The following is a 72,089-nucleotide window of genomic DNA, read 5'->3' as shown; positions in this document are numbered from 1 at the left end:
ACCCCCTGCAGTGTTCTGAGAGACCTTACTGCATACATGATTGTTTCCTTTAGATCTCTATGCTTCCTATTACCATGGAATATTGAAAAAGTTACGATGTTTCCCCTGATAATCTCCGCAACGCATAATAATCCAGCAATGATGCCAACTTACAGGCATACCATTTTTTGTCCACTAGCGCTTCATTGAGGTAGATTTAAAATCCCTTCACCTCCAAATTATTGTCATATGCGTTCCGAATAACTTCCTCTGTGGATGAGCTTATACAAAGAGTCTGTGATGCTTGTACACATTTTGATTCATATGTTCATTTATCCTCTTTCTCCATGAAATCAAGAAATTCTTTTTGGTGTAAATTGGTAGGAACCCGTGCTGGAATACAATTTTTCGGAAAATCAATTGCTTTTGAAAATAGCTCGGCTAACTATAGACAACTTGCACTTCAAGCCATAGCTTGTGACAAGGCCATGGTCTCTTCTTCAAATAGTTTTATTTCTTGGAGAAATAAGACCTGCAGTTTCCTCAAATTCACTAATTATTTTACTTCTTTTACTACCTTTGGTTTGATGAGGTCTCCAAGTCCCATAATATTCAATGATGTAATTTTCATTTAGACTTTCAGAGAGCATACCTACCTCCTCCAACCTTACATCTCGCATTTTCTTTGTTGCTCATGTTTCGAAGAAAATTTGTGATCTGAGGTTGGTTTCCAAGTTTGATAGTTTGCTTTGATTTAGCCTCTCTTGTATCTTTCTTAGAAAAACATGGTGGAAGCATTGTAAGGGATCCTCACTGTGAAAGAATAGAAGATATCATTAGTGAGTTGGAGCTTCTCAATGGTTTTCAAAAAAGGGTAAGTATACTTGGAAAAGTTGGAGATGTGACATTTACCACATTGCAGCAAAGTTAGACCACTTTCTCATCCATAGTAATTGCTTGGTAAATGGCATATAATGTCTTTCTAGTATTCTGGCTCACGGGGATTCTGATCACAAACCCACCAGGTTGGATTTGGACTCTCCATAAGATTTAGATCTAATTCCTTTCTGGTTTAATTGAGGGGGGCTCCAGAAGGAAAGGGAGGCTAACCTGATAACTCATGCTTGGGCTATGCCAGTTCACAGGTCTCTTACCTTTGTTTGGGAATAAAATATGAAGGAGGTGTATTATGCTCTTGGAACCCATGGCAAAATCAATTACAGTCCCCTGTAGCAAGAGATAAAAGAACTAATTCAAAAGATCGAAGATCATGAAGGCTTGATGGAGTCCAGACCAATCGCTCACAAGAACTTAGAAGAAGTAAAAAAACTAGTAACCAAATATTTAAAATCAACATGAAAGGGGGTAGAATACTGGCGTCTAATGTCTCGAAGCCTCATGTCATATAAATACATCCTTTTTTCACAAGAATACTAAATAAAGAGAAACTAGGAATCGAGTAAAGGAAATTTCTTGTCGAGGTCACCTTAAAATATGTTTTTACTAGGAAATTAAGAGAGGACTTTTGCTTCTTCAAGAATCCATATTCTAGGGACAAATTAAATGGCTCAGAAATGTAGAAATACTTCATCTCATGTCTCACCTCCATTATTTTGTATCAAGAAAATTTTCATCTTGTTAAGCCGATTAAGGAAGATGACGCAATTGAAACCATCTAGTCCCTAAACATGGTTAAAGATCTGCGACCGGATGACTTCTTTATAATTTTTAATGTGAATGCTTAACTCCTCCATATTTAAATGAAGGTTTGGGGGCAATACCAACTCATCCCTTTTAGCTCTAATTCTGAAGGAGACATAGTTGTCTTCATTCTCTCGATTCTGGACAATCTCAATGTGTAATTTGGCCTAGAAGTTTCTAACAAAAAATTTAGCCATTATGCTCAAAATGATTTTCCCTACAATCATATCAAAAAACCAAGTTGGTTTCATGAAGCATCGATAAATCATAGACAACATTATTCTTGTTCAAGAGGTGATTCATTCAAGAAAGAAATGGGGTTAACTGGGTATGATTATCAAACTTGACATGAAAAACACCTTCAACAGAATCCATCACTCCTTTATATTCTCGGTGATGGAAAAGTTGGGTTTCTGTAATGAGTTCATAAATTGGACTAGAGATTGTATTGTAAGCATGTGGATAGCTCATTTAGACACCTTAATATATTAGTGGCAGAAAACATAATAAGGAACCTAGAGATGGGAAGAAGGGAAGGGAAGGGAGAATATGAGGACTAAGTATAGAAAACAACAATAAATATGTGTATCATTCCCAGTTTGCTGATGATACATTGTTGTTAGGGGGAGCGTCCAAAATTATTGCTCGACAATTCAAACCAGTGTTGGATCAATATCTAGACCTGTTGGGGGGCTTCATTGATAAAACAAAGAGCCTAATCATAGGATGGAACTGTCCACTTCAAAATATTAATGAAATTGTGATGGTTCTGGGATTCCCTTTATAATGGAATGGAAATTATTTAAATATCTAGGAATCCCCATTTTGATTGGTGCCTCTAATATGGAGAGTTGAATCAATAGCTTAAATAAATTTTCGAAGAAATTTCAAGCCTGGGGTGCTTAATGGCGCTCTTCATTATGATGTTTTGTGATAGTTAAATATGTTCTATCGTCGCTTCTTGTCTACCTATACTCTGACCTTCTAGACCCAAAATTTGTGCTCAATCAGATGAGCTTGTTAATTCACAGGCTTGGAATGTAATTTGCCTTGCAACGGTTAATGGGGGATTGGCAGTATAAGACCCTCTATTTATGAATATTGCTCCTAGAGCTACAATCATTTGGATACTTATTTCAGATTTCAGTGTGTGGTGGAAATTTGGCTTTCTGCCAGAATATTCAACAAGAATTCTCTTCTCAGGGTAGAATCAACTTATTGGGCAGGTCCAGGTTTTACTATTTGAAAGCTGTGAAAGGAAGCAACCCCTCTTATTATTGATCACCTTAGTTGGAAACAGGGAAATAGGTCTCGCTTATATATTTTGAGATAACAAATATTTCCAAATATCCTGTTGAGTGGAAGTGAAGAGTTCAAAATCCTCACTCAGTGGATGAAAAAAATGGTTTTTCTCAAATTAAAGGACATATAAAAATGGGATATCAAAGGGGTATGGAAGGGTTGGATCAACCTAGAGCTGGTGATTCATTTAAAGCTGGTTTGGGCTAATTAGACTTTAGTGATAAATGGTTGTTTATAGGATTTCAAATCCCTTCACCTCCAAATTATTGTCATATTGCTTCCGAACAACTTCCTCTGTGAATGAGCTTATACAAATAGTCTATAATGCTTGTACATGTTTTGATTCATATGTTCATTTATCCTCTTTCTCCATGAAATCAAGAAATTCTTTTTGGTGTAAATTGGCAGGAACCCGCGCTGGAATACCATTTTTCAGAAAATCAACTACTTTTGAAAATAGCTCGGCTAACTGTAGACAACTTGCACTCTGAGTCATAGCTTGTGACAAGGCCATGGTCTCTACTTCAACTAGTTTTATTTCTTGGAGAAATAAGACATGCGGTTTCCTCAAATCCACTAATTATTTTGCTTCTTTTACTACCTTTGGTTTGATGAGGTCTCCAAGTCCCCTAATATTCAACGATGTAATTTTCATTTAGACATTGAGAGAGCATACTTACCTCCTCCAGTGTTACATCTCACATTTTCTTTGTTGCTCATGTTCCGAAGAAATTTTGTGATCTGAGGTTGGTTTCCAAGTTTGATAGTTTGCTTTGATTTAGCCTCTCTTGTATCTTTCTTAGAAAAACATGGTGGAAGCATTGTAAGGGATCCTCACTGTGAAAGAATGGAAGATATAATCAGTGAGTTGGAGCTTCTCAATGGTTTTCAAAAAAGGGTAAGTATACTTGGAAAAATTGGAGATGTGACATTTCCCACATTGCAACAAAGTGGAAACCAGGGGATTACAGATTAGTAGAAAAGAGGATGGTACTTTGGGACACCAGGTCTAGAGAAAGAAAACTCATACTGATAGCTATCTTCACGCTGACTCTTACTATCATCCTTCCCAAAGATCTAGCGTCTTAAACACTCTAGTTGTTAGGGCTTTTAGTATTTTTGACCCGGATCACCTAAAAGAAGAGATTGATCACTTAACCTCTGACTTCAAAAACCTTGGATACAAAGAATGGAGTATCAAGAAGGCTATAAGAAGAGCTCAGGATAAGGCCCTCTCCAAGCATCCTCCTGAAGACAAGAAAGACGATTCTGGGAAGGTCTACCTTCCATTCATCCAGGGGATTACAGATAAGATTGCAAAAATTTTAAGGAAGAAGAACATAAACACTCAATTTACAACATGTGGAACTATAAGGCAGATGATGAGGTCAGTAAAGGATAACATCGATCCTCAACAACTCAAGGGTGTGTATAAGATTGACTGCTCTTGTGGTAAGAGTTATATTGGGGAAACAGTTCGATCTCTGAAAATAAGACTAAAGGAGCACGTGGCTGATATAAAGAATGAGATATCCCGTACATCGGCGCTTGTGGAACACTCGTCCAAAACCAAACATCATGTGTGTGTGGAGGACGCTAAAGTGATTGCAAGAGAGAAAAATTATCAGAAAAGAAAAATCAGAGAGGCCATCGAAATTATGAAATTTCCTCAAAACCTCAACAGGGACAATGGGAGTGAAATTAGTGGAAACTGGCTTCCCCTGATCAAACAAATAAACCCCTCCAGGGCTTTGGAAGCATAGTATCAGGGTCTCTTAATAAAAATAAAATTTAATTAGAATTTAATTAGATTAATTAAATCAAAATTAATTAATTAAATTAAAATTTTATTATTTAATTAATTATATTAATTTAATAAAAATTGTAATTAATTCTAAATAAGAATTAAATAAAAATTCTCTAATAATTAATAATAATAAAATAAAAGAAAAATAAAATAAAATAAAATTAATTAATTAATTAATTAATCGATCACTTAATTAATCAATTAATTAATTAATTAATCAATTAATTAAATAATTAATTAGGCAATGAAGGCTTAATAGGTTAAAATGGTAAATATCAAAAATTAATTAAAAATAATTATGGTTATAATTAAATTAAATAAAGTTAATTAATCAATAAAATTAATTAATCAATAAATTTAATTTAATTAATTAATTAAATAAAAATAAAATTAATTAATCAATAAGATTAATTAATCAATAAATTTAATTTAATTAATTAATCAATAAGATTAATTAATCAATAAATTTAATTTAATTAACTAATCGAATAAAAATAATAGGAAGAATTATAAATCAATTATTTAATTAATCTAAATAGATCAATTAAATCAAAATTAATTAATTTAGTTATTCTATTCTAATTAAAATAAGAATTAAATAAAATTAGCTAATTAATTAAAAGAATTAATAATAACCAAGGATTAACATTGGATTAATAAATAATTAAGATTATAAATTAATCTAATTAAATTAAAGTAATTAATTAAATTGATTAATTAACTAATTAATTAGAATGGTAAATAACAATAAATTAAATTAATTAATCAATTAAATTCAAATTAATTAATTAAATGAAAATAAAAACAATGAGTAAGAATTATATTAATTAATTAATTAATCAAATAAAATTAAATAAAATTAAAATTTGTTAAATTAATAAAAACAGTTGGAAGGAAATGAAAAATTAAACTTATTCATGAATCAGATATATCAATTAAAATAATTTAGGTTCTAGGTAAATTAAGAGGAATAATTAATTTGGAAATAATAATAATATAAATAAATAAAAATAAATGAGAAAAAAATTATGCTTCTTAGGGTTCTAGGTTTATTTATACCTAGGTCATTATAGCTCTTCTCTCAATAAGTTTTCATTCATATTCTTTCTGATTTAGTCTTGATGATGGGCCCCCTTTGGGGTTTGAAACGTAGACGGAATGAACATGAAACTGTGGATAATCCGGATCATACCACTGCAAAAAACTGCCACATAAGCTTAAAATCTAAATAAACGAATTTTTTTAATTAAAACATGTAACATAAATTTCCTAAACACCTTTTCAAGGAGGTAATAAACTACTTGTATATTGGAATGTGCATACTTTATTTGTCCATGCGCATTTCTAAAGCATGATTACGCTGCTAAATAACATGTGTTTACTTTCCCATGGGTTTAATCACTATGTTGCACTTTATCGATCTATCTTAAACCATGTTTACCTAAAAAATGGACCATTAGTCTGATTCTGATTCAGTTAACTCGCGGTTATGCATGACGTTAATAAAATCAATGTGACGGCCCCGCGTAGACCTGTTATAAGCGTGATTTAAGTTTATTAATTATTAATATTCGTTTCTTCGCAATGTCACATTACTCGATCTAATTAAACGTACCTTCCTCGTCATCATCATTCACTTTCCGATAATCACAGGCTATGTGGTCGCCGCAGCCACTCTGGAAGCTGCACGAACGCGTTGTCCATTCGGTTAACGATGTCAAATTAGCGCACCTCCGATCAAACACACCTTCCTCGTCAGTCTTCTCTATTGGATAAGGAGAGACCATGCAGGCACACCGGCCGTTTGGAAACCGCGCACGCGTGAACGCTGTTTCCACACGGTATAGCGTGTTTAATATTCAACTCTGGCTATATATATACCGGACTAATTCCCTACCATTCATTCATGTAATCTAATCTGCTCAGGAATTTGAGTATTGTCAGCGGGTAAAAGTCATTGTGTGCATTTCCTTACATTGCATTGGGATCTACAGATTTGATTATTGTAAGGGTATATAAGTGGTTTTCGAATTTCCTTTCAAACCGTTGTAATTGAAATCAATTTCGGAAAGCATGTCTGAGAATAAACACCATCACTTCCACCATCACAAGAACCAGAACGCCAACTCGGAGGCGACGCCGTACGAGAAAGCGATGAAGGAGGAGAAGCACCATAAGCGAATGGAGCATTTAGGTGAACTCGGAGCAGTCGCTGCTGGAACGTTTGCACTGGTACTATATATATATATATCTCTCTTATTCTGTAATTTATATATATCTCTCTTATTCTGTAATTTTTAGTAAGTTGATAAACTAAATCAGGTTTATAGAGTTTACCTATACAATTATAGGATTACTAATTCTCTCATTGGGTATGCAGTACGAGAAACATAAAGCAAAGAAGGATCCAGAGAACGTGCACAGGCACAAGATTGAGGAGGAGATTGCAGCAACAGCTGCAGTGGGAGCTGGGGGCTATGCCTTCCACGAGCGTCACAAAAAGAAGGCAGCCAAAAAGGAAGTGAAAGATCATCATTTCTAGCCACCTGCGCCGCGTACCTATGCTTTAAAACAGTTTTCATTCTTTCGCTGAAAAAGTCATCCGTCATGTCGACACTGGCTTCAGCTTCATTCGTTCATTGTATCTCTTTATGATCCTAATAAGCATTTTAACGTAAATACTTAATAGTATTGTGATGCTGTTATTGTTATTAATATTTGTATGGTGATTCTCAGTCCACCAACACCTCTATTCCAATTCCATACCTCCAAAATTCCGAAATCAATCAATTCCATACCTCCAAAATTGTCATACCTTAAAAGACAAATTGTCATACCTTAAAAGACTGATTTAACATATTAGTCAACCTAATTATACCATTGGGAATGAAAGATAATTCTTAATATCTTTCGAGTTGGGAAAAATGGTTTTTGTTTTATCTAAATGCATTTATAATTAAAAATGGATTGTGTCTTTTATAATTTACTATACATGTATATTGATGAAATTACATTTCATTACATTCAAAAAAATATTTTATAAAAAGTATATATCTTTCAAACTTTATTTTGCAAATGCTGTTATAAAATGTTTGGTTATTTATCAAATGTCTAGATGTTCATTCACATTCCCCACTTTCCCATGACAAGTGGCTTAGCCCTTAGGAATGTGGACTACTAAAATGCCCTCTCATTCTCGTTCTCCTCCACTCTTGGAATAAAAAAATCCAAAGCCCTTAATTCACTATTGTATTTCAACTTCAATTCTCCCTTTAGATGTTTAGCTTCTTGGAGTTAGATTTGGGATTTGGGTAGAGAATATTAGGTTTTTTAGCCTAGGTAACTTTATCATTTATGGCGAGGGTTTGAGAAGAGCTTTTGCTTGGGATTGAGAGTGGTGGAACTTTCAGTAAGATCCAGTGGTACCAATGGAATGATTATGTTGACAACAATGAAATGATTCTCGTAAATTTTTGGATTTTGTAACAACAATGGAATGATTTCAGATTGTGCTATTGGTAAGGTTTTGTGTCATTCTTCATTTATTTTTTTTAACAATTATACTATTCCTGGTAAGGTTTTGTGTCATTTTTAATTTTTTTTTAATAATTGCGCCAATTTTCTTTAACTTAGGAAATGATGTTTTTTTAGAAATTGTCTCTCCATTCTAATCCATCACATGTATTTGTTTCATTTTAAATAATGTGTTAGCCTAAGAGCCTCAGCTTGTAAAATAATTTGATTTTTGATGTTGCACATAAAATAAGTTGTGAAATATAATTGGCTTGCAAATCACCCACAATAGGAAATAGGGAATTACATCATGACTAGAAGCAAGGAATTACATCAACTTATTTGGATAAGACAATAAGTATAATTAATACTCCAATAAAATCACTAACCACTTATCACTTAATCAAAAAAATAAACCTTGACCACTCATCCAAGAAGCTTGCTTTTTGCCATCACTAGAGCTCAAGACTACAAATATCTAGATGCGTACAATGTAGCTAGAAATAAATGAAGAATTGGAGCCAGTGCCTTTGTAATCATATTCCATAACTAATAACTTATTTGATAATCGTATGTGGTTAATGGATTGACTATACTCTTGATAAGAAATAACTAATGTTGAAGCTTGCTTATGGATTTAACATGGGTTGTTGAATTGATTGACAATATTCTTGATATGTAATAATTAATGTTGAAGCTTACTTCTAGATTTAACAAGGGCTGTTGAATTTCACTATTACAACTTCTTTTCTATTACAACTTCTTTTCTGTGACATTTAATTTCTTCATTTTGTCTTTTCAAAATCAATACACACGTAAATCTCGCAGAAAAAAAACTTATTAAAGAAACACAATTCATAGAGATTTAGATTTCAATACAAGTACAATTTATAAACCTATAATTTTTAGTATGTTTGATAAATTTATATTGGAAAAAATAAATAATTATAATTATAATTTAAAATATTAAATATATATATAAATTTTCATGTTGAGAAATTTGTAAATTAATTATATTTTAAATAATATATATAATTTAAATATGTTATAAAAAATTAAATGAGATATTTTTTAATATTAATATTAAAATTCTCAGATTTAGTAACATTTTCTTTGATATATAAGTGTTATTTTTTTATATCTAATTACATTATAAGCAGTTGTTTATGCTACCATGCTTGCGAAATAAAAGTACTTGAGTAACTCGAACGTTCTAAGCTTTATTTTTACTTTATTTCATCAATTTGCTTCCTTTCTTTTGTCTCTTTGACTCATTTTTCCGTAGTTGTATTCAACCTTTTTTACTCCAACCTTTCCTTATCAAACGTATTCGATTCGCATCTTCCTCTACTAGGGTTAGTGGTTAGGCATGGGCATGGATAAACGCAATAAAAATAATTAAATGTGACTGTGATTAAATGTGGTTATTTGTTGGCCGCCTTATGAGGTTTCGTTGTTGAAGAAATGCGGAGAAAAGCTACCATTAGGGTTTTCCTTGCATTAAGGTTTTAAGTGGTTAAATGCGGTTATTTGGTGGCTTTTTTATGTGGTTTGTTGTTGAATAAGTGGAAATAACCAAGAGGGTTTTCTTGCATCAAGGTTTAGGTTTTAACTGCTAAATGGTGAAATATTAAGATTTTATTTGATGTATTATTTATTTTAGGTTTAAAATAATTGTTAATATTAAAATAAATTTGATATCATATTATTTTTGTATTATTAATTTTTACTTTAATATTATAAAATTATTTTTAATATTTAGTTATATTATTAATAATATTAATAATGTTTTTGATATTAATATTAATATTATTATTGTTCATGAGTGTGATTGGGTGTTATGTTAACGCATTTTTTGATGTGAAGTTAATAGTTTAATTCCCTGTCTCGATTAGGATGATATATTGGATATGATGAAGATGTAGTCCTACTAAGCTTACAAAAAGAAATCTCAATAATATCATTAATAATAATATTTGTAATTCCTTGATTGGGATTCTATTTTGATTTATGACTTTTGTTAGGTCTTGCCGGACAACAATCGCGCCTGTAATCAATAAAGTGTCAAGGTTGCAGTCATGCACCGCACAATTCCTTTAAGTGAGATATGCCTCGTTTAATTTAGGTTTTGTGAAACATTCCCCTCGAAATCATCTTGATTCCTTGTGATAGGTCTTAAGTTGGATCTCATGTTCCGGTTAATATGTATACCTCAGTCCCTTAATTTCCTCCCCCATTCCATCTTCCAGGAGGTAGGTGTTGACAAAAGCAGCAAAAACATTATTTTCTCTTCCAAAAATATCAGAAGCCAGTGCTCTTGGTTCAATGACTCTCATATATGAAATATGGTTAGAGAAGGGTGTAGAGAGACACAAGAAGGCCGAGGATGAGGGAATTCACCCCACTCTGCCTAGCACGATGAAAATGTAGAATTGTTTGACCCTGATATACTAGCCTACATATGCATCATGGTGGCTTCCATGGAGGCAAAGTGTAGGTGTTTAGGTGATGGCCATTGGTAAGTTCAAAAAATTGTAGTGCACCATCTTTGGACCTTGGAGGGCGTGAGGGAAAAGTAGAATGAATGATGGCATGGGTGGGTATTCAATTCAACAATACCCATCTGGTGCTATGCAATCTACCCAGGGCTATAGGCATTGATTTACCTCATGTTCCTCTAACTTTGACAACCACTAACTCCATCGAAAGCTCTGTTGATTTAATTCCTCACACCAACCTGGTTCCCCTCGTCTCCCTTCTCCTCTAGTGGCAAAAGTGAAAGGAAAAGGCATTATTGTCCAAGGATCATTTCACAGCGAAAAACCTCAATAAATGGCAGATAATTAACTGAAGCCTTCCACAAGTGTAAACTACACCATTAAAGCAAAACGCTTTGAGGAAGAAACGATTTCCTATTGCCGCTTTATCATCGAAGAAAATGGATAAATGAGTACACCTAGAAATGTTGGAGTAGGTGGAGAAGACCACAACAAAGCACAAAAGCACCAAATAGTTCCAAAGTGAAGAAAACACATTGATGGGGTTTCCCAATATTCTTTATTCGACAAAGTATTTCTTTAGATTATTATGTCATTTAAGTTTCCATGGTCACACTTGTAGGTATCCTTTTTGCAGGGTCTTCGTTCAGTTTTATATCTCCTATCTACATTTTTGTATGGTCCATGATTTCCAATCATATATTTGCTCATACTAAAGGACCAACTGGTTTCCCTCTCACAGGAGATGATCCATCCCTATCTCTTTTCAATCCAGAATTAGCACTTTGCATACTTCTCCTCATCTCAACTATACCTTTATAGTTCTTCTCACAATGTACTCTATGTAAAATATTTTTGGTAATATAATGTTTTTTATTTGCCTAGAAAAAAAATAACAGTATTGTTAAAAATATAATATTAATAAAAACACTTTTAATAATACCATTAATAATATTAATAAATTTATCATGTTACATTAATAAATCAAATATATTATTAAAAAATTTAACAATATTAACAACATTAATAATATTATATACAAATATTAGTAAACTTAATAACTCACTTGTTGAGCCGAGAGGCTCATTCTACAACGAGTGTGAAGGCGATGTTTAACTATGTCGACGTGTGTTCCTTTTAAAATGAAAATAAAATATTCTCTAAATAGAAAATTGATGTTAGCTATAATAAAAGGGAAAAAATTATATGTTATGCTTGTTTAATTAGTTGTCCATATCAACGAATATAGTTTCATGTGAACTAATTAGAATTAAAAAAAATGTGTGAGTAAGATGCTTAAACCTTACACTTTTTAAAATATTTTAACATGTGATTTAAAAAAACTATTTGAAGATCTACATTAACTATATTTTATTGACATCAATTTTATATATCTCTATATATAGAGAAAAGTGTTAAAAGAAATTATTTGAATGTTGTATATAACAAAATATCCAATGTGCTTTACGAATAAAACATTTTAATATGAATTAAAAATATATTAATAACCAAAAAAAGCATTTTAATGTGCCCTAATAAAATCACTCAATTCACATTTTATGTTTAAAATATTTTATATATTGTTTTAAAAAATAATCAATATCACATAAACTTATTGAAAAAGATAAGTTTTTTTTGGTTAAAACATTTGAATTGGTCTATGCGTTTTAAAGTTTAACACTTTTTTGGGTATATGTTTGTTTGTCAAAATCTAACAAAGATTTTTTGGAATCACAAGTTTAAGTGGTGTAATCTCTATAGCATTCAAAAATAAAATTTAAACATTGAAAAATTACACATTATTTTTTGGACTCTAAACTGAGTTTGCACCTGAACAAATTTGATCCCTCGAAGCTCTTGTCAGATCCCTACTTAAGATGGATCTACGTTGGTTTTATTATAATAAAGTTTTATTAATGTTAAGAGTAACATTAGAATTATTACTAGAAATTGCACCAAATGTTGCAAAGGAAATGTCTTAAGGCATAAATTCGAGAAGCATCATGATATATAAACAATCATTGAAGATAAAAACTAGTAAAAAAAATGGAATTGAAGAATTGTGATTAGTCATTTAAACAACTAGGCAATGTTCATTTCTTTTTTGGAATAACATCCAAAATATTAAACGCACACTACAAATTGGTGACATGATTCACTAGGATCGTAATATTAAATGCACACTGCAATGCTCTGTATCTATTAGATAATGGAAAACGATAATTCATAGAAACAAAACTAATTTTCCATCTTGAGTCATCATGAAACATAATCATAATGATACTAAATGAAAATATGTCTAACATACTAATCTACTACTTTACCAACCAATTACTATGGATGAGAAAGCGGTCTAACTTTTCTGCAATGTGGGAAATGTCACTTCTCCAATTTTTCCAAGTATACTTACTATTTTTTGAAAACCATTAAGAATCTCCCAATCACTGATGACATCTTCCATTCTTTCACAGTGAAGATCCCTTACAATGCTTCCACCATGTTTTTCAAAATTGAAAATCATTGTGTTAAAATCACTTCCTATCACATTATCTATGTGCTAGTGACCCTCCTTTATAAGTGTTAAAGAGTACCAAAAATCTTATTTTTCACTCCACAATACTGGAACATAGAGACATTTATAAGGGACAATGATTCTTTTGACTACTTATCTTCTACTTTGAAAGCCACCCAGAAACATAATTTGACATTATATATTAGCATTAATCGGTATTTTTACCAAAGGCTGCAAATGTCACCAAAATCTCGCTGAGATCTTTGTGCTACACCCAAGGTCCCAAACAATTTTTCCGAATTGTTTGTGACAAGGCCATGGTCTCTTCTTCAGTTAGTTTTATTTCTTGGAGAAATAAGACCTGCAGTTTCCTCAAATTCACTAGTTATTTTACTTCCTTTACTACCTTTGGTTTGATGAGGTCTCCAAGTCTCCTAATATTCAACGATGTAATTTTCATTTAGACTTTCAGAGAGCATACTTACCTCCTCCAGCCTTACATCTCGCATTTTCTTTGTTGCTCACGTTTCGAAGAAATTTTGTGATCTGAGGTTGGTTTCCAAGTTTGATAGTTTGCTTTGATTTAGCCTCTCTTGTATCTTTCTTAGAAAAAAATGGTGGAAGCATTGTAAGGGATCCTCACTGTGAAAGAATGGAAGATATCGTCAGTGAGTTTGAGCTTCTCAATGCTTTTCAAAAAAGGGTAAGTATACTTGGAAAAATTGGAGATGTGACATTTCCCACATTGCAAAAAAGTTAGACCGCTTTCTCATCCGTAGTAATTGGTTGGTAAATGGCATATAATGTATTTCTAGTATTCTGGCTCAAGGGGATTCTGATCACAAACCCATCGGGTTGGATTTAGACTCTCCATAAGATTTAGATCTGATTCCTTTCTGGTTTAATCCAGGGGGGCTCCAAAAGGAAAGAGAGGCTGGCCTGATAACTCATGCTTGGGCTATGCCAGTTCGCAGGTCTCTTAGCTATGTTTGGGAATAAAATATGAAGGAGGTGAATTATTCTCTTAGAACCTGGGACAAAATAGATTATATGCCCCTGCAGCAAGAGATAAAAGAACTAATTCAAAAGATTGAAGATCATCAAGGCCTGATGGAGTCCAGACCATCACTCACAAGAAGTTAGAAGAAGAAAAAAACCTAGTAACCAAATATTTAAAATCAACAGGAAAGGAGGAAGAATACTAGCATCTCATGTCTCGAAGCCTCATGTGATATAAATACATCCTTTTTTCACAAGCATACTAAATAAAGAGAAACTAGGAATCGAGTAAAGAAAATTTCTTCTCGAGGTCACCTTAAAATATGTTTTTTCTAGGAAATTAAGAGAGGACTTTTTCTTCTTCAAGAATCCACATTCTAGGGACAAAGTAAATGGCTCGGAAATGTAGAAATACTTCATCTCATGTCTCACCTCCATTGTTTTGTATCAGGAAAATTCTCATCTTGTTAAGCCAATTAAGGAAGATGACGCAATTGAAACCATATAGTCCCTAAACATGGTTAAAGATCTGCGACTGGAACTCATCAACAATTTTTTGATGAAAATATGTTGTTCGGTCATCCTTCTGTTAATGAAGCCCATGCTTTCAAAGCTCTGCTAGACACTTTTTCCATGGCCTCAGGAACCACCATCAATACTGCTAAATCACAATTCTTCTTTTTCCATACTCCTCCTGCTACCCAAAGAATAATTGCCAGGATCATAGGATTCTCACAAGCTAAACTTCCATCTAAATACTTGGGTGCTCCACTGATAGACTCAGCCTTAAAGCATGCCTCCTGGAACCAACTCATTGAGAAAATCAAAAGCCACTTATCGTCTTGGACCTACAAAACTCTCAACATTGCAAGCAGGCTTATTCTGATAAAGGCGATTTTACAATCCACGGCTCTCTATCTCTTCTTAGTTCTTGCAGCACCGAAATGGCACTCAAAAAGATCAAAGATTTGCAATGCAACTTTTTATGGGGCTCCATAGGGGAAAACCGTAAATGGACGCTAGTAAAATGGGCCACCATTTGCACTCCAAAAAAGCGGGGGGTTTAGGATTGCGAGACTCGCAACACAGTAATACATTGATGGGAGCATGAATATGGTGGCAATGGGTTTCAAGCCCACAGAAGCCATGGGCCCAACTATGGACTGCAAAATATGCGAATAATCATCCGCAGGAAGAGTTGATTAGTATCACCACTACAGATACAGGATCTCTAATCGGGAATGCAGCAAAACAACATAAAGAGCTAATACAAAAGCACAACTTCTGGGAGATACGAGATGGTTGAGCTGCGCGTTTTTGGGTGGATTCGTGGCAACAGAGGCCAAAAATTGCAGAAATCCTTCCCCCTCCAAATCATGATGGAAATAACCTCAACCAAACTGACCATGTATCACAGTACTGGACTCAAAGTAACAATCAAGGCTTTAGACAATGGAAACCAACTGAACAGATAATACATCATGAAACTGAAGACTTTTACTCGGAGTTACACAAGGAACTCACCAGAAGGAAAATCAGATACATAACTGGAAAATATGTTCAGAGATGGGGTTACACTCCAAGGGGAACTTTCACAACAAAAGAAGCATATAAGCTGATGCTCCAAACATAGGAACCAGTGGATCCCGCTTGGACTCGTCTCTGGACTACAGGAATATGGCCCAAAATCTCTACCTTCACTTGGTTGCTCTATCATCATAGAATTCTTACTTGGGATAATTTAATTAAGAGAGGATTCCAGGGAACCTCATACTATCATAATTGTCAAAAAAAAAGGAGGAACTAACCAACATCTCATGGATTCCTGCCACATGGCTAATCAATTATGGGAAAAACTCACATTCAAATGTCAGCGACCTTGCAGAATCTTGGGGGATATCAAAGGTACCATTCGCAATTGGACCCCTACTCCATATAAAAGCAGACTCTTAAATGCGCTATGGACAACTCTCTTGGGCTTCCTTTTCTGGACAATTTGGAAGGAAAGAAACAAAAGAATTTTCAAAAATCAAAGCACTACATTGGAGATCATCTGGACCAATTTATGTTAGAACATTCAAGAAACCCTCACTCTCCAACAGTGGAATGTTGAGGACTTTCCCACTCAGGCACATGAACAAAGTATATGGGACAACTGGAAATTAAGGATCCCACAGGTTCAAAGTGATCCCAACAAATCAAGCATTATCAACAAGAAGCCAGCACGTTGGAACCCCCCTCCAACAAATGTGATCAAACTAAATTTTGATGGTTCCTCAAAAGGCAATCTAGGAAAAGCAGGACATGGTGGAATATTCAGAGATCAAGAAGGCCGACCTTTGCTAGTATACTTTGGTTCAATTGGATGGGACACAAATAATTCTGCGGAACTGGAAGGGTTGTGGCGAGGTATGAATCTAGTGCACCAATATAGTTTTCACCCTATTATAATAGAAGGGGATTCCCAAATTCTGATAAACATGGTTACCCAAATACAAATGGGAACCATAGCTTCGAGAGTCGCTACCAGCTGGAGACTAGCGACTCGGCTTGAACTAATAGAGAAATGGATGGAAAATAGACAAGCCACCACTTTCATTCACGTCAAAAGAGAAAACAACAAGGTGGCTGATCTTTTGGTAAACATAGGAGTTGAACAGGATAAGGTACAACAATATGGAACAATCAATATTTTAAATGACCAAACTCAATTACAAGCCTACACAGACCTGGTGCACAAGGAAGCACAACTCCCGGATGCGGGTGCTCAGCAAGGATAGTAAGGTGGTAGCCGAAATGGACGGCAAGTAGCCATTCCCACATGGCCCTCTGTAATTCGGCACATCAGTCTAAAAATTGCATTCACACTAGCCATAAATGGCATTTAAGTTGGTACCGTCTTCAACCACCCTGCAACTACTCACCTCAGCTTCACGCAAAGATGACCTCTGGTGATAATCATACAACCACACCTGTCTCTTATCCTCTACCTCTACAATGTCTATGCCCTCAGGCAGCTGTAGCACCTAGCTCTCGCACTACTACAAGGAGGTGCTGCAACATCCTTTGCTGCATTGATTTAGCCCCAGGAACTCACTTCACTCATAGCCTAGCATGCCATTTTGTTTTCCACTCGGCCTCTGCAGCTAATCCCTCCACTGAACTGCCCGCTTATCCTTCCGAGCCTTCTCAACACTTTGAGCCTAATCCCAGCAGAAATTCTCATACACCTGGAGTCAACATGTCGAGAACTTGATATCGAATGTGTAGTCGCAGGGGTGGAAGTAGAGGAAGATTGAATTGTCCCCCTCATTCTCCAGCCTCTGAAACCACATCCTCTTCAGCTCAATAGAATATTGGCTACTACCCAAACACTCGTAGTGGCAGAGGCCACTCATAACCTCACCGCCTCAATCCGACCCCCCCTGCTTCGCCTCCGAGTGGATCTCCTTCCGATCCACAGCCGCCTCTCAATTCCACCCAATTCATCTTTCGTTCCTCCATGAACAGGCCCATTATTACTGCCACCATCTCTTTAGCCTTTCATGAGAAGGACTAAGAAATTGAGGGTGGACACCATTCCAAAACGCCAGCCAGAGCTGCGGGGAGCTCCCATCCCATCACCTCTAGCGAGGAGGAGTAGACCATTGAAGGTGGTTGCCACACCAGAGCAGAACTAGCCATGGTTTAGAAGAGCACTCACATTGCAGGGACACAGCAAAGTGGGAAGGAGACGAACCTGGACCAGCATGACGACAAAGACATGGATCCTTACCACTGTTTTATCAAGGAGGAACAACCGGCGCAGCAGGCAGACAACATGGAGGCTTCAAAGCAGGCAGGAGTCGACATGGAGGCTTACCGATGATTCATTGTTGAGGAACACCCGTCGTCTTCGCCACGTACCTGATCGGCCACACAACCTGCCACGTGTCTGATATTCTCAGGTTTTGGGAATTTTGCTTTCTGGTTTCTTTTACGGGGCTATCGAAAAAATGATGGTATTTGGTTACTTGGGTGTTTTTTGGTTCTCCTTGAAAAATTGATAAAAAACTATGCGTAATTGTTGGTTTCCCCTGCATGAGCAGCAAGATAATTTTGGCAAACTAATTTTGATTCGGACTGGTTTCCCATTATGGATAGTCTAGAGTATGTTTTTGTTGTTTTTGCCCAATACTCAGGCACGGACAAGCACAGGCTAAAGCCTCAGTGTACTATATTTTTCAGTAATAGAATTAGCATAACTTAGAAAATAAATAAATAAATCAAATATATTATTAAAAAATTTAACACTATTAACAACATTAATAATATTATATACAAATATTAGTAAACTTAATAACTCACTTATTGAGCCGAGAGGCTCATTCTACAACGAGTGTGAAGGTGATGTGTAAGTATGTCGACGTGTGTTCCTTTTAAAATGAAAATAAAATATTCTCTAAATAGAAAATCAATGTCAACTATAATAAAAGGGAAAAAATTATATGCTATGCGTGTTTAATTAGTTGTCCATATGAACGAATATAATTTCATGTGAACTAATTAGAATTAAAAAAAATGTGTGAGTAAGATGCTTAAGCCTTACACTTTTTAAAATATTTTAACACGTGATTTAAAAAAAACCTATTTGAAGATCTACATTAACTAAATTTTGTTGACATCAATTTTATATATCTCTATATATAGAAAAAAGTGTTAAAAGAAATTATTTGAATGTTGTATATAACAAAATATCCAATGTGGTTTACGAATAAAACATTTTAATATGAATTAAAAATATATTAATAACCAAAAAACCATTTTAATGTGCCCTAATAAAATCACTCAATTCACATGTTATGTTTGAAATATTTTATATATTGTTTTAAAAAATAATGAATATCATATAAACTGATTGAAAAAGATAAGTTTTTTTTGGTTAAAACATTTGAAGTGGTCTATGCATTTTAAAGTTTAACACTTTTTTAGGTATATGTCTGTTTGTCAAAATCTAGCAAAGATTTTTTGGAATCATAAGTTTAGGTAATGTAATCTCTATAGCATTCAAAAATAAAATTTAAACAATGAAAAATTACACATTATTTTTTGCACTCTAAACTGAGTTTGCACCTGTACAAATTTGATCCCTCGAAGCTCATGTTAGATCCCTACTTAAGATGGATCTATGCTGGTTTTATTATAATAAATTTTTATTAATGTTAAGAATAACATTAGAATCGTTATTAGTATTTATGTTATTAATAACATTTAATAATGACGTTACTATTACCAATAATACAATTATTATTAGCATTAACAATGGTAAGTTATTAATAATGATACATTAATTATAACATAAATACACTATTGATATGATTAGTGTAATAATATTATTATATGTAACGAGTCATGTTATTATTACATATGATAATTCATTTTACTTTAATGTAATAATGTTATTATACTATTATAATGTTGTTGTTAATGTTATTTAATATATTAGTGGTATTATTAATATTACTATTATTAATAACATTTAGGTCATAGTGTTAACATTAATAATAATAATGTTGATGATGATATTGTTATCAATACATATAAGAAATGAGGAAGGAAATTAATACTAACAAACCATCATCATTATCACTAATATTAATAATAAGATTAACAATGTTCTATTATTAATATTAATTTATTAATTATAACACACACATATACACTTAATATTTTTAATATAATAATATTTATGTAAGGATAATATTGTTATTATTAATGTTAATATGAGTAACAATAATAATGTTAGTATAAATAAACTTAAAAGTGTTATATTTCCTTAATACCCAATAAACTTATTTGTAATTTTCCAAGGGTAAAAATCTAGAAATATAAACAACAAATGTTCTAGAAACTTAAATCACAAATGCACTGAGTTTTCTAACATGCACAACAAAAGATAAATTAGAAGACAAACACGTCAATACATAAAAACACAAGATATACCTAAGACACCCCAACTCTTGGAAAACTTGTGCGTATTCTCTTATTCTAATCTCTAGCAAAGGATTTTCATCTAAGAATTACAAGGGAAAAATTCCTAGTTTACCACAAGTAAAATACTTGTCCACCCCTTAGCTAAATTGATTCCCTTCATGGCTATTGGATCTACAAAATTCCTGCACAAACAAACAATTTGATCCACACATGCAAGCACACTTTCTCTCTCGTACATGCACGTGTGAATGGACCATTGCACTTAGCTGTAGATGCTCAAATCTCCCTCGATTTATTCTTCTCAAATGTGGAGGTCTACAATCTGCCAAAACCCTCAATCTTCCTTCGCTTCTCTTTCACACCTACTTATGCTCAACTGAATTGCCACCAACTCCCATGCACCTAATTACATCAACTTATTTGGATAAGACAATAAGTATAATTAATACTCCAATAAACTCACTAACCACTTATCACTTAATCAAAAAAATAAACCTTGACCACTCATCCAAGAAGCTTGCTTTTTGCCATCACTAGAGCTCAAGACTACAAATATCTAGATGCGTACAATGTAGGTAGAAATAAATGAAGAATTGGAGCGAATGCCTTTGTAATCATATTCCATAACTAATAACTTATTTGATAATCGTATGTGGTTATGGATTGACTATACTCTTGATAAGAAATAACTAATGTTGAAGCTTGCTTATGGATTTAACATGGGTTGTTGAATTGATTGACAATATTCTTGATATGTAATAATTAATGTTGAAGCTTACTTCTAGATTTAACAAGGGTTGTTGAATTTCACTATTGCAACTTCTTTTTTGTGAAATTTAATTTCTTCATTTTGTCTTTTCAAAATCAATACACACGTAAATCTCGCAGAAAAAAACTTGTTAAAGAAACACAATTCATAGAGATTTAGATTTCAATTAAAGTACAATTTATAAACATATAAATTTTTTTTAATATGTTTGATAAATTTATATTGGAAAAAATAAATAATTATAATTTAAATATTAAATATATATAAATTTTCATGTTAAGAAATTTGTAAATTAATTACATTTTAAATAATATATATAATTTAAATATGTTATAAAAAATTAAATGAAATATTTTTTAATATTAATATTAAAATTGTCAGATTTAGTAACATTTCCTTTAAATTATATATAAGTGTTATTTTTTTATATCTAATTACATTATAAGCAGTTGTTTATGCTACCATGCTTGCGAAATAGCACTTGAGTAACTCGCACGTTCTAAGCTTTATTTTTACTTTATTTCATCAATTTGCTTCCTTTCTTTTGTCTCTTTGACTCATTTTTCCGTAGTTGTATTCAACCTTTTTTACTCCAACCTTTCCTTATCAAACGTATTCGATTCGCATCTTCCTCTACTAGGGTTAGTGGTTAGGCATGGGCATGGATAAACGCAATAAAAATAATTAAATGTGATTGTGATTAAATGTGGTTATTTGTTGGCTGCCTTATGAGGTTTCGTTGTTGAAGAAATGCGGAGAAAAGCTACCATTAGGGTTTTCCTTGCATTAAGGTTTTAAGTGGTTAAATGCGGTTATTTGGTGGCTTTTTTATGTGGTTTGTTGTTGAAGCAGTGGAAATAACAAGAGGGTTTTTTTGCATCAAGGTTTAGGTTTTAACTGCTAAATGGTGAAATATTAAGATTTTATTTGATGTATTATTTATTTTAGGTTTAAAATAATGGTTAATATTAAAATAAATTTGATATTATATTATTCTTGTATTATTAATTTTTACTTTAATATTATAAAATTATTTTTAATATTTAGTTATATTATTAATAATATTAATAATGTTTTTGATATTAATATTAATATTATTATTGTTCATGAGTGTGATTGGGTGCTATGTTAACGTATTCTTTGATGTGAAGTTAATAGTTTAATTCCCTGTCTCGATTAGGATGATATATTGGACATGATGAAGATGTAGTCCTGCTAAGCTTACAAAAAGAAATGTCAATAATATCATTAATAATAATATTTGTAATTCCTTGATTGGGATTCTATTTTGATTTATGATTTTTGTTAGGTCTTGCCGGACAACAATCGCGCCTGTAATCAATAAAGTGTCAAGGTTGCAGTCATGCACCGCACAATTCCTTTAAGTGAGATATGCCTCGTTTAATTTAGGTTTTGTGAAACATTCCCCTCGAAATCATCTTGATTCCTTGTGATAGGTCTTAAATTGGATCTCATGTTCCGGTTAATATGTATACCTCAGTCCCTTAATTTCCTCCCCCATTCCATCTTCCAGGAGGTAGGTGTTGACAAAAGCAGCAAAAACATTATTTTCTCTTCCAAAAATATCAGAAGCCAGTGCTCTTGGTTCAATGACTCTCATATATGAAATATGGTTAGAGAAGGGTGTAGAGAGAGACAAGAAGGCCGAGGATGAGGGAATTCACCCCACTCTGCCTAGCACGATGAAAATGTAGAATTGTTTGACCCTGATATACTAGCCTACATATGCATCATGGTGGCTTCCATGGAGGCAAAGTGTAGGTGTTTAGGTGATGGCCATTGGTAAGTTCAAAAAATTGTAGTGCACCATCTTTGGACCTTGGAGGGCGTGAGGGAAAAGTAGAATGAATGATGGCATAGGTGGGTATTCAATTCAACAATACCCATCTGGTGCTATGCAATCTACCCAAGGTTATAGGCATTGATTTACCTCATGTTCCTCTAACTTTGAGAACCACTAACTCCATCGAAAGCTCTGTTGATTTAATTCCTCACACCACCCTGGTTCCCCTCCTCTCCCTTCTCCTCTAGTGGCAAAAGTGAAAGGAAAAGGCATTATTGTCCAAGGATCATTTCGCAGCGAAAAACCTCAATAAATGGCAGATAATTAACTGAAGCCTTCCACAAGTGTAAACTACACCATTAAAGAAAAACCCTTTGAGGAAGAAACGATTTCCTATTGCCGCTTTATCATCGAAGAAAATGGATAAATGGGTACACCTAGAAATGTTGGAGTAGGTGGAGAAGGCCACAACAAAGCACAAAAGCACCAAATAGTTCCAAAGTGAAGAAAACACATTGATGGGGTTTCCCAATATTCTTTATTCGACAAAGTATTTCTTTAGATTATTATGTCATTTAAGTTTCCATGGTCACACTAGTAGGTATCCTTTTTGCAGGGTCTTCGTTCAGTTTTATATCTCCTATCTACATTTTTGTATGGTCCATGATTTCCAATCATATATTTGCTCATACTAAAGGACCAACTGGTTTCCCTCTCATAGGAGATGATCCATCCCTATCTCTTTTCAATCCAGAATTAGCACTTTGCATACTTCTCCTCATCTCAACTATACCTTTATAGTTCTTCTCACAATGTACTCTATGTAAAATATTTTTGGTAATATAATGTTTTTTATTTGCCTAGAAAAAAATAACAGTATTGTTAAAAATATAATATTAATAAAAACACTTTTAATAATGCCATTAATAATATTAATAAATTTATCATGTTACATTAATAAATCAAATATATTATTAAAAAATTTAACAATATTAACAACATTAATAATGTTATATACAAATATTAGTAAACTTAATAACTCACTTGTTGAGCCGAGAGGCTCATTCTACAACGAGTGTGAAGGCGATGTTTAACTATGTCGACGTGTGTTCCTTTTAAAATGAAAATAAAATATTCTCTAAATAGAAAATTGATGTTAGCTATAATAAAAGGGAAAAAATTATATGTTATGCTTGTTTAATTAGTTGTCCATATCAACGAATATAATTTCATGCGAACTAATTAGAATTAAAAAAAATGTGTGAGTAAGATGCTTAAACCTTACACTTTTTAAAATATTTTAACATGTGATTTGAAAAAAACTATTTGAAGATCTACATTAACTATATTTTATTGACATCAATTTTAGATATCTCTATATATAGAGAAAAGTGTTAAAAGAAATTATTTGAATGTTGTATATAACAAAATATCCAATGTGCTTTACGAATAAAACATTTTAATATGAATTAAAAATATATTAATAACCAAAAAAAGCATTTTAATGTGCCCTAATAAAATCACTCAATTCACATTTTATGTTTAAAATATTTTATATATTGTTTTAAAAAATAATCAATATCACATAAACTTATTGAAAAAGATAAGTTTTTTTTGGTTAAAACATTTGAATTGGTCTATGCGTTTTAAAGTTTAACACTTTTTTGGGTATATGTTAGTTTGTCAAAATCTAACAAAGATTTTTTGGAATCACAAGTTTAAGTGGTGTAATCTCTATAGCATTCAAAAATAAAATTTAAACATTGAAAAATTACACATTATTTTTTGCACTCTAAACTGAGTTTGCACCTGAACAAATTTGATCCCTCGAAGCTCTTGTCAGATCCCTACTTAAGATGGATCTACGTTGGTTTTATTATAATAAAGTTTTATTAATGTTAAGAGTAACATTAGAATTATTACTAGAAATTGCACCAAATGTTGCAAAGGAAATGTCGTAAGGCATAAATTCGAGAAGCATCATGATATATAAACAATCATTGAAGATAAAAACTAGTAAAAAAAATGGAATTGAAGAATTGTGATTAGTCATTTAAACAACTAGGCAATGTTCATTTCTTTTTTGGAATAACATCCAAAATATTAAACGCACACTACAAATTGGTGACATGATTCACTAGGATCGTAATGTTAAATGCACACTGCAATGCTCTGTATCTATTAGATAATGGAAAACGATAATTCATAGAAACAAAACTAATTTTACATCTTGAGTCATCATGAAACATAATCATAATGATACTAAATGAAAATATGTCTAACATACTAATCTACTGCTTTACCAACCAATTACTATGGATGAGAAAGCGGTCTAACTTTTCTGCAATGTGGGAAATGTCACTTCTCCAATTTTTCCAAGTATACTTACCATTTTTTGAAAACCATTAAGAATCTCCCAATCACTGATGACATCTTCCATTCTTTCACAGTGAAGATCCCTTACAATGCTTCCACCATGTTTTTCAAAATTGAAAATCATTGTGTTAAAATCACTTCCTATCACATTATCTATGTGCTAGTGACCCTCCTTTATAAGTGTTAAAGAGTACCAAAAATCTTATTTTTCACTCTACATTACTGGAACATAGAGACATTTATAAGGGACAATGATTCTTTTGACTACTTATCTTCTACTTTGAAAGCCACCCAGAAACATAATTTGACATTATATATTAGCATTAATCGGTATTTTTACCAAAGGCTGCAAATGTCACCAAAATCTCGCTGAGATCTTTGCGCTACACCCAAGGTCCCAAACAATTTTTCCGAATTGTTTGTGACAAGGCCATGGTCTCTTCTTCAGTTAGTTTTATTTCTTGGAGAAATAAGACCTGCAGTTTCCTCAAATTCACTAGTTATTTTACTTCCTTTACTACCTTTGGTTTGATGAGGTCTCCAAGTCTCCTAATATTCAACGATGTAATTTTCATTTAGACTTTCAGAGAGCATACTTACCTCCTCCAGCCTTACATCTCGCATTTTCTTTGTTGCTCACGTTTCGAAGAAATTTTGTGATCTGAGGTTGGTTTCCAAGTTTGATAGTTTGCTTTGATTTAGCCTCTCTTGTATCTTTCTTAGAAAAAAATGGTGGAAGCATTGTAAGGGATCCTCACTGTGAAAGAATGGAAGATATCGTCAGTGAGTTTGAGCTTCTCAATGCTTTTCAAAAAAGGGTAAGTATACTTGGAAAAATTGGAGATGTGACATTTCCCACATTGCAAAAAAGTTAGACCGCTTTCTAATCCGTAGTAATTGGTTGGTAAATGGCATATAATGTATTTCTAGTATTCTGGCTCAAGGGGATTCTGATCACAAACCCATCAGGTTGGATTTAGACTCTCCATAAGATTTAGATCTGATTCCTTTCTGGTTTAATCCAGGGGGGCTCCAAAAGGAAAGAGAGGCTGGCCTGATAACTCATGCTTGGGCTATGCCAGTTCGTAGGTCTCTTAGCTATGTTTGGGAATAAAATATGAAGGAGGTGAATTATGCTCTTAGAACCTGGGACAAAATCAATTATATGCCCCTGCAGCAAGAGATAAAAGAACTAATTCAAAAGATTGAAGATCATCAAGGCTTGATGGAGTCCAGACCATCACTCACAAGAAGTTAGAAGAAGAAAAAAACCTAGTAACCAAATATTTAAAATCAACAGGAAAGGAGGAAGAATACTGGCATCTCATGTCTCGAAGCCTCATGTGATATAAATACATCCTTTTTTCACAAGCATACTAAATAAAGAGAAACTAGGAATCGAGTAAAGAAAATTTCTTCTCGAGGTCACCTTAAAATATGTTTTTTCTAGGAAATTAACAGAGGACTTTTTCTTCTTCAAGAATCCACATTCTAGGGACAAAGTAAATGGCTCGGAAATGTAGAAATACTTCATCTCATGTCTCACCTCCATTGTTTTGTATCAGGAAAATTCTCATCTTGTTAAGCCAATTAAGGAAGATGACGCAATTGAAACCATATAGTCCCTAAACATGGTTAAAGATCTGCGACTCGATGACTTCTTTATAATTTTTAATGTGAATTCTTAACTCCTCCATATTTAAATGAAGGTTTGGGGGCAATACCAACTCATCCCTTTTAGCTCTAACTCTGAAGGAGACATAGTTGTCCTCATTCTCTCGATTCTGGACAATCTCAATGTGTAATTTGGCCTAGAAGTTTCTAACAAAAAAATTAGCTATTATGCTCAAAAAGATTTTCCCCACAATCATATCAAAAAACTAAGTTGGTTTCATGAAGCATTGATAAATCATAGACAGCATCATTCTTGTTCAGGAGGTAAGTCATTCAAGAAAGAAACGGGGTTAGCTGGGTATGATTATCAAACTTGACATGGAAAACACCTTCAATAGAACCCATCACTCCTCGGTGATGGAAAAGTTGGGTTTCTGTAATGAGTTCATAAATTGGACTAGAGATTGTATTGGAAGCCCGTGGATAGCTCCTTTAGAAACCTTAATATATTAGTGGTAGAAAACTTAATAAGGAACCCAGAGATAAGAAGAAGGGAAGGGAAGGGAGAATATGAGGACTAAGTATAGAAAATAGCAATAAATATGTGTATCATTCCCAGTTTGTTGACGATACATTGTTGTTAGGGGTAGCCTCCAAAAATTATTGCTTGGCGATTCAAACCAGTGTTGGATCAATATCTAGACCTATTGTGGGGCTTCATGGATAAAACAAAGAGCCTAATGATAGGATGGAACTGTCCACTTCAAAATATTAATGAAATTTTGATGGTTCTTGGATTCCCTTTAGAATGGAATGGAAATTATTTAGATATTTAGGAATTCCCTTTTTGATCGGTGCCTCTAATATGGAGAGTTGAATCGATAGCTTAAATAAATTTTCGAAGAAATTTCAAGCCTGGGGTGCTCAATGGTTCTCTTCATTAGAATGTGTTGTGATAGTTAAATATGTTCTATCGTCACTTCCTATCTACCTATAATCTGACCTTCTTGACCCAAAAGTTGTGCTCAATCAGTTGAGCTTGTTAATTCACAAGTTTCTATGGCATGGAGGGAGGAATAGTGAAAGAAAATTCCATTTAGTAAACTGGAATGTAATTTGTCTCCCAACGGTTAATGGGGTATTGGCAGTCTAAGACCCTATATTTATGAATATTGCTCCTAGAGCTACAATCATTTGGATACTTATTTCAGATTTCAGTGTGTGGTGGAAATTTGGCTTTCTGCCGGAATATTCAATAAGAATTCTCTCATCAGGGTAGAATCAACTTATTGGGTAGGTCCAGGTTTTACTATTTGAAATCTGTGAAAGGAAGCAACCCCTCTTATTATTGATCACCTTAGTTGGAAACGGGGAAATAGGTCTTGCTTATATATTTTGAGATAACAAATATTTCCAAATATCCTATTGAGTGGAAGTGAAGAATTCAAAATCCTTGCTCAGTGGATGAAAAAAATGGTTTTTCTCAAATTAAAGGACATATAAAAATGGGATATCAAAGGGGTATGGAAGGGTTGGATCAAACTAGAGCTGGTGATTCATTTAAAGCTGGTTTGGGTTAATTAGACTTTAGTGATAAATGGTTGTTTATAGGAGCTGCCTAAACGTGTAGCAAACTTCCCTCCCTTGCCGAAGCCTTATGTAAAATTTAGTCAGAGTGTTGATTGATCTGGAACTCTGACTGTTTTGGATGATCTGGTTTAATTTAAAATTGGGCAAAACAAACCAATGGAATCATTCCAACACAGAGAATCTTCACTGTGCGTGAAATTCTTGCTGGATTCTTGTCAAATTTGTGGTTGGAAAGAGGGTCTCTTTGCTATACAATTAACGTACTCTATTGTTCATGAGTAGCATGGTTTTTGTACCCCAATGAGCTTGTCAAATATTTCTGAAATGATATTTTGAACAGGTCAATCCTCACAATCATCAACCAAAGTTATGTGATTTTGGAAGTGCCAAATGCTCTGGTGAGTTGTTGGTGAAGTGTAACTAGTAGATTCCAGAATTGGTTTAAATGATTTGATGGCAGCATTTAATGTTTTATGAAATGTGTAATGTTTAGAATACTAGATTTTGTTCAATGGACTTGGGATTTAAGGTTTGATTCATGATTCTATTTAATGTAGAACTTCATTTCTTTGTATGTTTGTATATATGTATATGCTGATGCTCTTCTTATAAGGTAAAAGGTGAACCAAATATATCATATATTTTCTTGAGTTATTATAGAGCTCCTGATCTTATATTTGGAGCCACTGAGCATACTTTTGCTATTGATATCTGGTCCATGGGTTGTGTCTCGGTTGAGCTACTTCTTGGTCAGGGAAGTGGGTTTTCAGTTTTAGAGTAGTCTTACCTCTACAGATCATGCATCAATACCGAAATTGCAGTTTGTAATATTCCTAATGACATCATGCTTACATATACTTGATGAAATTTTACCAAATTTGTACCAAAAGACAGTGTAGCATGCTGATAATTCTCACTATGCAGAAATCCTGCAATCATGTTTCGATATTATATCAAGTAAGGTATTCTAGGAACACAAATTTATGATTTTCCTTGCTCTTTACAGGCTCTCTTAGGCTCCCACTGGGATCATATTTCATCCCCAGCTATCACTACCCAGTGTGTGGGTTGGAACAAAAGGTCTTTTGATCATTAGTGTAAAAGCTACATACAGTTTGACAAAGATATGTAAATTATTATTATCAAAGTATGGAAATTTAGGATTTTATTTTTTATGCAATTGGAAAATATTAAGGCTAAGCAGTAAGGTTTCTTTGTGTAAGTTCAGTAATATGGTTAAACTTCTAATAGTCATACTTCAAAAAATCACTTTTGAACGGTCCAAGTAGTGTACTGCTAAGTCAGGAATAGAAGGACCAATTCAGCTTCAATTCAACATGAATGCATGAATAACTATAGTGTTGCAGTAAGTTATGTAAGCCGAATTGTTTTGAATAGTGGAGGTGTTTAGTAGGTTTGAGAATACCCTATACTAGCCTTGGGTATGATATTCAAAGCATCAAAATCACTCTCGGTTTTCTAGGCCATACTGCCTTGAGCATTAACCCTAATTAAGAGGCATACAATTGGAGAATATATTTGGATTTTGTATCATTGCACTCGGATATAAGCATCCAATTGAATGGTCATTGTCCTCTTTTCACCTTACACGTTTGCAAATATGCCTCTTTTCACATTAAGCTATTTGACAAAAATGGATTTACCATTTACACTCATATCCTATCAAACTCTGCTTGGAAATATACAAATCACTGTTGATTATATTCAAAGATTAATTAAATTTATACTCTAGGTAGAGGAATCATGGCAGAGCATGGCCCCTTTTGCCAATGTAACCAACCATCTATAGTTTGCTCGTCACCTAGAAAAATAAAAATAATTCACCATCTCCGTCAGTAATATAGTGAAACATAATTTAAACCCTGAAACATAAACACAAGTAACTGTATTAGTTGTCCTGGAGACCACCCACTTCACATCTGACGGTGAAGCAATGCATTTTACAGGCACGGTTTTATGATTCTCGAGCTGAAGAGAGATGACTTCCAAGGGCTCCATCCCTTTAAGGTTTCTTGAAACAATATAATCAACTTGCCCACATGATTAAATGACAATTTATTAACTGTAACCTCTTATTCCATGTTAATAACAAGAGTAATCCTCTTGCGTTTGATGCTAAGTAGTTTGTCATATATCACCCATGGAAAGCTTATAAAATGGGGATCGGTAGTACCAGATCCTTTCAAATTTGTACGGCCCCAATAATCTGGGTGACATGTTACATGATACCCAGTTGATGCCCTGGCACTTTGCTTGTCAGCAAAGCTAGTTGCAGTGTTCTCGTAATCATGATAGCCATTTTCAAACCACCCCCTGCAGTGTTCTGAGAGACCTTACTGCATACATGATTGTTTCCTTTAGATCTCTATGCTTCCTATTACCATGGAATATTGACAAAGTTATGATGTTTCCATTGATAATCTCCGCGACCCATAATAATCCATCAATGCTGCCAACTTACATCCATACAATTTTTTGTGCACTAGAGCTTCACTCAGGTAGATTTCAAATCCCTTCACCTCCAAATTATTGTCATATTCCTTCCGAACAACTTCCTCTGTGAATGAGCTTATACAAATAGTCTATAATGCTAGTACATGTTTTGATTCATATGTTCATTTATCCTCTTTCTCCATGAAATCAAGAAATTCTTTTTGGTGTAAATTGGCAGGAACCCGCGCTGGAATACCATTTTTCAGAAAATCAACTACTTTTGAAAATAGCTCGGCTAACTGTAGACAACTTGCACTCTGAGTCATAGCTTGTGACAAGGCCATGGTCTCTACTTCAACTAGTTTTATTTCTTGGAGAAATAAGACATGCGGTTTCCTCAAATTCACTAATTATTTTACTTCTTTTACTACCTTTGGTTTGATGAGGTCTCCAAGTACCCTAATATTCAACGATGTAATTTTCATTTAGACATTGAGAGAGCATACTTACCTCCTCCAGTGTTACATCTCGCATTTTCTTTGTTGCTCATGTTCCGAAGAAATTTTGTGATCTGAGGTTGGTTTCCAAGTTTGATAGTTTGCTTTGATTTAGCCTCTCTTGTATCTTTCTTAGAAAAACATGGTGGAAGCATTGTAAGGGATCCTCACTGTGAAAGAATGGAAGATATAATCAGTGAGTTGGAGCTTCTCAATGGTTTTCAAAAAAGGGTAAGTATACTTGGAAAAATTGGAGATGTGACATTTCCCACATTGCAACAAAGTGGAAACCAGGGGATTACAGATTAGTAGAAAAGAGGATGGTACTTTGGGACACCAGGTCTATAGAAAGAAAACTCATACTGATAGCTATCTTCACGCTGACTCTTACCATCATCCTTCCCAAAAATCTGGCGTCTTAAACACTCTAGCTGTTAGGGCTCTCAGGATTTTTGACCCGGATCACCTAAAAGAAGAGATTGAGCACTTAACCTCTGTCTTCAAAAACCTTGGATACAAAGAATGGAGTATCAAGAAGGCTATAAGATGAGCTCAGGATAAGGCCCTCTCCAAGCATCCTCCTGAAGACAAGAAAGAAGATTCTGGGAAGGTCTACCTTCCATTCATCCAGGGGATTACAGATAAGATTGCAAAAATTTTAAGGAAGAAGAACATAAACACTCAATTTACAACATGTGGAACTATAAGGCAGATGATGAGGTCAGTAAAGGATAACATCGATCCTCAACAACTCAAGGGTGTGTATAAGATTGACTGCTCTTGTGGTAAGAGTTATATTGGGGAAACAGGTCGATCACTGAAAATAAGACTAAAGGAGCACGTGGCTGATATAAAGAATGAGAGATCCCGTACATCGGCGCTTGTGGAACACTCGTCCAAAACCAAACATCATGTGTGTGTGGAGGACGCTAAAGTGATTGCAAGAGAGGATAATTATCACAAAAGAAAAATCAGAGAGGCCATCGAAATTATGAAATTTCCTCAAAACCTCAACAGGGACAATGGGAGTAAAATTAGTGGAAACTGGCTTCCCCTGATCAAACAAATAAACCCCTCCAGGGCTTTGGAAGCATAGTATCAGGGTCTCTTAATAAAAATAAAATTTAATTAGATAAATTTAATTAGATAAATTTAATTAGAATTTAATTAGATTAATTAAATCAAAATTAATTAATTAAATTAAAATTTTATTATTTAATTAATTATATTAATTTAATAAAAATTGTAATTAATTCTAAATAAGAAATAAATAAAATTTCTCAAATAATTAATAATAATAAAATAAAATAAAATAAAATTAATTAATTAATTAATTAATCAATCACTTAATTAATTAATTAATTAATCAATTAATTAATTAGGCAATGAAGGTTTAATAGGTTAAAATGGTAAATATCAAAAATTAATTAAAAAGAATTATGGTTATAATTAAATTAAATAAAGTTAATTAATCAAAAAAATTAATTAATCAATAAATTTAATTAATTAAATAATTAAATAAAAATAAAATTAATTAATCAATAAGATTAATTAATCAATAAATTTAATTTAATTAATTAACTAAATAAAAATTAATTAATCAATAAGATTAATTAATCAATAAATTTCATTTAATTAACTAATCAAATAAAAATAATAGGAAGAATTATAAATCAATTATTTAATTAATCTAAATATATCAATTAAATCAAAATTAATTAATTTAGTTATTCTATTCTAATTAAAATAAGAATTAAATAAAATTAGCCAATTAATTAAAAGAATTAATAATAACCAAGGATTAACATTGGATTAATAAATAATTAAGATTATAAATTAATCTAATTAAATTAAAGTAATTAATTAAAGTAATTAATTAACTAATTAATTAGAATGGTAAATAACAATAAATTAAATTAATTAATCAATTAAATTCAAATTAATTAATTAAATGAAAATAAAAACAATAAGTAAGAATTATATTAATTAATTAATTAATCAAATAAAATTAAATAAAATTAAAATTTGTTAAATTAATAAAAACAGGTGGAAGGAAATGAAAAATTAAACTTATTCATGAATGAGATATATCATTTAAAATAATTTAGGTTCTAGGTAAATTAAGAGGAATAATTAATTTGGAAATAATAATAATATAAATAAATAAAAATAAATGAGAAAAAAATTATGGTTCTAGGTTTATTTATACCTAGGCCATTATAGCTCTTCTCTCAATAAGTTTTCATTCATATTCTTTATGATTTAGTCCTGATGATGGACCCCCTTTGGGGTTTGAAACGTCGACGGAATGAACATGAAACTGTGGATAATCCGGATCATACCACTGCAAAAAACTACCACATAAACTTAAAATTTAAATAAACGAATTTTTTTAATTAAAAGGTGTAACATAAATTTCCTAAAGGAGGTAATAAACTACTTGTATATTGGAATGTGCATACTTTATTTGTCCATGCGCATTTCTAAAGCATGATTACGCTGCTAAATAACATGTTTTTACTTTCCCATGGGTTTAATCACTATGTTGCACTTTATCGATCTATCTTAAACCATGTTTACCTAAAAAGCTTTACTCTGTGTACCATGGACCAGTTAGTCTGATTCTGATTCAGTTAACTCGCTGTTATGCATGACGTTAATAAAATCAATGTGACGGCCCCGCGTAGACCTGTTATAAGCGTGATTTAAGTTTATTAATTATTAATATTCGTTTCTTCACAATGTCACATTACTCCATCTAATTAAACGTACCTTCCTCGTCATCATCATTCACTTTCCGATAAGCACAGGCTATGTGGTCGCCGCAGCCACTCTCGAAGCTGCACGAACGCGTTGTCCATTGGCAAGGGCTAACCAGCCATATATTGTGTCATAAATGCCCTTGCCAGCTATGTATGTGGTGCAAACTTGGGATGGCATACATAAACACTCCGGCGGGCGACCTCGCGTTTCCGGTGACATACCCGGGACCCACCAACGAGGGCCCGCCCGCCCCGTCCCTCCGTTCCCGCTATCCACGTCAGCGCACGGGATCCATTTTCAAATGAAACTCTTCCCTCGCGCCCATTTCATTAAAATTGATTTTCGAACGCCGATGGCTCTGCAACCTGCTCTGCGCATCCGTTGCTAACAACCGCTGCATCCTGCTTCGCATGTCCTCTGCTACGTGCTCTACGACTGCTCTGCGATCACAGGTATTTCTCTGCAATCTAAAATTCCATAAGACTTTGTACATTTGACAAGTCTGCTATTTGTCTGCTGCGAAATCTGGCACTTATTCCGCCTTTCATCTTCTATTCAATCATTTCTACACTTATTCAACGGTGGGTTCTTCTTAGGATTTGGGAGTGAAGTGGGCAGAATGAGATGGGTTGAAACCCATAAACAAACGCCATGGCTTCATCAACGTCGTGCCTTCATTTTCGGGCGCCCCCTGATTAGTTCACTGTTATATGAAAATTGTTTTACCATCTGACATGCTCAGCACAGATAATTTTAGATACGAGAATGCATTAGAAACAACATTTAAATTTTGCATCTAAACATTTTCTTGCCTCTGCAACCTCGTTTTCTCCCTCTGAGCGCGCTTAAAATTTCGAAGTTGAATATCTAAAGGTTCTCGGTGATCCGAAAATTCGTTACTCTAGTTTAGCAGGCGTGATTAAAGATTTCTCCAGGTTTTAAATCGATATCAGTAGTTATTTAAGATTTTCTCGATATCAGGAGCTGTTGCAATCAAGAAAGACTGCTGAAGGAGATAAAATTCATAGGCATGGATTTTAACCAAAACACCAAGCTGGAGAACACCGGAGTGCTTGGAACCCATAACCTTTTATCTGTAGATATAAATTGTTAACAAAAATATCAGAACAGGGTATCCTGCAGAAACCCACCTTATTCCCTATTCATTCATGTATATGGAATTATCACAATCAATAAAGATAGCTTGGTATTAAGTTTAGATAATGAGCACAGAAGACTTTCCACTTGTTAATGTTGTAAACAGTCGATACAACCACGTCAACGGATAACTTTGTAAACACAGATACAGCCACATCAATAGATGGGCCTGAAGGCACATAATTTTCAGTCGGATAAGCCAAATGCATCTAGACATTTATAAAAATGGTTCAAGAAACAAGGTCTAAGTAAACAAATAGATGCTCACTTTCTTTCTTTTTGCTTGATGCTTTTTTAGATGCTTCTCGTTCTGGTGCTGCCTTCTTTTCGTCCTCGGTCTCCTCACCAAAGAGGTCCAAGTCATCATCATCTTCCTCATCTTTAGGAGGAGACTGACAACAAGTCATTAAATTCTCAGTACATGACCATGAAATAAGATGTAAATTTTCTAGATCATAAAGTCAAATGTGCCACTATAATCCTAAATAACTCATGATAGGTTATAAGTGTAATCTAAATAATTGTCAATGAGAAGTTAGAAATAAGTAGGTCTAACAGAACCAAAGTTTCATTCTTTGTGTTAACTAAAAAATAACAAAAATTATTTACAACTAATAAACAGATATTCATTTATGGATTAGCATAGAACATAAAAAATAAGATTGTGAAGTAGCCAAAGACCTCCCAAAATCAAAACAGAGAATAGAATTCATAGTTTGATAGTGTAGGTCCTGGTCTACAAGGGCCTGGACGTGCCTTTTATTGATGGATTATATAGTACTAAACACATTAATCCCAGTAAGAAATTTATAATTCAACTTAAAAGTATTTTTATCAGATCATTACCAGCCTGAAATGCTTGCACTTTCATGTCAATGTGGATGCAGAATGGATACAGAGAAAAGAGAGAAAAAGCAGGTTAAGGGGCATGAAGTTGTAGCTCAAACAGCTTTAAATTTCCTACTAACTTCTAAGGACACAGCTGCCATCAATATCAACTTTTCAAAAACACACCTTCATCGAGAGGGTTTCCAGATCCATCACTGTACGATGTAAGGAATTGTTTGGTGGAATACCATCCTAGTAAACAACCTTCCATCCAGCCATTAACGTGGCTTGGATAATTTTTACATGAACAAAACCAACTTTAATAAACTATAAAATTAAAATAAAAGAAGGAAACAATTTAAAAAAAAAACATTTGAAGGACAACTCTCCAACCTGCAATTGCAGCTGGCCAAATAGCTTCTCTAATATTTTACATTTCAAAATTAGTTCGGTAATTTGAAGGAAATTTGCCCATTGTTGCTGTAAACAGTTTCAGGAAATTGGCCCATCCCTGAGCTAAGCAGTTTCACAAAGATGAGATTTGGGCCACTCTACCCAGAAGGAATATCTATAATAAAGCTATCCCCATTGCTAAGTTTTCCTCTCTAAAAGCCATTACATTACCTTGAGTGAGGTTTTGTAATTTATAGATATAGAGGTGTTTTTCTGCAGTGAGGCTAAGAATATATCCCAAATCATGGAAAAATCTCTTTCTTCACTCTTTCTCACAGAGAGGGAAGAAAAATGACAAGGGTGAGAATACCAGAGTCAAATGAATTTGGTAAAAGCAACGATTTCTAAAGAGAATCCACTGGAAGACGGAAAAGGGCTATGAGAAATCTAAAAGAAAATCTTAATTAGTGCTGGCATTCCCAGAATATAATGAAAACGTTATAAACAATAAATATAGTTGCAGTTACCTTTGCTTAAAGGAATAGAATGTTAGAAAGTTAAATAGGACACGCCTACAAGCCTTCTCTTGCATGTAATATGTGTATCTTCTAAATAAGAAATTTTCAATTTTACCAAAAACAAGTGTGTTTTCATTTAAAAAGATAATAAATCTCACTAACGAAATTTTGATTACAGCACAAGATACAAACCTCAGTTGTACTCTCCGTAACCGGTGCAGCAGTTGGAGCTGCTCCTTCTATTTCTACACCGATAGGCTCACCAGGAAAACTGTCACGAGAACAATTATTTTGTAAGGTAAATAAGACAAGCAAAATGAACTTGGTAAGTGAACGGCCATTAGTTAAGATTTATTGCAACAAGAGACAACACATGTGCATACAATATATGAAGACTACTCACGGATGCTGGAATCCCAAATTATTATCATTTTGCAACAGACGTTCTCAGGAATTGTATAATCGTGAAATGCAATATAGAAAGACATGAATTAGGATCACTTATTTCCCCATAATGAACAACAGTAAGGTAAAAGCATTTACCCATTATAGAGAATTAGGCGCTGACGGTATCCTCAATTAGGCAATGTAAATGCAACCAACACACTCCAACAGATGCAGAGTCCAATGAACCATCAGGCAAAACCCACTTCTACTACAACCCACTTAAACCTATGCCAAACCAACTTCTAATACAGCCCAAAACCACAGTCCCTATTCTCGATGGCCAAAACCCGATTTATTACTGCAAATCAGTAATTAACTCTCTAAAATCATCTATCCTAGCTCCCAATACCCACTCATTTCATTCACGGCAGGGCACTAACCAACACTCACAGACAATTATATACAAAGCAAATCCCCAACAATCTCTACATGTATGTTCTACCTTCACTAGAATAAATGCTAAGGTGTCCTAAAGGCATTTGACAGTACAACCCCTCCCTTTTGAGGGATTTTGTTGGATCCTTTTGGTTGAAGTTATTTAAAAAGTGACCATAATATCATAGTACCCATAGAACAAAGGCAAATCGTAAATGGATAGCCGGCGATGACCAAAAATTCAGAATTGGCCGATGCAAACTCACCTGGCCACAATATAAATGCCGGTTCTCGGTGCCTAAAAGGCAAAGAACGTTACTTGAGCCTTGACCTTTGCTAGGGAACAATCAAAATAAAAGAAAACCAGGGAAAAACCAGCTTCCCCAACTGCTATCTACTGAAATACTCTTCAACAGTTCAACCGACTAGCCATTGGCCTAAACGCACGCCAACCAATTCAGCTCATTACCCTTTAACCAGATCACACTTCAACAGAAGCACCTTACCGATCTTTAGCCCTAAAACACTTCATCAAATGCATCCCACTGACCATAGAATCAAACCCAGCTCACCAACCATGCACATCCCGTGTGTAATCAAACAACAATGCTAAAGCGCACTAAGCAAATCCAAATTCTTACTGTTAACATCTGTATATCGTAAGAAAACAGTACCTCGAAGCCAGTAGGGCACTGATATGGTTGTACCACCGAGACACATTAGGAAAGTTAGGTGTAGGTGTCTCTGACACTTGATGATGCTGAGGATGTGCATCCTCTAAGTCTTATCACTGATATGGTATTTTCTGTTATTTTTCAAGGATGTGCATTCAGACTTGAGGTAGCATAAAAATAATCAATTTCAATCAGTATATTTTGTCATGTTAAAGTATTCTAACATGAATCTGTTTTGTTGTTGTCACTATGCAGTGCTTCTAAGCCCACGGAATGGTGGAAAAGTGGACACTATGCATTGAAGTATCATGCCGCCCCAATCCGGGTCCAGCATCTTTAAAAATTGTCCTTCACAATGGGACAAAAAATCATGTGATTTATAGAATATGGGAAGTGCAGGGAAAGACAACCAATAACGAAGCATACTACATTACACTTGTTGCAGGTTTAAAAGAGGCAAAACACAATGGGGTGAATAACATAACAGTGCTGACAAACTCAGAATTAGAGGTTTCCATTAACTCTGAACTGGACTTTCATCTAGTCACTTTTGATTTAACTTATAGGTTTCCATTAACTCTGAACTGGACTTTCATCTAGTCACTTTTGATTTAACTTATAGCGATTTTGGTTATGAGCACTTTTTGGATCACTATCCTTGAAATGATTTGGAAGAAAGTTTGAAGGAGAGATGAAGCTGAACAGTAAAAGTGCATCAATATGCTTATAAATTTCTATATACAAACTGTATGCTCTTTTCTATTACACTGCAATAAATTAGAGGTTTCCATTAACATTTTTTAATAATAATAAGTTCTGGCTACTTAATGCGGATCATTCACAAGGCTGTGTAAGCATTCTTGAATTATGAGACTAGTAACAAAAAAAGGAAAAATGGTTACTTCAAGTTAAACTGATATATGGATAACCACAATTACATACACAATATTAGCAAGTGGATGTGCAACACCAGCTTGTAGACACATGAAGCTACTCCCCCAGGGACTTGTATAAATGATTATTTTTGGCCTCGACTGCTATATGATTTTTTTGGCCTGGACTGTTAGGAGTGAACATTCACCCTTGATTGTTTGTCCGAATCTACTAGAACTTAACATTTAGGCCCGCAAGTCACCAAACTAGTGCTCTGAGCATTGATCCCTGAGATTGTTTACTCTTATTTCATAAGATCACACTATTTACAATTGCTCAGATCCCTGAGATTGTTTACTCTGATTTCATAACATCTACAGTACACTTTTTCCTTTTGGATAATGCTTGTATTTTGATTATTTATTTTTGGTTATAAATTTTGAGCTGACAAAGAGTATATATATATAATTGGCTCGTTTTGTTATATAAGGCCATGGCGGGTATGCGATTGCATAACAACGTGTTTTTTTCTTTTTTGTTACAGCTGAAGCTCCTCCTGGTGCTTTGTTATTGCGTGAGGAGATCAAGGATCAACAGACCTTGGCTCAATCTACAGTTGCTCAATCTACAGGACTAGTATCTCTGTCGCAATCTACTGGGTTACCTGTTCCTCTATCTATGAGTTCACAGTCAGCCAACAATATAAATTTTCAAACGCCTTTGCAAGGAGTCAAACAAAGTGAGTTGAAATCAGCTTCATCAATTGCTAAATCCAGTGAAGTCAATCTGGCAGGTGCAAAATTTACCTCAGATGTATCCCAGTCAAAATTGCTTGAGATTGTCTCCAGAAGTAACCGACTTATGCAATGGGCATTTGCCAAACCAGCTGAACATGTGCAACGTGTTTCAAGTGTCCAGACGACAACTTCTGGCAGCACTGGTTTTGATAGAAGGTTGGATGGTAATTCCAATTGTGTGGCCAGGGAACCATATGGTGATACAAAACTATCAGGCATTTCTAGTAGTGTTCCTCAATTTATTCTAGTAGTGTTAACAGAGCTCAGTCCGGCGGGCACTGGGTTGCAGAGTTTCAATGCATGCAGCGCTTCAGTCCTGCGGGCACTGGGTTGCAGAGAAAACGGGTTCTGGTTGTAGAGTTAAATTGGCGCGCGAAAGTATTTCTCAGAATTATGTTATTGAAAGAGACAGGGTGGGTCACGAGTGGGTCATCGGAAACGCGAGGTGGCCGGCGGAGTCCGATGCCTATGGATATGTATGCCATCCCAAGTTTGCACCACATACATAGCTGGCAAGGGCATTTATGACACAATATATGGCTGGTTAGCCCTTGCCCCTTACCAATGGCAAAATCTGAAATCATTCCATTGTTGTTACAAAATCCAAAAATTTACGAGAATCATTTCATTGTTGTCAACATAATCATTCCATTGGTACCACTCGATCTTACTGAAAGTTCCACCACTTAGCAGAAGTTCCACCACTCTCAGTCCCAAGCAAAAGCTCTTCTCAAACCCTCGCCACAAATGCTAAAGTTACCTAGGCTAAAAAAACCTAATATTCTCTACCCAAATCCCAAATCTAACTCCAAGAAGCTAAACATCTAAAGGGAGAATTGAAGTTGAAATACAATAGTGAATTAAGGGCTTTGATGATGGGCCATAAATGGGGTATCATATTTTTTGGATTTTTTTATTCCAAGAGTGGAGGAGAACGAGAATGAGAGGGCATTTTAGTAGTCCACATTCCTAAGGGCTAAGCCACTTGTCATGGGAAAGTGAGGAATGTGAATGAACATCTAGACATTTGATAAATAACCAAACATTTTATAACGGCATTTGCAAAATAAAGTTTGGAAGATATATACTTTTTATAAAATATTTTTTTGAATGTAATGGAATGTAATTTCATCAATACATGTATAGTCAATTATAAAAGACACAATCCATTTTTAATTATAAATGCATTTAGATAAAACAAAAACCATTTTTCCCAACTCGAAAGATATTAAGAAGTATCTTTCATTCCCAATAGTATAATTAGGTTGACTAATATGTTAAATCAGTCTTTTAAGGTATGACAATTTGTCTTTTAAGGTATGACAATTTTGGAGGTATGGAATTGATTGATTTCGGAATTTTGGAGGTATGGAATTGGAATAGAGGTGTTGGTGGACTGAGAATCACCATACAAATATTAATAACAATAACAGCATCACAATACTATTAAGTATTTACGTTAAAATGCTTATTAGGATCATAAAGAGATACAATGAACGAATGAAGCTGAAGCCAGTGTCAACATGACGGATGACTTTTTCAGCGAAAGAATGAAAACTGTTTTAAAGCATAGGTACGGGGCGCAGGTGGCTAGAAATGATGATCTTTCACTTCCTTTTTGGCTGCCTTCTTTTTGTGACGCTCGTGGAAGGCATAGCCCCCAGCTCCCACTGCAGCTGTTGCTGCAATCTCCTCCTCAATCTTGTGGCTGTGCGCGTTCTCTGGATCCTTCTTTGCTTTATGTTTCTCGTACTGCATACCCAATGAGAGAATTAGTAATCCTATAATTGTATAGGTAAACTCTATAAACCTGATTTAGTTTATCAACTTACTAAAAATTACAGAATAAGAGAGATATATATATAGTACCAGTGCAAACGTTCCAGCAGCGACTGCTCCCAGTTCACCTAAATGCTCCATTCGCTTATGGTGCTTCTCCTCCTTCATCGGTTTCTCGTACGGCGTCGCCTCCGAGTTGGCGTTCTGGTTCTTGTGATGGTGGAAGTGATGGTGTTTATTCTCAGACATGCTTTCCGAAATTGATTTCAATTACAACGGTTTGAAAGGAAATTCGAAAACCACTTATATACCCTTACAATAATCAAATCTGTAGATCCCAATGCAATGTAAGGAAATGCAGACAATGACTTTTACCCGCTGACAATACTCAAATTCCTGAGCAGATTAGATTACATGAATGAATGGTAGGGAATTAGTCCGGTATATATATAGCCAGAGTTGAATATTAAACACGCTATACCGTGTGGAAACAGCGTTCACGCGTGCGCGGTTTCCAAACGGCCGGTGTGCCTGCATGGTCTCTCCTTATCCAATAGAGAAGACTGACGAGGAAGGTGTGTTTGATCGGAGGTGGGCTAATTTGACATCGTTAACCGAATGGACAACGCGTTCGTGCAGCTTCCAGAGTGGCTGCGGCGACCACATAGCCTGTGCTTATCGGAAAGTGAATGATGATGACGAGGAAGGTACGTTTAATTAGATGGAGTAATGTGACATTGTGAAGAAACGAATATTAATAATTAATAAACTTAAATCACGCTTATAACAGGTCTACGCGGGGCCGTCACATTGATTTTATTAACGTCATGCATAACCGCGAGTTAACTGAATCAGAATCAGACTAATGGTCCATGGTACACAGAGTAAAGCTTTTTAGGTCAACATGGTTTAAGATAGATCGATAAAGTGCAACATAGTGATTAAACCCATGGGAAAGTAAACACATGTTATTTAGCAGCGTAATCATGCTTTAGAAATGCGCATGGACAAATAAAGTATGCACATTCAATATACAAGTAGTTTATTACCTCATTGAAAAGGTGTTTAGGAAATTTATGTTACACGTTTTAATTAAAAAAATTCGTTTATTTAGATTTTAAGTTTATGTGGTAGTTTTTTGCAGTGGTATGATCCGGATTATCCACAGTTTCATGTTCATTCCGTCGACGTTTCAAACCCCAAAGGGGTCCATCATCAGGACTAAATCAGAAAGAATATGAATGAAAACTTATTGACAGAAGAGCTATAATGACCTAGGTATAAATAAACCTACAACCCTATTTTTTAAAAAGCATAATTTTTTTCTCATTTATTTTTATTTATTTATATTATTATAATTTCCAAATTAATTATTCCTCTTAATTTACCTAGAACCTAAATTATTTTAATTGATATATCTCATTCATGAATAAGTTTAATTTTCATTTCCTTCCAACTGTTTTTATTAATTTAACAAATTTTAATTTTATTTAATTTAATTTGATTAATTAATTAATTAATATAATTCTTACTTATTGTTTTTATTTTCATTTAATTAATTAATTTAAATTTAATTGATTAATTAATTTAATTTATTGTTATTTACCATTCTAATTAATTAGTTAATTAATTACTTTAATTTAATTAGATTAATTTATAATCTTAATTATTTATTAATCCAATGTTAATCCTTGGTTATTATTAATTCTTTTAATTAATTAGCTAATTTTATTTAATTCTTATTTTAATTAGAATAGAATAACTAAATTAATTAATTTTGATTTAATTCATCTATTTAGATTAATTAAATGATTGATTTATAATTCTTCCTATTATTTTTATTCGATTAGTTAATTAAATTAAATTTATTGATTAATTAATCTTATTGATTAATTAATTTTTATTTAGTTAATTAATTAAATTAAATTTATTGATTAATTAATATTATTGATTAATTAATTTTAATTTTATTTAATTAATTAAATTTATTGATTAATTAACTTTATTTAATTAATTATAACCATAATTTTTTTTAATTAATTTTTGATATTTACCATTTAACCTATTAAGCCTTCATTGCCTAATTAATTAATTAATTAATTAATTAATTAATTGATTTTAATTAATTAATTAATTAAGTGATCGATTAATTAATTAATTAATTAATTTTATTTTATTTTATTATTATTAATTATTTGAGAAATTTTATTTAATTCTTATTTAGAATTAATTACAATTTTTATTAAATTAGTATAATTAATTAAATAATAAAATTTTAATTTAATTAATTAATTTTGATTTAATTAATCTAATTAAATTTATCTAGTTAAATTTTATTTTTATTAAGAGACCCTGATACTATGCTTCCAAAGCCCTGGAGGGGTTTATTTGTTTGATCAGTGGAAGCCAGTTTCCACTAATTTCACTCCCATTGTCCCTGTTGAGGTTTTGAGGAAATTTCATAATTTCGATGGCCTCTCTGATTTTTCTTTTCTGATAATTATTCTCTCTTGCAATCACTTTAGCGTCCTCCACACACACATGACGTTTGGTTTTGGACGAGTGTTCCACAAGCGCCGATGTACGGGATCTCTCATTCTTTATATCAGCCACGTGCTCCTTTAGTCTTATTTTCAGAGATCGACCTGTTTCCCCAATATAACTCTTACCACAAGAGCAGTCAATCTTATACACACCCTTGAGTTGTTGAGGATCGATGTTATCCTTTACTGACCTCATCATCTGCCTTATAGTTCCACTTGTTGTAAATTGAGTGTTTATGTTCTTCTTCCTTAAAATTTTTGCAATCTTATCTGTAATCCCCTGGATGAATGGAAGGTAGACCTTCCCAGAATCTTCTTTCTTGTCTTCAGGAGGATGCTTGGAGAGGGCCTTATCCTGAGCTCTTCTTATAGCCTTCTTGATACTCCATTCTTTGTATCCAAGGTTTTTGAAGAGAGAGATTAAGTGCTCAATCTCTTCTTTTAGGTGATCCGGGTCAGAAATAATGAAAGCCCTAACAACTAGAGTGTTTAAGACGCCAGATTTTTGGGAAGGATGATGGTAAGAGTCAGCGTGAAGATAGCTATCAGTATGAGTTTTCTTTCTGTAGACCTGGTGTCCCAAAGTACCATCCTCTTTTCTACTAATCTGTAATCCCCAGGTTTCCACTTTGTTGCAATGTGGGAAATGTCACATCTCCAATTTTTCCATGTATACTTACCCTTTTTTGAAAACCATTGAGAAGCTCCAACTCACTGATTATATCTTCCATTCTTTCACAGTGAGGATCCCTTACAATGCTTCCACCATGTTTTTCTAAGAAAGATACAAGAGAGGCTAAATCAAAGCAAACTATCAAACTTGGAAACCAACCTCAGATCACAAAATTTCTTCGGAACATGAGCAACAAAGAAAATGCGAGATGTAACACTGGAGGAGGTAAGTATGCTCTCTCAATGTCTAAATGAAAATTACATCGTTGAATATTAGGGGACTTGGAGACCTCATCAAACCAAAGGTAGTAAAAGAAGTAAAATAATTAGTGAATTTGAGGAAACCACATGTCTTATTTCTCCAAGAAATAAAACTAGTTGAAGTAGAGACCATGGCCTTGTCACAAGCTATGACTCAGAGTGCAAGTTGTCTACAGTTAGCCGAGCTATTTTCAAAAGTAGTTGATTTTCTGAAAAATGGTATTCCAGCGCGGGTTCCTGCCAATTTACACCAAAAAGAATTTCTTGATTTCATGGAGAAAGAGGATAAATGAACATATGAATCAAAACATGTACAAGCATTATAGACTATTTGTATAAGCTCATTCACAGAGGAAGTTGTTCGGAAGGAATATGACAATAATTTGGAGGTGAAGGGATTTGAAATCTACCTCAGTGAAGCTCTAGTGCACAAAAAATTGTATGGATGTAAGTTGGCAGCACTGATGGATTATTATGGGTTGCGGAGATTATCAATGGATACATCATAACTTTGTCAATATTCCATGGTAATAGGAAGCATAGAGATCTAAAGGAAACAATCATGTATGCAGTAAGGTCTCTCAGAACACTGCAGGGGGTGGTTTGAAAATGGCTATCATGATTACGAGAACACTGCAACTAGCTTTGCTGACAAGCAAAGTGCCAGGGCATTAACTGGGTATCATGTAACATGTCACCCAGATTATTGGGGCCGTAAAAATTTGAAAGGATCTGGTACTACCGATCCCCATTTTATAAGTTTTCCATGGGTGATATATGACAAACTACTTAGCATCAAACGCAAGAGGATTACTCTTGTTATTAACATGGAATAAGAGGTTACAGTTAATAAATTGTCATTTAATCATGTGGGCAACTTGATTATATTGTTTCAAGAAACCTCAAAGGGATGGAGCCCTTGGAAGTCATCTCTCTTCAGCTCGAGAATCATAAAACCGTGCCTGTAAAATGCATTGTTTCACCGTCAGATGTGAAGTGGGTGGTCTCCAGGACAACTAATACAGTTACTTGTGTTCATGTTTCAGGGTTTAAATTATGTTTCACTATATTACTGACGGAGATGGTGAATTATTTTTATTTTTCTAGGTGACGAGCAAACTATAGATGGTTGGTTACATTGGCAAAAGGGGCCATGCTCTGCCATGATTCCTCTACCTAGAGTATAAATTTAATTAATCTTTGAATATAATCAACAGTGATTTGTATATTTCCAAGCAGAGTTTGATAGGATATGAGTGTAAATGGTAAATCCATTTTTGTCAAATAGCTTAAGGTGAAAAGAGGCATATTTGCAAACGTGTAAGGTGAAAAGAGGACAATGACCATTCAATTGGATGCTTATATCCGAGTGCAATGATACAAAATCCAAATATATTCTCCAACTGTATGCCTCTTAATTAGGGTTAATGCTCAAGGCAGTATGGCCTAGAAAACCGAGAGTGATTTTGATGCTTTGAATATCATACCCAAGGCTAGTATAGGGTATTCTCAAACCTACTAAACACCTCCACTATTCAAAACAATTCGGCTTACATAACTTACTGCAACACTATAGTTATTCATGCATTCATGTTGAATTGAAGCTGAATTGGTCCTTCTATTCCTGACTTAGCAGTACACTACTTGGACTGTTCAAAAGTGATTTTTTGAAGTATGACTATTAGAAGTTTAACCATATTACTGAACTTACACAAAGAAACCTTACTACTTAGCCTTAATATTTTCCAACTGCATAAAAAATAAAATCCTAAATTTCCATACTTTGATAATAATAATTTACATATCTTTGTCAAACTGTATGTAGCTTTTACACTAATGATCAAAAGACCTTTTGTTCCAACCCACACACTGGGTAGTGATAGCTGGGGATGAAATATGATCCCAGTGGGAGCCTAAGAGAGCCTGTAAAGAGCAAGGAAAATCATAAATTTGTGTTCCTAGAATACCTTAATTGATATAATATCGAAACATGATTGCAGGATTTCTGCATAGTGAGAATTATCAGCATGCTACACTGTCTTTTGGTACAAATTTGGTAAAATTTCATCAAGTATATGTAAGCATGATGTCATTAGGAATATTACAAACTGCAACTTCGGTATTGATGCATGATCTGTAGAGGTAAGACTACTCTAAAACTGAAAACCCACTTCCCTGACCAAGAAGTAGCTCAACCAAGACACAACCCATGGACCAGATATCAATAGCAAAAGTATGCTCAGTGGCTCCAAATATAAGCTCAGGAGCTCTATAATAACTGAAGAAAATGTATGATATATTTGGTTCACCTTTTACCTTATAAGAAGAGCATCAGCATATACATATATACATACATACAGAGAAATGAAGTTCTACATTAAATAGACTCATGAATCAAACCTTAAATCCCAAGTCCATTGAACAAAATCTAGTATTCTAAACATTACACATTTCATAAAACATTAAATGCTGCCATCAAATCATTTAAACCAATTCAGGAATCTACTAGTTACACTTCACCAACAACTCACCAGAGCATTTGGCACTTCCAAAATCACATAACTTTGGTTGATGATTGTGAGGATTGACCTGTTCAAAATATCATTTCAGAAATATTTGACAAGCTCATTGGGGTACAAAAACCATGCTACTCATGAACAATAGAGTACGTTAATTGTATAGCAAACAGACCCTCTTTCCAACCACAAATTTGACAAGAATCTAGCAAGAATTTCACACACAGTGAAGATTCTCTGTGTTGGAATGATTCCATTGGTTTGTTTTGCCCAATTTTAAATTAAACCAGATCATCCAAAACAGTCAGAGTTCCAGATCAATCAACACTCTGACTGAATTTTACATAACACTTCGGCAAGGGAGGGAAGTTTGCTACACGTTTAGGCAGCTCCTATAAACAACCATTTATCACTAAATTCTAATTAACCCAAACCAGCTTTAAATGAATCAGCAGCTCTAGGTTGATCCAACCCTTCCATACCCCTTTGATATCCCATACTTATATGTCCTTTAATTTGAGAAAAACCATTTTTTTCATCCACTGAGCAAGGATTTTGAATTCTTCACTTCCACTCAATAGGATATTTGGAAATATTTGTTATCTCAAAATATATAAGCAAGACCTATTTCCCCGTTTCCAACTAAGGTGATCAATAATAAGAGGGGTTGCTTCCTTTCACAGATTTCAAATAGTAAAACCTAGACCTGCCTAATAAGTTGATTCTACCCTGATGAGAGAATTCTTATTGAATATTCCGGCAGAAAGCCAAATTTCCACCACACACTGAAATCTGAAATAAGTATCCAAATGATTGTAGCTCTAGGAGCAATATTCATAAATATAGGGTCTTAGACTGCCAATACCCCATTAACCGTTGGGAGACAAATTACATTCCAGTTTACTAAATGGAATTTTCTTTCACTATTCCTCCCTCCATGCCATAGAAACTTGTGAATTAACAAGCTCAACTGATTGAGCACAACTTTTGGGTCAAGAAGGTCAGATTATAGGTAGATAGGAAGTGACGATAGAACATATTTAACTATCACAACACATTCTAATGAAGAGAGCCATTGAGCACCCCAGGCTTGAAATTTCTTCGAAAATTTATTTAAGCTATCGATTCAACTCTCCATATTAGAGGCACCGATCAAAAGGGGAATTCCTAAATATCTAAATAATTTCCATTCCATTCTAAAGGGAATCCAAGAACCATCAAAATTTCATTAATATTTTGAAGTGGACAGTTCCATCCTATCATTAGGCTCTTTGTTTTATCCATGAATCCCCCCAATAGGTCTAGATATTGATCCAACACTGGTTTGAATCGCTGAGCAATAATTTTTGGAGGCTACCCCTAACAACAATGTATCGTCAGCAAACTGGGAATGATACACATATTTATTGCTATTTTCTATACTTAGTCCTCATATTCTCCCTTCCCTTCCCTTCTTCCCATCTCTGGGTTCCTTATTAAGTTTTCTGCCACTAATATATTAAGGTTTCTAAAGGAGCTATCCACGGGCTTCCAATACAATCTCTAGTCCAATTTATGAACTCATTACAGAAACCCAACTTTTCCATCACCGAGGAGTGATGGGTTCTATTGAAGGTGTTTTCCATGTCAAGTTTGATAATCATACCCAGCTAACCCCGTTTCTTTCTTGAATGAATTACCTCCTGAACAAGAATGATGATGTCTATGATTTATCAATGCTTCATGAAACCAACTTGGTTTTTTGACATGATTGTAGGGAAAATCTTTTTGAGCATAATAGCTAATTTTTTTTTTAGAAACTTCTAGGCCAAATTACACATTGAGATTGTCCAGAATCGAGAGAATGAGGACAACTATGTCTCCTTCAGAATTAGAGCTAAAAAGGATGAGTTGGTATTGCCCCCAAACCTTCATTTAAATATGGAGGAGTTAAGAATTCACATTAAAAATTATAAAGAAGTCATCCAGTCGCAGATCTTTAACCATGTTTAGGGACTATATGGTTTCAGTTGCGTCATCTTCCTTAATTGGCTTAACAAGATGAGAATTTTCCTGATACAAAACAATGGAGGTGAGACATGAGATGAAGTATTTCTACATTTCCGAGCCATTTACTTTGTCCCTAGAATGTGGATTCTTGAAGAAGAAAAAGTCCTCTCTTAATTTCCTAGAAAAAACATATTTTAAGGTGACCTCGAGAAGAAATTTTCTTTACTCGATTCCTAGTTTCTCTTTATTTAGTATGCTTGTGAAAAAAGGATGTATTTAAATCACATGAGGCTTCGAGACATGAGATGCCAATATTCTTCCTCCTTTCGTGTTGATTTTAAATATTTGGTTACTAGGTTTTTTTCTTCTTCTAACTTCTTGTGAGTGATGGTCTGGACTCCATCAAGCCTTGATGATCTTCAATCTTTTGAATTAGTTCTTTTATCTCTTGCTGCAGGGGCATATAATTTATTTTGTCCCAGGTTCTAAGAGCATAATTCACCTCCTTCATATTTTATTCCCAAACATAGCTAAGAGACCTGTGAACTGGCATAGCCCAAGCATGAGTTATCAGGCCAGCCTCTCTTTCCTTTTGGAGCCCCCCTGGATTAAACCAGAAAGGAATCAGATCTAAATCTTATGGAGAGTCTAAATCCAACCTGATGGGTTTGTGATCAGAATCCCCTTTAGCCGGAATACTAGAAATACATTATATGCCATTTACCAACCAATTACTACGGATGAGAGAGCGGTCTAACTTTTTTGCAATGTGGGAAATGTCACATCTCCAATTTTTCCAAGTATACTTACCCTTTTTTGAAAAGCATTGAGAAGCTCAAACTCACTGACGATATCTTCCATTCTTTCACAGTGAGGATCCCTTACAATGCTTCCACCATTTTTTTCTAAGAAAGATACAAGAGAGGCTAAATCAAAGCAAACTATCAAACTTGGAAACCAACCTCAGATCACAAAATTTCTTCGAAACGTGAGCAACAAAGAAAATGCGAGATGTAAGGCTGGAGGAGGTAAGTATGCTCTCTGAAAGTATAAATGAAAATTACATCGTTGAATATTAGGAGACTTGGAGACCTCATCAAACCAAAGGTAGTAAAGGAAGTAAAATAACTAGTGAATTTGAGGAAACTGCAGGTCTTATTTCTCCAAGAAATAAAACTAACTGAAGAACAGACCATGGCCTTGTCACAAACAATTCGGAAAAATTGTTTGGGACCTTAGGTGTAGCGCAAAGATCTCAGCGAGATTTTGGTGACTTTTGCAGCCTTTGGTAAAAATACCGATTAATGCTAATATATAATGTCAAATTATGTTTCTGGGTGGCTTTCAAATTAGAAGATAAGTAGTCAAAAGAATCATTGTCCCTTATAAATGTCTCTATGTTCCAGTATTGTAGAGTGAAAAATAAGATTTTTGGTACTCTTTAACACTTATAAAGGAGGGTCACTAGCACATAGATAATGTGGTAGGAAGTGATTTTAACACAATGATTTTCAATTTTGAAAAACATGGTGGAAGCATTGTAAGGGATCTTCACTGTGAAAGAATGGAAGATGTCATCAGTGATTGGGAGATTCTTAATGGTTTTCAAAAAATGGTAAGTATACTTGGAAAAATTGGAGAAGTGACATTTCCCACATTGCAGAAAAGTTAGACCGCTTTCTCATCCATAGTAATTGGTTGGTAAAGCAGTAGATTAGTATGTTAGACATATTTTCATTTAGTATCATTATGATTATGTTTCATGATGACTCAAGATGGAAAATTAGTTTTCTTTCTATGAATTATCGTTTTCCATTATCTAATAGATACAGAGCATTGCAGTGTGCATTTAATATTACGATCCTAGTGAATCATGTCACCAATTTGTAGTGTGCGTTTAATATTTTGGATGTTATTCCAAAAAAGAAATGAACATTGCCTACTTGTTTAAATGACTAATCACAATTCTTCAATTCCATTTTTTTTACTAGTTTTTATCTTCAATGATTGTTTATATATCATGATGCTTCTCGAATTTATGCCTTACGACATTTCCTTTGCAACATTTGGTGCAATTTCTAGTAATAATTCTAATGTTACTCTTAACATTAATAAAAATTTATTATAATAAAACCAACGTAGATCCATCTTAAGTAGGGATCTGATAAGAGCTTCGAGGGATCAAATTTGTTCAGGTGCAAACTCAGTTTAGAGTGCAAAAAATAATGTGTAATTTTTCAATGTTTAAATTTTATTTTTGAATGCTATAGAGATTACACCACTTAAACTTGTGATAACAAAAAATCTTTGTTAGATTTTGACAAACAAGCATATACCCAAAAAAGTGTTAAACTTTAAAACGCATAGACCAATTCAAATGTTTTAACCAAAAAAAACTTATCTTTTTCAATAAGTTTATGTGATATTGATTATTTTTTAAAACAATATATAAAATATTTTAAACATAAAATGTGAATTGAGTGATTTTATTAGGGCACATTAAAATGCTTTTTTTGGTTATTAATATATTTTTAATTCATATTAAAATGTTTTATTCGTAAAGCACATTGGATATTTTGTTATATAGAGCATTCAAATAATTTCTTTTAACACTTTTCTCTATATATAGAGATATATAAAATTGATCTCAATAAAATATAGTTAATGTAGATCTTCAAATAGTTTTTTTTAAATCACATGTTAAAATATTTTAAAAAGTGTAAGGTTTAAGCATCTTACTCACACAATTTTTTTAATTCTAATTAGTTCACATGAAATTATATTCGTTGATATGGACAACTAATTAAACAAGCATAACATATAATTTTTTCCCTTTTATTATAGCTAACATCAATTTTCTATTTAGAGAATATTTTATTTTCATTTTAAAAGGAACACACGTCGACATAGTTAAACATCGCCTTCACACTCGTTGTAGAATGAGCCTCTCGGCTCAATATGTGAGTTATTAAGTTTACTAATATTTGTATATAATATTATTAATGTTGTTAATATTGTTAAATTTTTTAATAATATATTTGATTTATTAATGTAACATGATAAATTTATTAATATTATTAATGGTATTATTAAAAGTGTTTTTATTAATATTATATTTTTAACAATACTGTTATTTTTTTCTAGGCAAATAAAAAGCATTATATTACCAAAAATATTTTACATATAGTACATTGTGAGAAGAACTATAAAGGTATAGTTGAGATGAGGAGAAGTATGCAAAGTGCTAATTCTCGATTGAAAAGAGATAGGGATGGATCATCTCCTGTGAGAGGGAAATCAGTTGGTCCTTTAGTATGAGCAAATATATGATTGGAAATCATGGACCATACAGAAATGTAGATAGGAGATATAAAACTGAACGAAGACCCTGCAAAAAGGATACCTACTAGTGTGACCATGGAAACTTAAATGACATAATAATCTAAAGAAATACTTTGTCGAATAAAGAATATTGGGAAACCCCATCAATGTGTTTTCTTCACTTTGGAACTATTTGGTGCTTTTGTGCTTTGTTGTGGTCTTCTCCACCTACTCCAACATTTCTAGGTGTACCCATTTATCCATTTTCTTCGATGATAAAGCGGCAATAGGAAATCGTTTCTTCCTCAAAGGGTTTTGCTTTAATGGTGTAGTTTACACTTGTGGAAGGCTTCAGTTAATTATCTGCCATTTATTCAGGTTTTTCGCTGCGAAATGATCCTTGGACAATAATGCCTTTTCCTTTCACTTTTTCCACTAGAGGAGAAGGGAGAGGAGGGGAACCAGGGTGGTGTGAGGAATTAAATCAACAGAGCTTTCGATGGAGTTAGTGGTTGCCAAAGTTAGAGGAACATGAGGTAAATCAATGCCTATAACCCTGGGTAGATTGCATAGCACCAGATGGGTATTGTTGAATTGAATACCCACCTATGCCATCATTCATTCTACTTTTCCCTCACGCCCTCCAAGGTCCAAAGATGATGCACTACAATTTTTTGAACTTACCAATGGCCATCACCTAAACACCTACACTTTGCCTCCATGGAAGCCACCATGATGCATATGTAGGCTAGTATATCAGGGTCAAACAATTCTACATTTTCATCGTGCTAGGCAGAGTGGGGTGAATTCCCTCATCCTCGGCCTTCTTGTGTCTCTCTACACCCTTCTCTAACCATATTTCATATATGAGAGTCATTGAACCAAGAGCACTGGCTTTTGATATTTTTGGAAGAGAAAATAATGTTTTTGCTGCTTTTGTCAACACCTACCTCCTGGAAGATGGAATGGGGGAGGAAATTAAGGGACTGAGGTATACATATTAACCGGAACATGAAATCCAATTTGAGACCTATCACAAGGAATCAAGATGATTTAGAGGGGAATGTTTCACAAAACCTAAATTAAACGAGGCATATCTCACTTAAAGGAATTGTGCGGTGCATGACTGCAACCTTGACACTTTATTGATTACAGGCTCGATTGTTGTCCGGCAAGACCTAACAAAAATCATAAATCAAAATAGAATCCCAATCAAGGAATTACAAATATTATTATTAATGATATTATTGACATTTCTTTTTGTAAGCTTAGCAGGACTACATCTTCATCATGTCCAATATATCATCCTAATCGAGACAGGGAATTAAACTATTAACTTCACATCAAAGAATACGTTAACATAGCATCCAATCACACTCATGAACAATAATAATATTAATATTAATATCAAAAACATTATTAATATTATTAATAATATAACTAAATATTAAAAATAATTTTATAATATTAAAGTAAAAATTAATAATACAAGAATAATATAATATCAAATTTATTTTAATATTAACCATTATTTTAAACCTAAAATAAATAATACATCAAATAAAATCTTAATATTTCACCATTTATCAGTTAAAACCTAAACCTTGATGCAAGAAAACCCTCTTGTTATTTCCACTTCTTCAACAACAAACCACATAAAGAAGCCACCAAATAACCGCATTTAACCACTTAAAACCTTAATGCAAGGAAAACCCTAATGGTAGCTTTTCTCCGCATTTCTTCAACAACGAAACCTCATAAGGCGGCCAACAAATAACCACATTTAATCATAATCACATTTAATTATTTTTATTGCGTTTATCCATGCCCATGCCTAACCACTAACCCTAGTAGAGGAAGATGCGAATCGAATACGTTTGATAAGGAAAGGTTGGAGTAAAAAAGGTTGAATACAACTACTGAAAAATGAGTCAAAGAGACAAAAGAAAGCAAGTAAATTGATGAAATAAAGTAAAAATAAAGCTTAGAAAGTGCGAGTTAGTCAAGTACTTTTATTTCGCAAGCATGGTAGCATAAACAACTGCTTATAATGTAATTAGATATAAAAAAATAACACTTATATATAATTTAAAGGAAATGTTGCTAAATCTGAGAATTTTAATATTAATATTAAAAAATATCTCATTTAATTTTTTATAACATATTTAAATTATATATATTATTTAAAATATAATTAATTTACAAATTTCTTAACATGAAAATTTATATATATTTAATATTTAAATTATAATTATAATTATTTATTTTTTCCAATATAAATTTATAAAACATATTAAAAAAAATTATATGTTTATAAATTGTACTGGTATTGAAATCTAAATCTCTATGAATTGTGTTTCTTTAATAAGTTTTTTTCTGCGAGATTTACGTGTGTATTGATTTTGAAAAGACAAATGAAGAAATTAAATTTCACAAAAAAGAAGTTGAAATAGTGAAATTCAACAACCCTTGTTAAATCTAGAAGTAAGCTTCAACATTAATTATTACATATCAAGAATATTGTCAATCAATTCAACAACCCATGTTAAATCCATAAGCAAGCTTCAACATTAGTTATTTCTTATCAAGAGTATAGTCAATCCATAACCACATACGATTATCAAATAAGTTATTAGTTATGGAATATGATTACAAAGGCAATGGCTCCAATTCTTCATTTATTTCTAGCTACATTGTACGCATCTAGATATTTGTAGTCTTGATGTCAAAAAGCAAGCTTCTTGGATGAGTGGTCAAGGTTTATTTTTTTGATTAAGTGATAAGTGGTTAGTGAGTTTATTGGAGTATTAATTATACTTATTGTCTTATCCAAATAAGTTGATGTAATTCCTTGCTTCTAGTCATGTCCATATTGATGTAATTCCCTATTTCCTATTGTGGGTGATTTGCAAGCCAATTATATTTCACAACTTATTTTATGTGCAACATCAAAAATCAAATTATTCTACAAGCTGAGGCTCTTAGGCTAACACATTATTTAAAATGAAACAAATACATGTGATGGATTAGAATGGAGAGACAATTTCTAAAAAAAACATCATTTCCTAAGTTAAAGAAAATTGGCACAATTATTAAAAAAAATTAAGAATGACACAAAACCTTACCAGGAATAGTATAATTGTTAAAAAAAAAAAATGAAGAATGACACAAAACCTTACCAATAGCACAATCTAAAATCATTCCATTGTTGTTACAAAATCTAAAAATTTACGAGAATCATTTCATTGTTGTCAACATATTCATTCCATTGGTACCACTGGATCTTACCGAAAGTTCCACCACTTAGCAGAAGTTCCACCACTCTCAGTCCCAAGCAAAAGTTCTTCTCAAACCCTCGCCATAAATGCTAAAGTTACCTAGGCTAAAAAACCTAATATTCTCTACCCAAATCCCAAATCTAACTCCAAGAAGCTAAACATCTAAAGGGAGAATTGAAGTTGAAATACAATAGTGAATTAAGGGCTTTGATGATGGGCCATAAATGGGTTATCAGATTTTTTGGATTTTTTTATTCCAAGAGTGGAGGAGAACGAGAATGAGAGGGCATTTTAGTAGTCCACATTCCTAAGGGCTAAGCCACTTTTTATGGGAAAGTGGGGAATGTGAATGAACATCTAGACATTTGATAAATAACCAAACATTTTATAAGGACATTTGCAAAATAAAATTTGGAAGATATATACTTTTTATAAAATATTTTTTTGAATGTAATGGAATGTAATTTCATCAATATACATGTATAGTCAATTATAAAAGACACAATCCATTTTTAATTATAAATGGATTTAGATAAAACAAAAAACATTTTTCCCAACTCGAAAGATATTAAGAAGTATCTTTCATTCCCAATGGTATAATTAGGTTGACTAATATGTTAAATCAGTCTTTTAAGGTATGACAATTTGTCTCTTAAGGTATGACAATTTTGGAGGTATGGAATTGATTGATTTCGGAATTTTGGAGGTATGGAATTGGAATAGAGGTGTTGGTGGACTGAGAATCACCATACAAATATTAATAACAATAACAGCATCACAATACTATTAGTTATTTACGTTAAAATGCTTATTAGGATCATAAAGAGATACAATGAACGAATGAAGCTGAAGCCAGTGTCAACCTCACGGATGACTTTTTCAGCGAAAGAATGAAAACTGTTTTAAAGCATAGGTACGGGGCGCAGGTGCCTAGAAATGATGATCTTTCACTTCCTTTTTGGCTGCCTTCTTTTTGTGATGCTCGTGGAAGGCATAGCCCCCAGCTCCCACTGCAGATGTTGCTGCAATCTCCTCCTCAATCTTGTGCCTGTGCGCGTTCTCTGGATCCTTTGCTTTATGTTTCTCGTACTGCATACCCAATGAGAGAATTAGTAATCCTATAATTGTATAGGTAAACTCTATAAACCTGATTTAGTTTATCAACTTACTAAAAGTTACAGAATAAGAGAGATATATATATAGTACCAGTGCAAACGTTCCAGCAGCGACTGCTCCCAGTTCACCTAAATGCTCCATTCGCATATGGTGCTTCTCCTCCTTCATCGCTTTCTCGTACGGCGTCGCCTCCGAGTTGGCGTTCTGGTTCTTGTGATGGTGGAAGTGATGGTGTTTATTCTCAGACATGCTTTCCGAAATTGATTTCAATTACAACGGTTTGAAAGGAAAGCTTATAAAATGGGGATCGGTAGTACCAGATCCTTTCAAATTTGTATGGCGCCAATAATCTGGGTGACATGTTACATGATACCCAGTTGATGCCCTGGCACTTTGCTTGTCAGCAAAGCTAGTTGCAGTGTTCTCGTAATCATGATAGCCATTTTCAAACCACCCCCTGCAGTGTTCTGAGAGACCTTACTTCATACATGATTGTTTCCTTTAGATCTCTATGCTTCCTATTACCATGGAATATTGACAAAGTTATGATGTTTCCATTGATAATCTCCGCGACCCATAATAATCCACCAATGCTGCCAACTTACATCCATACAATTTTTTGTGCACTAGAGCTTCACTCAGGTAGATTTCAAATCCCTTCACCTCCAAATTATTGTCATATTCCTTCCGAACAACTTCCTCTATGAATGAGCTTATACAAATAGTCTATAATGCTTGTACATGTTTTGATTCATATGTTCATTTATCCTCTTTCTCCATGAAATCAAGAAATTCTTTTTGGTGTAAATTGGCAGGAACCCGCGCTGGAATACCATTTTTCAGAAAATCAACTACTTTTGAAAATAGCTCGGCTAACTGTAGACAACTTGCACTCTGAGTCATAGCTTGTGACAAGGCCATGGTCTCTACTTCAACTAGTTTTATTTCTTGGAGAAATAAGACATGCGGTTTCCTCAAATTCACTAATTATTTTACTTCTTTTACTACCTTTGGTTTGATGAGGTCTCCAAGTCCCCTAATATTCAACGATGTAATTTTCATTTAGACATTGAGAGAGCATACTTACCTCCTCTAGTGTTACATCTCGCATTTTCTTTGTTGCTCATGTTCCGAAGAAATTTTGTGATCTGAGGTTGGTTTCCAAGTTTGATAGTTTGCTTTGATTTAGCCTCTCTTGTATCTTTCTTAGAAAAACATGGTGGAAGCATTGTAAGGGATCCTCACTGTGAAAGAATGGAAGATATAATCAGTGAGTTGGAGCTTCTCAATGGTTTTCAAAAAAGGGTAAGTATACTTGGAAAAATTGGAGATGTGACATTTCCCACATTGCAACAAAGTGGAAACCAGGGGATTACAGATTAGTAGAAAAGAGGATGGTACTTTGGGACACCAGGTCTATAGAAAGAAAACTCATACTGATAGCTATCTTCACGCTGACTCTTACCATCATCCTTCCCAAAAATCTGGCGTCTTAAACACTCTAGCTGTTAGGGCTTTCAGGATTTTTGACCCGGATCACCTTAAAGAAGAGATTGAGCACTTAACCTCTGTCTTCAAAAACCTTGGATACAAAGAATGGAGTATCAAGAAGGCTATAAGATGAGCTCAGGATAAGGCCCTCTCCAAGCATCCTCCTGAAGACAAGAAAGAAGATTCTGGGAAGGTCTACCTTCCATTCATCCAGTGGATTACAGATAAGATTGCAAAAATTTTAAGGAAGAAGAACATAAACACTCAATTTACAACATGTGGAACTATAAGGCAGATGATGAGGTCAGTAAAGGATAACATCGATCCTCAACAACTCAAGGGTGTGTATAAGATTGACTGCTCTTGTGGTAAGAGTTATATTGGGGAAACAGGTCGATCACTGAAAATAAGACTAAAGGAGCACGTGGCTGATATAAAGAATGAGACATCCCATACATCGGCGCTTGTGGAACACTCGTCCAAAACCAAACATCATGTGTGTGTGGAGGACGCTAAAGTGATTGCAAGAGAGGATAATTATCACAAAAGAAAAATCAGAGAGGCCATCGAAATTATGAAATTTCCTCAAAACCTCAACAGGGACAATGGGAGTAAAATTAGTGGAAACTGGCTTCCCCTGATCAAACAAATAAACCCCTCCAGGGCTTTGGAAGCATAGTATCAGGGTCTCTTAATAAAAATAAAATTTAATTAGATAAATTTAATTAGATTAATTAAATCAAAATTAATTAATTAAATTAAAATTTTATTATTTAATTAATTATATTAATTTAATAAAAATTGTGATTAATTCTAAATAAGAAATAAATAAAATTTCTCAAATAATTAATAATAATAAAATAAAATAAAATTAATTAATTAATCAATCACTTAATTAATTAATCAATTAATTAATTAGGCAATGAAGGCTTAATAGGTTAAAATGGTAAATATCAAAAATTAATTAAAAAGAATTATGGTTATAATTAAATTAAATAAAGTTAATTAATCAATAAAATTAATTAATCAATAAATTTAATTAATTAATTAATTAAATAAAAATAAAATTAATTAATCAATAAGATTAATTAATCAATAAATTTAATTTAATTAATTAACTAAATAAAAATTAATTAATCAATAAGATTAATTAATCAATAAATTTAATTTAATTAACTAATCAAATAAAAATAATAGGAAGAATTATAAATCAATTATTTAATTAATCTAAATATATCAATTAAATCAAAATTAATTAATTTAGTTATTCTATTCTAATTAAAATAAGAATTAAATAAAATTAGCCAATTAATAAAAAGAATTAATAATAACCAAGGATTAACATTGGATTAATAAATAATTAAGATTATAAATTAATCTAATTAAATTAAAGTAATTAATTAACTAATTAATTAGAATGGTAAATAACCATAAATTAAATTAATTAATCAATTAAATTCAAATTAATTAATTAAATGAAAATAAAAACAATAAGTAAGAATTATATTAATTAATCAGATAAAATTAAATAAAATTAAAATTTGTTAAATTAATAAAAACAGGTGGAAGGAAATGAAAAATTAAACTTATTCATGAATGAGATATATCAATTAAAATAATTTAGGTTCTAGGTAAATTAAGAGGAATAATTAATTTGGAAATAATAATAATATAAATAAATAAAAATAAATGAGAAAAAAATTATGGTTCTAGGTTTATTTATACCTAGGCCATTATAGCTCTTCTCTCAATAAGTTTTCATTCATATTCTTCATGATTTAGTCCTGATGATGGACCCCCTTTGGGGTTTGAAACGTTGACGGAATGAACATGAAACTGTGGATAATCTGGATCATACCACTGCAAAAAACTACCACATAAACTTAAAATTTAAATAAACGAATTTTTTTAATTAAAAGGTGTAACATAAATTTCCTAAAGGAGGTAATAAACTACTTGTATATTGGAATGTGCATACTTTATTTGTCCATGCGCATTTCTAAAGCATGATTACGCTGCTAAATAACATGTGTTTACTTTCCCATGGGTTTAATCACTATGTTGCACTTTATCGATCTATCTTAAACCATGTTTACCTAAAAAGCTTTACTTTGTGTACCATGGACCAGTTAGTCTGATTCTGATTCAGTTAACTCGCTGTTATGCATGACGTTAATAAAATCAATGTGACGGCCCCGCGTAGACCTGTTATAAGCGTGATTTAAGTTTATTAATTATTAATATTCGTTTCTTCACAATGTCACATTACTCCATCTAATTAAACGTACCTTCCTCATCATCATCATTCACTTTCCGATAAGCACAGGCTATGTGGTCGCCGCAGCCACTCTCCAAGCTGCACGAACGTGTTTTCCATTGGCAAGGGATAACCAGGCATATATTGTGTCATAAATGCCCTTACCAGCTATGTATGTGGTGCAAACTTGGGATGGCATACATAAACACTCCGGCGGGCGACCTCGCGTTTCCGGTGACATACCCGGGACCCACCAACGAGGGCCCGCCTGCCCCGTCCCTCCGTTCCCGCTATCCACGTCAGCGCACGGGATCCATTTTCAAATGAAACTCTTCCCTCGCGCCCATTTCATTAAAATTGATTTTCGAACATCGATGGCTCGGCAACCTGCTCTGCGCATCCGTTGCTAACAACCGCTGCATCCTGCTTCGCATGTCCTCTGCTACGTGCTCTACGACTGCTCTGCGATCACAGGTATTTCTCTGTAATCTAAAATTCCATAAGACTTTGGACATTTGACAAGTCTGCTATTTGTCTGCTGCGAAATCTAGCACTTATTCCGCCTTTCATCTTCTATTCAATCATTTCTACACTTATTCAACGGTGGGTTCTTCTTAGGATTTGGGAGTGAAGTGGGCAGAATGAGATGGGCTGAAACCCATAAACAAACGCCATGGCTTCATCAACGTCGTGCCTTCATTTTCGGGCGCCCCCTGATTAGTTCACTGTTATATGAAAATTGTTTTACCATCTGACATGCTCAACACAGATAATTTTAGATACGAGAATGCATTAGAAACAACATTTAAATTTTGCATCTAAAAATTTTCTTGCCTCTGCAACCTCGTTTTCTCCCTCTGAGCGCGCTTAAAATTTCGAATTTGAATATCTAAAGGTTCTCGGTGATCCGAAAATTCATTACTCTAGTTTAGCAGGCGTGATTAAAGATTTCTCCAGGTTTTAAATCGATATCAGTAGTTATTTAAGATTTTCTCGATATCAGGAGCTGTTGCAATCAAGAAAGACTGCTGAAGGAGATAAAATTCATAGGCATGGATTTTAACCAAAACACCAAGCTGGAGAACACCGGAGTGCTTGGAACCCATAACCTTTTATCTGTAGATATAAATTGTTAACAAAAATATCATAACAGGGTATCCTGCAGAAACCCACCTTATTCCCTATTCATTCATGTATATGGAATTATCACAATCAATAAAGATAGCTTGGTATTAAGTTTAGATAATGAGCACAGAAGACTTTTCACCTGTTAATGTTGTAAACAGTCGATACAACCACGTCAACGGATAACTTTGTAAACACAGATACAACCACATCAATAGATGGGCCTGAAGGCACATAATTTTCAGTCGGATAAGCCAAATGCATCTAGACATTTATAAAAATGGTTCAAGAAACAAGGTCTAAGTAAACAAATAGATGCTCACTTTCTTTCTTTTTGCTTGATGCTTTTTTAGATGCTTCTCGTTCTGCTGCTGCCTTCTTTTCGTCCTCGGTCTCCTCACCAAAGAGGTCCAAGTCATCATCATCTTCCTCATCTTTAGGAGGAGACTGACAACAAGTCATTAAATTCTCAGTACATGACCATGAAATAAGATGTAAATTTTCTAGATCATAAAGTCAAATGTGCCACTATAATCCTAAATAACTCATGATAGGTTATAAGTGTAATCTAAATAATTGTCAATGAGAAGTTAGAAATAAGTAGGTCTAACAGAACCAAAGTTTCATTCTTTGTGTTAACTAAAAAATAACAAAAATTATTTACAACTAATAAACAGATATTCATTTATGGATTAGCATAGAACATAAAAAATAAGATTGTGAAGTAGCCAAAGACCTCCCAAAATCAAAACAGAGAATACAATTCATAGTTTGATACTGTAGGTCCTGGTCTACAAGGGCCTGGACGTGCCTTTTATTGATGGATTATATAGTACTAAACACATTAATCCCAGTAAGAAATTTATAATTCAACTTAAAAGTATTTTTATCAGATCATTACCAGCCTGAAATGCTTGCACTTTCATGTCAATGTGGATGCAGAATGGATACAGAGAAAAGAGAGAAAAAGCAGGTTAAGGGGCATGAAGTTGTAGCTCAAAGAGCTTTAAATTTCCTACTAACTTCTAAGGACACAGCTGCCATCAATATCAACTTTTCAAAAACACACCTTCATCGAGAGGGTTTCCAGATCCATCACCGTACGATGTAAGGAATTGTTTGGTGGAATACCATCCTAGTAAACAACCTTCCATCCAGCCATTAACGTGGCTTGGATAATTTTTACATGAACAAAACCAACTTTAATAAACTATAAAATTAAAATAAAAGAAGGAAACAATTTAAAAAAAAAACATGTGAAGGACAACTCTCCAACCTGCAATTGCAGCTGGCCAAATAGCTTCTCTAATATTTTACATTTCAAAACTAGTTCGGTAATTTGAAGGAAATTTGCCCATTGTTGCTGTAAACAGTTTCAGGAAATTGGCCCATCCCTGAGCTAAGCAGTTTCACAAAGATGAGATTTGGGCCACTCTACCCAGAAGGAATATCTATAATAAAGCTATCCCCATTGCTAAGTTTTCCTCTCTAAAAGCCAGTTACATTACCTTGAGTGAGGTTTTGTAATTTATAGATATAGAGGTGTTTTTCTGCAGTGAGGCTAAGAATATATCCCAAATCATGGAAAAAGCTCTTTCTTCACTCTTTCTCACAGAGAGGGAAGAAAAATGACAAGGGTGAGAATACCAGAGTCAAATGAATTTGGTAAAAGCAACGATTTCTAAAGAGAATCCACTGGAAGACGGAAAAGGGCTATGAGAAATCTAAAAGAAAATCTTAATTAGTGCTGGCATTCCCAGAATATAATGAAAACGTTATAAACAATAAATATAGTTGCAGTTACCTTTGCTTAAAGGAATAGAATGTTAGAAAGTTAAATAGGACACGCCTACAAGCCTTCTCTTGCATGTAATATGTGTATCTTCTAAATAAGAAATTTTCAATTTTACCAAAAACAAGTGTGTTTTCATTTAAAAAGATAATAAATCTCACTAACGAAATTTTGATTACAGCACAAGATACAAACCTCAGTTGTACTCTCCGTAACCGGTGCAGCAGTTGGAGCTGCTCCTTCTATTTCTACACCGATAGGCTCACCAGGAAAACTGTCACGAGAACAATTATTTTGTAAGGTAAATAAGACAAGCCAAATGAACTTGGTAAGTGAACGGCCATTAGTTAAGATTTATTGCAACAAGAGACAACACATGTGCATACAATATATGAAGACTACTCACGGATGCTGGAATCCCAAATTATTATCATTTTGCAACAGACGTTCTCAGGAATTGTATAATCGTGGAATGCAATATAGAAAGACATGAATTAGGATCACTTATTTCCCCATAATGAACAACAGTAAGGTAAAAGCATTTACCCATTATAGAGAATTAGGCGCTGACGGTATCCTCAATTAGGCAATGTAAATGCAACCAACACACTCCAACAGATGCAGAGTCCAATGAACCATCAGGCAAAACCCACTTCTACTACAACCCACTTAAACCTATGCCAAACCAACTTCTAATACAGCCCAAAACCACAGTCCCTATTCTCGATGGCCAAAACCCGATTTATTACTGCAAATCAGTAATTAACGCTCTAAAATCATCTATCCTAGCTCCCAATACCCACTCATTTCATTCACGGCAGGGCACTAACCAACACTCACAGACAATTATATACAAAGCAAATCCCCAACAATCTCTACATGTATGTTCTACCTTCACTAGAATAAATGCTAAGGTGTCCTAAAGGCATTTGACAGTACAACCCCTCTCTTTTGAGGGATTTTGTTGGATCCTTTTGGTTGAAGTTATTTAAAAAGTGACCATAATATCATAGTACCCATAGAACAAAGGCAAATCGTAAATGGATAGCCGGCGATGACCAAAAATTCAGAATTGGCCGATGCAAACTCACCTGGCCACAATATAAATGCCGGTTCTCGGTGCCTAAAAGGCAAAGAACGTTACTTGAGCCTTGACCTTTGCTAGGGAACAATCAAAATAAAAGAAAACCAGGGAAAAACCAGCTTCCCCAACTGCTATCTACTGAAATACTCTTCAACAGTTCAACCGACTAGCCATTGGCCTAAACGCACCCCAACCAATTCAGCTCATTACCCTTTAACCAGATCACACTTCAACAGAAGCACCTTACCGATCTTTAGCCCTAAAACACTTCATCAAATGCATCCCACTGACCATAGAATCAAACCCAGCTCACCAACCATGCACATCCCGTGTGTAATCAAACAACAATGCTAAAGCGCACTAAGCAAATCCAAATTCTGACTGTTAACATCTGTATATCGTAAGAAAACAGTACCTCGAAGCCAGTAGGGCACTGATATGGTTGTACCACCGAGACACATTAGGAAAGTTAGGTGTAGGTGTCTCTGACACTTGCTGATGCTGAGGATGTGCATCCTCTAAGTCTTATCACTGATATGGTATTTTCTGTTATTTTTCAAGGATGTGCATTCAGACTTGAGGTAGCATAAAAATAATCAATTTCAATCAGGATATTTTGTCATGTTAAAGTATTCTAACATGAATCTATTTTGTTGTTGTCACTATGCAGTGCTTCTAAGCCCACGGAATGGTGGAAAAGTGGACACTATGCATTGAAGTATCATGCCGCTCCAATCCGGGTCCAGCATCTTTAAAAATTGTCCTTCACAATGGGACAAAAAATCATGTGATTTATAGAATATGGGAAATGCAGGGAAAAACAACCAATAACGAAGCATACTACATTACACTTGTTGCAGGTTTAAAAAAGGCAAAACACAATGGGGTGAATAACATAACAGTACTCACAAACTCAGAATTAGAGGTTTCCATTAACTCTGAACTAGACTTTCATCTAGTCACTTTTGATTTAACTTATAGGTTTCCATTAACTCTGAACTGGACTTTCATCTAGTCACTTTTGATTTAACTTATAGCGATTTTGGTTATGAGCACGTTTTGGATCACTATCCTTGAAATGATTTGAAAGAAAGTTTGAAGGAGAGATGAAGCTGAACAGTAAAAGTGCATCAATATGCTTATAAATTTCTATATACAAACTGTATGCTCTTTTCTATTACACTGCAATAAATTAGAGGCTTCCATTAACATTTTTTAATAATAATAAGTTCTGGCTACTTAATGCGGATCATTCACAAGGCTGTGTAAGCATTCTTGAATTATGAGACTAGTAACAGAAAAAGGAAAAATGGTTACTTCAATTTAAATTGATATATGGATAACCACAATTACATACACAATATTAGCAAGTGGATGTGCAACACCATCTTGTAGACACATGAAGCTACTCCCCCAGGGACTTGTATAAATGATTATTTTTGGCCTCGACTTCTCTATGATTTATTTGGCCTGGACTGTTAGGAGTGAACATTCACCCTTGATTGTTTGTCCGAATCTACTAGAACTTAACATTTAGGCCCGCAAGTCACCAAACTAGTGCTCTGAGCATTGATCCCTGAGATTGTTTACTCTTATTTCATAAGATCACACTATTTACAATTGCTCAGATCCCTGAGATTGTTTACTCTGATTTCATAACATCTACAGTACACTTTTTCCTTTTGGATAATGCTTGTATTTTGATTATTTATTTTTTGTTATAAATTTTGAGCTGACAAAGAGTATATATATATAATTGGCTCGTTTTGTTATATAAGGCCATGGCGGGTATGCGATTGCATAACAACGTGTTTTTTTTCTTTTTTGTTACAGCTGAAGCTCCTCCTGGTGCTTTGTTATTGCGTGAGGAGATCAAGGATCAACAGACCTTGGCTCAATCTACAGTTGCAACAGTTGCTCAATCTACAGGACTAGTATCTCTGTCTCAATCTACTGGGTTACCTGTTCCTCTATCTATGAGTTCACAGTCAGCCAACAATATAAATTTTCAAACGCCTTTGCAAGGAGTCAAACAGAGTGAGTTGAAATCAGCTTCATCAATTGCTAAATCTAGTGAAGTCAATCTGGCAGGTGCAAAATTGCTTGAGATTGTCTCCAGAAGTAACCGACTTATGCAATGGGCATCTGCCAAACCAGCTGAACATGTGCAACCTGTTTCAAGTGTCTAGACGACAACTTCTGGCAGCACTGGTTTTGATAGAAGGTTGGATGGTAATTCCAATTGTGTGGCCAGGGAACCATATGGTGATACAAAACTATCAGGCATTTCTAGTAGTGTTCCTCAATTTATTCTAGTAGTGTTCCTCAATTTACCAGGAGGTAACAGAGCTCAGTCCGGCGGGCACTGGGTTGCAGAGTTTCAATGCGCGCAGCGCTTCAGTCCTGCGGGCACTGGGTTGCAGAGCAAACGGGTTCTCGTTGCAGAGTTAAATTGGCGCGCGAAAGTATTTCTCAGAATTATGTTATTGAAAGAGACAGGGTGGGTCCCGAGTGGGTCATCGGAAACGCGAGGTGGCCGCCGGAGTCCGATGCCTATGGATATGTATGCCATCCCAAGTTTGCACCACATACATAGCTGGCAAGGGCATTTATGACACAATATATGGCTGGTTAGCCCTTGCCTCGTCCATTCGGTTAACGATGTCAAATTAGCGCACCTCCGATCAAACACACCTTCCTCGTCAGTCTTCTCTATTGGATAAGGAGAGACCATGCAGGCACACCGGCCGTTTGGAAACCGCGCACGCGTGAACGCTGTTTCCACACGGTATAGCGTGTTTAATATTCAACTCTGGCTATATATATACCGGACTAATTCCCTACCATTCATTCATGTAATCTAATCTGCTCAGGAATTTGAGTATTGTCAGCGGGTAAAAGTCATTGACTGCATTTCCTTACATTGCATTGGGATCTACAGATTTGATTATTGTAAGGGTATATAAGTGGTTTTCGAATTTCCTTTCAAACCGTTGTAATTGAAATCAATTTCGGAAAGCATGTCTGAGAATAAACACCATCACTTCCACCATCACAAGAACCAGAACGCCAACTCGGAGGCGACGCCGTACGAGAAACCGATGAAGGAGGAGAAGCACCATATGCGAATGGAGCATTTAGGTGAACTGGGAGCAGTCGCTGCTGGAACGTTTGCACCGGTACTATATATATATCTCTCTTACTCTGTAATTTTTAGTAAGTTGATAAACTAAATCAGGTTTATAGAGTTTACCTATACAATTATAGGATTACTAATTCTCTCATTGGGTATGCAGTACGAGAAACATAAAGCAAAGGATCCAGAGAACGCGCACAGGCACAAGATTGAGGAGGAGATTGCAGCAACAGCTGCAGTGGGAGCTGGGGGCTATGCCTTCCACGAGCATCACAAAAAGAAGGCAGCCAAAAAGGAAGTGAAAGATCATCATTTCTAGGCACCTGCGCCCCGTACCTATGCTTTAAAACAGTTTTCATTCTTTCGCTGAAAATGTCATCCGTCAGGTTGACACTGGCTTCAGCTTCATTCGTTCATTGTATCTCTTTATGATCCTAATAAGCATTTTAACGTAAATACTTAATAGTATTGTGATGCTGTTATTGTTATTAATATTTGTATGGTGATTCTCAGTCCACCAACACCTCTATTCCAATTCCATACCTCCAAAATTCCGAAATCAATCAATTCCATACCTCCAAAATTGTCATACCTTAAGAGACAAATTGTCATACCTTAAAAGACTAATTTAACATATTAGTCAACCTAATTATACCATTGGGAATGAAAGATACTTCTTAATATCTTTCGAGTTGGGAAAAATGGTTTTTTGTTTTATCTAAATGCATTTATAATTAAAAATGGATTGTGTCTTTTATAATTGACTATACATGTATATTGATGAAATTACATTCCATTACATTCAAAAAAATATTTTATAAAAAGTATATATCTTCCAAATTTTATTTTGCAAATGTCCTTATAAAATGTTTGGTTATTTATCAAATGTCTAGATGTTCATTCACATTCCCCACTTTCCCATAACAAGTGGCTTAGCCCTTAGGAATGTGGACTACTAAAATGCCCTCTCATTCTCGTTCTCCTCCACTCTTGGAATAAAAAAATCCAAAAAATCTGATACCCCATTTATGGCCCATCATCAAAGCCCTTAATTCACTATTGTATTTCAACTTCAATTCTCCCTTTAGATGTTTAGCTTCTTGGAGTTATATTTGGGATTTGGGTAGAGAATATTAGGTTTTTTAGCCTAGGTAACTTTAGCATTTATGGCGAGGGTTTGAGAAGAACTTTTGCTTGGGACTGAGAGTGGTGGAACTTCTGCTAAGTGGTGGAACTTTCGGTAAGATCCAGTGGTACCAATGGAATGAATATGTTGACAACAATGAAATGATTCTCGTAAATTTTTAGATTTTGTAACAACAATGGAATGATTTTAGATTGTGCTATTGGTAAGGTTTTGTGTCATTCTTCATTTTTTTTTTTTAACAATTATACTATTCCTGGTAAGGTTTTGTGTCATTCTTAATTTTTTTTAATAATTGTGCCAATTTTCTTTAACTTAGGAAATGATGTTTTTTTTAGAAATTGTCTCTCCATTCTAATCCATCACATGTATTTGTTTCATTTTAAATAATGTGTTAGCCTAAGAGCCTCAGCTTGTAGAATAATTTGATTTTTGATGTTGCACATAAAATAAGTTGTGAAATATAATTGGCTTGCAAATCACCCACAATAGGAAATAGGGAATTACATCAATATGGACATGACTAGAAGCAAGGAATTACATCAACTTATTTGGATAAGACAATAAGTATAATTAATACTCCAATAAACTCACTAACCACTTATCACTTAATCAAAAAAATAAACCTTGACCACTCATCCAAGAAGCTTGCTTTTTGCCATCAAGACTACAAATATCTAGATGCGTACAATGTAGCTAGAAATAAATGAAGAATTGGAGCCAGTGCCTTTGTAATCATATTCCATAACTAATAACTTATTTGATAATCGTATGTGGTTATGGATTGACTATACTCTTGATAAGAAATAACTAATGTTGAAGCTTGCTTATGGATTTAACATGGGTTGTTGAATTGATTGACAATATTCTTGATATGTAATAATTAATGTTGAAGCTTACTTCTAGATTTAACAAGGGTTGTTGAATTTCACTATTTCAACTTCTTTTTTGTGAAATTTAATTTCTTCATTTTGTCTTTTCAAAATCAATACACACGTAAATCTCGCAGAAAAAAACTTATTAAAGAAACACAATTCATAGAGATTTAGATTTCAATACAAGTACAATTTATAAACATATAATTTTTTTTAATATGTTTGATAAATTTATATTGGAAAAAATAAATAATTATAATTATAATTTAAATATTAAATATTAAATATATATAAATTTTCATGTTAAGAAATTTGTAAATTAATTATATTTTAAATATGTTATAAAAAATTAAATGAGATATTTTTTAATATTAATATTAAAATTCTCAAATTTAGTAACATTTCCTTTAAATTATATATAAGTTTTATTTTTTTATATCTAATTACATTATAAGCAGTTGTTTATGCTACCATGCTTGCGAAATAAAAGTACTTGACTAACTCGCACTTTCTAAGCTTTATTTTTACTTTATTTCATCAATTTGCTTGCTTTCTTTTGTCTCTTTGACTCATTTTTCAGTAGTTGTATTCAACCTTTTTTACTCCAACCTTTCCTTATCAAACGTATTCGATTCGCATCTTCCTCTACTAGGGTTAGTGGTTAGGCATGGCATGGATAAACGCAATAAAAATAATTAAATGTGATTATGATTAAATGTGGTTATTTGTTGGCAGCCTTATGAGGTTTCGTTGTTGAAGAAATGCGGAGAAAAGCTACCATTAGGGTTTTCCTTGCATTAAGGTTTTAAGTGGTTAAATGCGGTTATTTGGTGGCTTCTTTATGTGGTTTGTTGTTGAAGAAGTGGAAATAACAAGAGGGTTTTCTTGCATCAAGGTTTAGGTTTTAACTGATAAATGGTGAAATATTAAGATTTTATTTGATGTATTATTTATTTTAGGTTTAAAATAATGGTTAATATTAAAATAAATTTGATATTATATTATTCTTGTATTATTAATTTTTACTTTAATATTATAAAATTATTTTTAATATTTAGTTATATTATTAATAATATTAATAATGTTTTTGATATTAATATTAATATTATTATTGTTCATGAGTGTGATTGGATGCTATGTTAACGTATTCTTTGATGTGAAGTTAATAGTTTAATTCCCTGTCTCGATTAGGATGATATATTGGACATGATGAAGATGTAGTCCTGCTTAGCTTACAAAAAGAAATGTCAATAATATCATTAATAATAATATTTGTAATTCCTTGATTGGGATTCTATTTTGATTTATGATTTTTGTTAGGTCTTGCCGGACAACAATCGCGCCTGTAATCAATAAAGTGTCAAGGTTGCAGTCATGCACCGCACAATTCCTTTAAGTGAGATATGCCTCGTTTAATTTAGGTTTTGTGAAACATTCCCCTCGAAATCATCTTGATTCCTTGTGATAGGTCTCAAATTGGATCTCATGTTCCGGTT

The 72,089-nt window shown here is 33.8% G+C and overlaps 4 protein-coding genes and 2 long non-coding RNA genes across 6 annotated transcripts; 2 read left to right on the top strand and 4 right to left on the bottom strand.

Moving 5' to 3' along the window:
• The first annotated feature begins 6,747 nt into the window (after positions 1–6,747).
• On the top strand, positions 6,748–7,343 carry LOC149201481 (uncharacterized). Its single transcript, XM_089399744.1, has 2 exons — positions 6,748–7,021; positions 7,170–7,343. The coding sequence occupies exons 1-2, from the start codon at positions 6,863–6,865 to the stop codon at positions 7,329–7,331; spliced, it is 321 nt and encodes a 106-aa protein (XP_089255870.1). The 5' UTR covers positions 6,748–6,862; the 3' UTR covers positions 7,332–7,343.
• Positions 7,344–35,377: 28,034 nt separating this feature from the next.
• Positions 35,378–38,610, bottom strand: LOC149201480 (uncharacterized). The gene is made up of 4 exons (XR_016253435.1): positions 38,545–38,610; positions 37,241–37,319; positions 35,578–35,701; positions 35,378–35,395 (listed from the first exon to the last, which is right to left on the bottom strand). It is a non-coding gene; the product is annotated as an uncharacterized LOC149201480 (long non-coding RNA).
• A 3,121-nt stretch (positions 38,611–41,731) lies between these two features.
• Positions 41,732–42,386, bottom strand: LOC149201479 (abscisic stress-ripening protein 3-like). The gene is made up of 2 exons (XM_089399743.1): positions 42,084–42,386; positions 41,732–41,966 (listed from the first exon to the last, which is right to left on the bottom strand). The coding sequence occupies exons 1-2, from the start codon at positions 42,240–42,242 to the stop codon at positions 41,805–41,807; spliced, it is 321 nt and encodes a 106-aa protein (XP_089255869.1). The 5' UTR covers positions 42,243–42,386; the 3' UTR covers positions 41,732–41,804.
• A 15,117-nt stretch (positions 42,387–57,503) lies between these two features.
• Positions 57,504–57,938, bottom strand: LOC149201478 (abscisic stress-ripening protein 3-like). Its single transcript, XM_089401285.1, has 2 exons — positions 57,780–57,938; positions 57,504–57,662 (listed from the first exon to the last, which is right to left on the bottom strand). The coding sequence occupies exons 1-2, from the start codon at positions 57,936–57,938 to the stop codon at positions 57,504–57,506; spliced, it is 318 nt and encodes a 105-aa protein (XP_089257411.1).
• Positions 57,939–62,684: 4,746 nt separating this feature from the next.
• Positions 62,685–65,935, bottom strand: LOC149201477 (uncharacterized). Its single transcript, XR_016253871.1, has 4 exons — positions 65,854–65,935; positions 64,550–64,628; positions 62,886–63,009; positions 62,685–62,704 (listed from the first exon to the last, which is right to left on the bottom strand). It is a non-coding gene; the product is annotated as an uncharacterized LOC149201477 (long non-coding RNA).
• A 2,429-nt stretch (positions 65,936–68,364) lies between these two features.
• LOC149201476 (abscisic stress-ripening protein 3-like) lies at positions 68,365–68,893 on the top strand. The gene is made up of 2 exons (XM_089401284.1): positions 68,365–68,617; positions 68,735–68,893. Exons 1-2 carry the CDS (start codon positions 68,459–68,461, stop codon positions 68,891–68,893), a joined length of 318 nt encoding a protein of 105 aa, XP_089257410.1. The 5' UTR covers positions 68,365–68,458.
• Positions 68,894–72,089: the final 3,196 nt, after the last annotated feature.

This window comes from Pinus tabuliformis, chromosome 2_1, assembly GCF_031772625.1.
Source record: "Pinus tabuliformis cultivar Carrire ecotype Pingquan chromosome 2_1, CPIR1, whole genome shotgun sequence".
NCBI lineage: Eukaryota > Viridiplantae > Streptophyta > Pinopsida > Pinales > Pinaceae > Pinus > Pinus tabuliformis.
Note: the sequence above shows the minus strand (reverse complement) of the source record. Positions and strands in the feature narration are given on the sequence as shown.

Excerpts from the sequence above, each read along its gene's own strand:
- LOC149201481 (XM_089399744.1), top strand. The coding sequence starts at position 6,863 with ATGTCTGAGAATAAACACCATCACTTCCACCATCACAAGAACCAGAAC. Across the intron at positions 7,022-7,169 it reads CTGCTGGAACGTTTGCACTG|TACGAGAAACATAAAGCAAA; the intron begins GTACTATATATA and ends TTGGGTATGCAG.
- LOC149201479 (XM_089399743.1), bottom strand. The coding sequence starts at position 42,242 with ATGTCTGAGAATAAACACCATCACTTCCACCATCACAAGAACCAGAAC. Across the intron at positions 41,967-42,083 it reads CTGCTGGAACGTTTGCACTG|TACGAGAAACATAAAGCAAA; the intron begins GTACTATATATA and ends TTGGGTATGCAG.
- LOC149201478 (XM_089401285.1), bottom strand. The coding sequence starts at position 57,938 with ATGTCTGAGAATAAACACCATCACTTCCACCATCACAAGAACCAGAAC. Across the intron at positions 57,663-57,779 it reads CTGCTGGAACGTTTGCACTG|TACGAGAAACATAAAGCAAA; the intron begins GTACTATATATA and ends TTGGGTATGCAG.
- LOC149201476 (XM_089401284.1), top strand. The coding sequence starts at position 68,459 with ATGTCTGAGAATAAACACCATCACTTCCACCATCACAAGAACCAGAAC. Across the intron at positions 68,618-68,734 it reads CTGCTGGAACGTTTGCACCG|TACGAGAAACATAAAGCAAA; the intron begins GTACTATATATA and ends TTGGGTATGCAG.